A 61,764-nucleotide genomic window follows, 5' to 3' on the forward strand; every position below is an offset into this window, starting at 1 on the left:
TGTGTGGGGAGCACTCTCAGTGTTCTGGCCACACTGGGTTTCTCCACTCACGGCGCGTGTGCTTTCCCCGTCTACACTACTCAGGCTCCAGGCTGCTCTATAGGGAGCGGGCCCTGAGTTGCCTGCGGTTCCAGTTTTCAGGTTCTCCACAAAAGCGCAGACTCAGTTGGGTCTGCATTTTGTGCCTTCCCCACCCGAGCAGCTCAAGCAGCCAGGAGCTTGATGAGTGCACTCTCCCTGGGCGCGGTGCGCCTTCTCCCCTCCGAGGTCCCAGCCTAGGTTTCGCGCACACCGCTCCGGTGCGCCTTGTGTCTGTTCTGGGGAGCTGGCCTCTAGCTGAGACCCTCCCACTGGATGTCAACCATCCAGAATCTCAGGAAGTCTTTGGTTAGAAATTGGAAGCCTCTTTGCAGTTTGGTAGGGGATGCCGTCTCTGGGGCCGAGTTTGCCCCTTTCCCCTCCCCTCTGCCTCCTACCTCCGGCGGGGGATGGGCCAGTCCGCCACCGGCTAGCTTTCTCTGAAATTCCTCAGTCTTTCCTTTGTTCTGTGAACAGGCCAGCAGTGTGTTCGGTTAGCGCTTTCCACCGGTTAATTTTCTCTCTCTCTCTTGCTATCCCATAGTTTAAGTTGCTATCTCACGTTAGCTCCCTCCAATTGCCCTCAGGGCACTCAGGCCCGGTCCTTACCCTAAGCAATGCCGCCCGCTCCTCTCTGTTCAGCCCCCACTTGCTGGTGGCAGATGCGAGCATCTGGGGTACTTTTCTCCTAGGAGTTGCTTTTAGGCATGAAATCTGTGGGTTTTATTTATTTTTCTTCCTAGTTAGGTTGTCCTCCAAGATTCAAAAACTTCCCCCAGACCCGCCAGTGAGAGGGTTTCCTGGTGTTTGGAAACTTCCTCTATTACGACTCCCTTCCCGGGACGGGGCTCCATCCCTAGCTCTTTTGTCTCTCTTTTTATGTTTTCTATTTTGTCCTACCTCCTTTCAAAGACAATGGGCTGCTTTTCTGGGCACATGATGTCCTCTGCTAGCGATCAGAAGTTGTTTTGAGGAGTTTGCTCAGCATTCAAATGTTCTTTCGAAGAATTTGTAGGGGAGAAAGTGGTCTCCCCGTCCTATTCCTCCGCCATCTTAGCTCCTCCTTTTTTCTCTTTTTTTAAAAGAAAAAAAATCTTTCATCTGCTGTTTTTATGTAAATGTACATATCTCTGGTATATTTGTATGTCTTTTAAATTTTTAATAATGTAATGTTGGTGTTAAAAATGAAGATATACTGAATGTTCATGATATGCTGCATGTTGTACTCAGTAAAACAGTGTTACTTTACACATATTAAGTAACTTCTTCATTGTAGTCTATTCCTATTGTATTAAAAATATATTTCCAGGATTACTGTAGTCTTCTCAAAAACCCAGTTCTCCTCCTGTGTTTTTGACAGAAAAGGGAGAAAAGTTACTTCCATTGTTATTACTACATTGTCATGTAATAACACTTTGTGATTTAAAGTTCATGAGCTATAGCTCTTTATTCTTCTTTCTTGTCTATTAGTCTGCCAGCATTTCAACAGTAGAAACAAGTGTGTCTGCAATGCCTGAGAGTGAAATGTTGAAGCTTCTCCAGAATTTATAGAACAAAAACCAGAACAACAATACTAGTAAATATTTACTGAGTGTCTACTGCATGCTAGGAATGCCTCTAAGAATCAGTAAAATATTCTCAAAATAATTAGATAAGGTACTATTCCTAGCCATTTTATATAACAATGAAAAACTGAGAAACAGGTTCTATCATGATTGAGCACTCCGAAGCAAAATTAAAAGTTTAAAAAATAAAAAAATTTTAAACCGTTAATAAATTTTTTTTTTTAATCTGAGGAACAGAAAGAATAAAAAAGCAGCCAACAAGGTAAAAGTCAGGAATCAAACTGTCAATCTACTTCCACACTTTCAACCACCACTTCACTAATGTAAGATCAGCCCTGTCTGGACATGTCCCCAAACCTCATCACTGATTTACCTGCTATATCTGGATTATAACATTTTGAAATACATCTACCAGGTCTATTAACAATTCTTTATGAGACAATTCAAATTTTGGACAAACACATTACGAATTTCTTTTCTTTTATTTCCCTTTGGGACGGCTCATTTCATTCTTAAGAATGTACAATCTTGTTCTCTCCCATTTTCTTTCTTTTCTTTGTAGCTTGAAATGCTATGCATTTAAAAAATCCTAGCCCTTAAGATAATATCTCAATAATCACCTAAGAGAAAATTATCTATTTTTCTTCCACTCTGTGTTGCACTCGTTGTAACCATCTGCAAGAAAATTTCACATATTTGCCTATTATAGCTCATTCCATAAATGATCACTCTTTGATTTTCCTTCAGCTACAAAGAGAATGTGATGAGATTATCAGCCATTCAACATGATCAGCCGATGAAGCCCTTGGACAGAGCAGTCTTCTGGATCGAGTTTGTCATGCGCCACAGAGGAGCCAAACACTTGAGGCCAGCTATCCATAACCTCACCTGGTTCCAGTACCACTCTCTGGATGTCATCGGGTTCCTGCTGGCCTGTGTGGCAACTGCCATGTTTGTCATCACAAAATGTTTTCTGTTTTGTTGCTGGAAGTTCACTAAGAGAGGAAAGAAGGGGAAAAGAGACTAACTGTATCTGAGACCTCAGCACAGGTGTCCCCAACCTCTGAGATCTAATACCTGATGATCTGAGGTCGAGCTGATGCAGTAATAGAGATAAAGTGAGCAATAAATGCAATATGCTTGAATCGTCCCAAAACCATTGCTTCCTACCCGAGTCCATGGAAATATTGTCTTCCACGAAACTGGTTCCTGGGGCCTAAAAGTTTGGGTACTGGTGTTCTAGCAGCTCTGCCTCATAAATAGGACTCCTCCATAAAACAATGTGGGTATGTATTGAAATTTATTATTTTAATGCAAAAGTTGTACTAAAAAGATATGATTGAATTTAACAGTTTTTCACATGTTGGGTATAGAAACAAGAACAATAAAAGTCTATTCATAGTATCCATATTACTGTGTAGATATTCAGAATTTTACCTTCATTTTTGTATAGAATTTTATAGCTTTTCCTTGTTATAGAAATTGTTCAATAATGGGAATTCTTTTGAAAAATTCACCCTTTAATTTTATTTGTGAGACCACTAATAGTTCTTCGTTTTTATTATGCATCCAGCGTCAACATCACTTTTTACCTAAAGCCATGGCAAGACACTTGCCTTCATCCAGTTAAACTCATTTGCCTTTGGAGAGTTTGTGGAATTAGAAATATAGCAACTGCTACTTGCCTCCTTTTATAAAATTGAGATATTTGCAAAAATCTTTAATTTCATGACCTAATTCTCTTTTTGTCATCCACCTCTTATTCACCTATTATTTTCACTCCCATCAGCCTTCACTAATGGATACAAGTTCTCAACTGTATGTATGTTTAGAAAATTATAACCTGAACTCTAAAGGGACTTTTGAATTTTCATTCTATCCAAAACTACCTGAATACATCTATGATCTTACCTATATCTATATACATAGATAAATCTGTGTATATTTTTACAATTCAGGACACAGCACCACTTAGCTACTTGCAGATATGATGAAAAATTCAATGGGTTTGTTGAACACAGACTGAATTATTTACTATTATATCATAATATGGGCTTCTCTGGTAGCTCAGCTGGTAAAGAAACCACCTGCAATGCAGGGGATCCTGGGTTGATTCCTGGGTTGAGAAGATTTTCCTGGAAAAGGGATAGGCTAGCTACTCCAGTTTTCTTGGGCTCCCCTGGTGGTTCAGATGGTTAAGAATCTGCCTGCAACAAGGGAGACCTGGGTTCGATACCACATTGGGAAGATCCCCTGGAGAAGGAAACAGCTACCAGCAGGCCAGTACTCTGGCCTGGAGAATTCCATGGACAGAGGAGCCTGGCATGCTACAGTCCATGGGGTCCCAAAGAGTTGGACATGACTGAGCAACTTTCACTTTCATATTATATTATACCATAACCACACTTTAGACCAGCATTCATCATTCTTTTGTCTGTTTCCTCAGGAAGCTATTATGTCGTCCCTCCCATAACACTTACATGTGAACACTCAATCCTTTATCATGACAGAAAATATTATAGATATTATTTTCTTTAAACCTAGGTCCACTATGACTGAAATAATCAGAAATAATGAGCACAGTACAAAAATCACATATTTGTTAAAAAATTGGTGAACGAAATGAAGACAATCTGAAGGTACTGATGAAAACTGTACATCAGGAAAGCAGTTATAATCAAAATGTCCAGGTGAGGGAATGAGGCTTGTCTTGTTGGTCAACGGGATCACCATCCACAACATATAAAAAACATTCATCAGCCTTAGGCATAATTTATTTTAAAAAAGAATCATTGATGTTCAGGGAATTAGAGGAAAATTACCATAGAATTGTCCATAGAACCCACCTAAGTAATTGACATATATTTAAAGAAAAGTAGAACTAACAGAAAAGTAAGAAGGTAGAACCATATGTTTCCATAGGAGAAAATGTTTTTAAATCAAGCATATAGACTTACAAATTTTCCTCAAATGTACATGACGGCACTTTTAATAGACAAAGGGTTGGTAGTCACTGTGCAATAAGAAAGACTACAAATCGCCAATGAAAAGTCTAGCAGTCCAATGTGAAAATAAATGAAAAGTATGAACAGCAAATTCACAGAAGTAAAATGGCCAATGACATATAAAAGGTGACAGGGAAAATCTGGGAAATTGAAATTGTCAACAAGTAATATTCCTACAAATAATCTGTAGAACAAGTAAACTGGTAGGACTAATTTTAAGGGAGTATATTATGGAAATACCATTTAAATAAAATTTATGCACACTGTTTTATATTATCTGTCATGCAGAAAGACTTGCACATGTTCATAATTACATACTGAATATTCCCACTAGCACTTAAATGGCAATCAATTTGTGAACATACTTATCTACAATATAGATGTGAGTTATACAGCCATGAAAGAAAACAGGTAATTATGGTCAATATTGTTATTAAATACACTCCATGTCACATTACTAAACAGATAAAAAGATCCAGAAATTCTAAAAAAAAAAAAATAAGTATTACACTCGTCTTTGGAAATAAAATTAAACATATTTATTGTAAATATATGTAAATTTGTAGACCACAGAGGAAACGATCTTTAGAATGCATTGAATTTCTGACAACTTCCAGATGTTCAAGGTGGCTTTAGAAAAGGCAAAGGAACCAGAGAATAATTGCCAACATCTTCTAGATCATTGAAAAAGCAAGAGAGTTCCAGAAGAACATCTATTTCTGCTTTATTGATTATGCCAAAGCCTTTGACTCTGAGGATCATAATAAACTATGGGAAATTTTTCAAGTGATGGGAATACCAGACCACCAACCTGCCGCTTAAGTAACCTGTATGCAGGTCATGAAGCAACAGTTAGAACTGGACATGGAACAACAGTCTGGTTCCAAATAGGAAAAGGAGTATGTCAAGGCTGTATATTGTCACCCTGCTTATATAACTTATATGTGGAGTACATCATGAGAAACACTGGGCTGGATTAAGCACAAGCTGGAATCAAGATTGCCAGGAGAAATATCAATAATCTCAAATAAGCAGATGACACCACCCTTATTGCAGAAAGTGAAGAGGAACTAAAAAGTCTCTTGAGGAAAGTGAAAGAGGAGAGTGAAAAAGTTGATTAAAGCTCAGCATCCAGAAACTAAGATCATGGCATCCAGTTCCATCACTTTATGGGAAATAGATGGGGATGGGGAAACAGTGGAAATAATGGCTGACTTTATTTTTTTGGGCTCCAAAATCACTGCAGACGGTGGTTGCAGCCATGAAATTAAAAGAAGCTTACTCCTTGAAAGGAAAGTTATGACCAACCTAGATAGCATAATAAAAAGCAGAGACATTACTTTGCCAACAAAGGTTCATCTAGTCAAGGCTATGGTTTTTCCAGTGGTCATGTATGGATGTGAGAGTTGGAATGTGAAGAAAGCTGAGCACTGCTGAATTCATGCTTTTGAACTGTGGTGTTGGAGAAGACTCTTGAGAGTCCCTTGGACTGCAAGGAGATCCAACCAGTCCATCCTGAAGGAGATCAGTCCTGGGTGTTCATGGGAAGGACTGATGTTGAGGCTGAAACTCCAATACTTGGGCACCTCATGCAAAGAGTTGACTCATTGGGAAACGACCCTGATACTGGGTGGAATTGGGTGCAGGAGGAAAAGGGGACGACAGAGGATGAGACGGCGGGATGGCATCACTGACTCAAAGGATACGAGTATGTGTAAACTCTGGGAGTTGGTGATGGACAGGGAGGCCTGGCGTGCTGCAATTCATGGGGTCACAAAGAGTCGGGCATGACTGAGTGACTGAACTGAACTGGACCGTGACACTGACTGACTGACAGTAGTTTAGAGTATCTTTTACTAATAATACTTTGGATTAACATTATCAAAATGGAAAATATTTAAGATATCCAGCATGTATTTTCATATTATAATGGGATTGTGGGCAGGAAGATAAACCAACAAATTCTGCTTTGTCATTTGTTCCTTCTCATTTAGGACTCTTGAGGATACAGTAAATATACAAATATTCTCAGGAGTTAAATTTTAACAGTAAGTGCATTAGCACAAAGACATTATGCAATACTGACAAAAGTCTGGAATGCATCATGCAGGTTTTACTTGCCCGATATTCCTGGCCCCTTTCACTTCCCCTAAATTTTAAAGCACCCTGTCAGTGTGCTTTGCAGGGTGCTATTCAGAGAAAGGATGGTCAGGGCTCCCCAAGAGACCTCCAGATCCTATCCAGACATAGTGACTTAGAGAAAGAGAAACATCAGACTCCCTGGTGACTTGGTCCTGCCAAAGTCTGAATCAGGAAGATCAAAGAGAAGAATGGGTCCTGCCCTTAAGTAAACCCTGTGCATTGTAAGGTCTGGTCCTTAATGTACTCTGCTTCTAATCTGTCACATTGCTCCTCCTGATTGAGGAGGGAGAGGGACTATAAGAAGGAATCAAATATATGGAAGCTGGCATGGAAAAGATTCAGCAGCCTCCTTCTCCGTCAAATAGAATGGTACCTTATTTGCTAATACATAAAATTCTCCTGCGGTCTTTGGATATTTTGAACTACTTTTATAATGTGCTATCTGATATTGTAATCTTCTCCTAATGACCTATGCTGTTTCTTTGCTCATAGAGTTACTTTACATTCCCAGAGCAAATAGAGGTTAAACACTATATATTACAATCCTGTGTATTAGAATTGATTGGAAATTCCAAAATCCATAATCTACTTTGGTACTGGGCATAGGAACTACAAGATTGCCACTTTCACTCCTATGTGATTCAGTGTTAATGTGTTCATGGTCAGCTCAATAAATTTTATCATCTCTTAAAGTAATGAAAGAGAATAACCTACAACCCAGATTACTGTACCCAGAAAGGATCTCATTCAGATATGAAGGAAAATTCAAAAGCTTTACAGACAAGCAAAAGTTGAGAGAATTCAACACCACCAAACCAGCTCTTCACCAAATGCTAAAGGATCTTCTCTAGACTGGAAACACAGAAAGGTTGTATGAACGTGAACCCAAAACAACAAACCAAATGGCAACGGAATCATACCTATCAATAATTACCTTAAATGTAAATGGGTTGAATGCCCCAGCCAAAAGACAAAGAGTGGCTGAATGGATACAAAAGCAAGACCCCTATATATGTTGTCTACAAAAGACCCACCTCAAAGCAAGGGGCACATACAGACTGAAAGTGAAGGGCTGGAAAAAAATATTTCACACAAATGGAGACCAAAGGAAAGCAGGAGTCACAATACTCATATCAGATAAAAGAGACTTCAAAATAAAAGCTGTGAAAAAAGACAAAGAAGGATAGTACATAATGATCAAAGGATCAATCCAAGAAGAAGATATAATAATTTTAAATATATATGCACCTAACTTAAGACCACCACAATATGTAAGGCAAACGCTAACGACTATGAAAGAGAAAATTAATAGTAACACAATAATAGTGGGAGACTTTAATACCCCACTCACACCTGTGGACAGATCAACTGAACCGAAAATTAAGAAGGAAACACAAACATTAAATGACACAGTGGATCAGCTAGACCTAATTGATATCTACAGGACATTTCACCACAAAACAATCAACTTCACCTTTTTCTCAAGTGCACACGGAATCTTCTCCAGAATAGATCACATCCAGGGCCATATATCTAGCCTTGGTAAATTAAAAAAAAATTGAAATCATTCCAGTCATCTTTTCTGACCACAATGCAGTAAGATTAGATCTCAATTACAGGAAAAAAAAAAAAAAAAAAAAAAAACTATTAAAAATTCAAACATATGGAGGCTAAATAACACGCTTCTGAACAACCAACAAATCATAGAAGAAATAAAAAAAGAAATAAAAATATGCATAGAAACGAATGAAAATGAAAACAAAACAACCCCAAACCTATGGGACACTGTAAAAACAGTGCTAAGGGGAAGGTTCATAGCAATACAGGCTTACCTCAAGAAACAAGAAAAAAGTCAAATAAATAACCTACCTCTACACCTAAAGCAACTAGAGAAGGAAGAAATGAAGAACCCCAGGGTTAGTAGAAGGAAAGAAATCTTAAAAATTAGGGCAGAAATAAATGCAAAAGAAACTAAAGAGACCATAGCAAAAATCAACAAAGCTACAAGCTGGTTTTTTGAAAAAAAAATAAACAAAATTGACAAACCGTTAGCCAGACTCATCAAGAAACAGAGGGAGAAGAACCAAATTAACAAAGTTAGAAATGAAAATGGAGAGATCACAACAGACAACACTGAAATACAAAGGATCATAAGAGAGTACTACCAGCAGCTCTATGCCAATAAAATGGACAACTTGGAAGAAATGGACAAATTCTTAGAAAAGTATAACTTTCCAAAACTGAACCAGAAATAAATAGAGGATCTTAACAGACCCATCACAAGCAAGGAAATCGAAACTGCAATTAGAAATCTTCCAGGAAACAAAAGCCCAGGACCAGATGCTTCACAGCTGAATTCTACCAAAAATTTAGAGAAGAGATAACACCTATCTTACTCAAACTCTTCCAGAAAATTGCAGAAGAAGGTAAACTTCCAAACTCATTCTATGAAGCCACCATCACCCTAATTCCAAAACCAGACAAAGATGTCACAAAAAAAGAAAACTACAGGCCAATATCACTGATGAACATAGATGCAAAGATCCTTAACAAAATTCTAGCAAACAAAATCCAAAAACATATTAAAAAAATATCATACATCATGACCAAGTGGGCTCTATCCCAGGAATGCAAGGAATCTTTAATATCTGCAAATCAATCAATGTAATACACCACATTAACAAATTGAAAGATAAAAACCATATGATTATCTCAATAGATGCAAAAAAAGACTTTGACAATATTCAACATCCATTTATGATGAAAACGCTCCAGAAAGCAGGAATATAAGGAACATACCACAACATAATAAAAGCTATATATGACAAACCCACAGCAAACATTAGCCTCAATGGTGAAAATTTGAAAATATTTCTTCTGAAATCAGGAACAAGACAAGGGTGCCCACTCTCACCACTATTATTCAATATAGTTTTGGAAGTTTTGGCCATAGCAATCAGGGCAGAAAAAGAAATAAAAGGAATCCAGATAGGAAAAGAAGAGTGAAACTCTCGCTGTTTGCAGATGACATGATCCTCTACATACAAAACTCTAAAGACTCTTCCAGAAAATTACTAGACCTAATCAATGAGTACAGTAAAGTTGCAGGATATAAATTAACACACAGAAATCCCTTGCATTCCTATACACTAACAATGAAAAACCTTAAAGAGAAATTAAGGAAACAATACCATTCACCATTGCAACAAAAAGAATAAAATACTTAGGAGTATATCTACCTAAAGAAACAAAAGACCTTTATAGAAAACTATAAAACACTGATCAAAGAGGACACAAACAGATGGAGAAATATACCGTGTTCATGGGTTGGAAGAATCAATATTGTCAAAATGGCTATACTACCCAAAGCAATCTATAGGTTCAATGCAATCCCTATCAAGCTACCAACGGTATTTTTCACAGAACTAGACAAAAGAATTTCACAATTTGTATGGAAATACAAAAAACCTCGAATAGCCCAAGCAATCTTGAGAAAGAAGAATGGAACTGGAGGAATCAACCTGCCTGACTTCAGGCTCTACTACAAAGCCACAGTCATCAAGACAGTATGGCACTGGCACAAAGACAGAAATATAGATCAATGTAACAGAATAGAAAGCCCAGAGATAAATCCACGAACCTATGGACACCTTATCTTCTACAAAGGAGGCAAGGATATACAATGGATAAAAGACAACCTCTTTATCAAGTGGTGCTGGGAAAACTGGTCAACCACTTGTAAAAGAATGAAACTAGAACACTTTCTAACACCATACACAAAAATAAACTCAAAATGGATTAAAGATCTAAATGTAAGACCAGAAACTATCAAACTCCTAGAGGAGAACATAGGCAAAACACTCTCCGACATAAATCACAGCAGGATCCTCTATGACCCACCTCCCAGAATATTGGGAATAAAAGCAAAAATAAATAAATGGGACCTAGTTAAACTTCAAAGCTTTTGCACAACAAAGGAAACTATAAGTAAGGTGAAAAGACAGCCCTCAGATTGGGAGAAAATAATAACAAATGAAGCAACAGACAAAGGATTAATCTCAAAAATATGCAAGCAACTCCTGCAGCTCAATTCCAGAAAAATAAATGACCCAATCAAAAAATGGGCCAAAGAACTAAACAGACATTTCTCCGAAGAAGACATACAGATGGCTAACAAACACATGAAAAGATGCTCAACATCACTCATTATCAGAGAAATGCAAATCAAAACCACAATGAGGTACCATCCCACTCCAGTCAGGATGGCTGCTATCCAAAAGTCTACAAACTGGAGAGGGTGTGGAGAAAAGGGAACCCTCTTACACTGTTGGTGGGAATGCAAACTCTTACAGCCACTATGGAGAAGAGTGTGGAGATTTCTAAAAAACTGGAATTAGAACTGCCATATGACCCAGCAATCCCACTTCTGGGCATACACACTGAAGAAACCAGATCTGAAAGAGACACGTGCACCGCATTGTTCATCGCAGCACTATTTATAATAGCCAGGACATGGAAGCAACCTAGATGCCCATCAGCAGACGATTGGATAAGGAAGCTGTGGTACATACACACCATGGAATATTACTCAGCCATTAAAAAGAATTCATTTGAATCAGTTCTAATGAGATGGATGAAACTGGAGTACATTATACAGAGTGAAGTAAGCCAGAAAGATAAAGACCAATACAGTATACTAATGCACATATATGGAACTTAGAAAGATGGTAACAATAACCCTATATGCAAAACAGAAAAAGAGACACAGATGTGCAGAACAGACTTTGGGACTCTGTGGGCGAAGGTGAGGGTGGGATATTTTGAGAGAACAGCATTGAAACATGTATATTATCAAGTGTGAAACAGATCACCAGCCCAGGTTGGATGGATGAGACAAGTGCTCAGGCCTGGTGCACTGGGAAGACCCAGAGGAATTGGGTGGAGAGGGAGGTGGGAGCAGGGATCGGGATAGGGAATACATGTAAATCCATGGCTGATTCATGTCAGTGTATGACAAAAACCACTACAATATTGTAAAGTAATTAGCCTCCAACTAATAAAAATAAATGAAAAAAGAAAAAAAGAAAATTAACAAGGAAACACAAACTTTAAATGACACAGTGGACCAGCTAGACCTAATTGATATCTACAGGACATTTCACCACAAAACAATCAACTTCACCTTTTTCTCAAGTGCACACGGAATCTTCTCCAGAATAGATCACATCCTGGGCCATAAATCTAGCCTTGGTAAATTAAAAAAAATTGAAATCATTCCAGTCATCTTTTCTGACCACAATGCAGTAAGATTAGATCTCAATTACAGGAAAAAAAAAAAAAAACTATTAAAAATTCAAACATATGGAGGCTAAATAACACGCTTCTGAACAACCAACAAATCATAGAAGAAATAAAAAAAGAAATAAAAATATGCATAGAAACGAATGAAAATGAAAACAAAACAACCCCAAACCTATGGGACACTGTAAAAACAGTGCTAAGGGGAAGGTTCATAGCAATACAGGCTTACCTCAAGAAACAAGAAAAAAGTCAAATAAATAACCTACCTCTACACCTAAAGCAACTAGAGAAGGAAGAAATGAAGAACCCCAGGGTTAGTAGAAGGAAAGAAATCTTAAAAATTAGGGCAGAAATAAATGCAAAAGAAACTAAAGAGACCATAGCAAAAATCAACAAAGCTACAAGCTGGTTTTTTGAAAAAAATAAACAAAATTGACAAACCGTTAGCCAGACTCATCAAGATACAAAGGGAGAAGAACCAAATTAACAAAGTTAGAAATGAAAATGGAGAGATCACAACAGACAACACTGAAATACAAAGGATCATAAGAGAGTACTACCAGCAGCTCTATGCCAATAAAATGGACAAATTGGAAGAAATGGACAAATTCTTAGAAAAGTATAACTTTCCAAAACTGAACCAGAAATAAATAGAGGATCTTAACAGACCCATCACAAGCAAGGAAATCGAAATTGCAATTAGAAATCTTCCAGGAAACAAAAGCCCAGGACCAGATGGCTTCACAGCTGAATTCTACCAAAAATTTAGAGAAGAGATAACACCTATCTTACTCAAACTCCTCCAGAAAATTGCAGAAGAAGGTAAACTTCCAAACTCATTCTATGAGGCCACCATCACCCTAGTACCAAAATAAGACAAGGATGCCACAAAAACAGAAAACTACAGGCCAATATCACTGATGAACATAGATGCAAAGATCCTTAACAAAATTCTAGCAAACAAAATCCAGAAACATATTAAAAAGATCATACATCATGACCAAGTGGACTTTACCCCAGGAATGCAAGGATTCTTTAATATCTGCAAATCAATCAATGTAATACACCACATTAACAAATTGAAAGATAAAAACCATATGATTATCTCAATAGATGCAAAAAAAGACTTTGACAAAATTCAACATCCATTTATGATAAAAAACTCTCCAGAAAGCAAGAATAGAAGGAACATACCTCCACATAATAAAAGCTATGTATGACAAACCCACAACAAACATTATCCTCAATGGTGAAAAATTGAAAGCATTTCCCTTAAAGTCGGGAACAAGGGTGCCCACTCTCACCACTATTACTCAATATAGTTTTGGAAGTTTTGGCCATAGCAATCAGAGCAGAAAAAGAAGTAAAAGGAATCCAGATAGGAAAAGAAGAAGTGAAACTCTCGCTGTTTGCAGATGACATGATCCTCTACGTAGAAAACTCTAAAGAATCTACCAGAAAATTACTAGACCTAATCAATGAATACAGTAATGTTACAGGATATAAAATTAACACACAGAAATCCCTTGCATCCCTATATGCTAACAATGAGAAAAGAGAAAGAGAAATTAAGGAAACAATATCATTCACCATTGCAACAAAAAGAATAAAACACTTAGGAGTATATCTACCTAAAGAAAAGAAAGACCTATACATAGAAAACTATAAAACACTGATGAAAGCAATCAAGAGGACACACATAGATGGAGAAATATACCATGTTCATGGATTGGAAGAATTAATATTGTGAAAATGTTTATACTACCCAAAGCAATCTATAGGTTCAATGCAATCCCTATCAAGCTACCAACAGTATTTTTCATAGAACTAGAACAAATAATTGCAATTTGTATGGAAATACAGAAAACCTTGAATAGCCAAAGCAATCTTGAGAAAGAAGAATGGAACTGGAGGAATCAACATGCCTGACTTCAGACTATACTACAAAGCCACAGTCATCAAGACAGTATGGCACTGGCACAAAGACAGAAATATAGATCAATGGGACAGAATAGAAAGCCCAGAGATAAATCCACGAACCTATGGACACCTTATCTTCTACAAAGGAGGCAAAGATATATAATGGGAAAAGACAACCTCTTTAACAAGTGGTGCTGGGAAAACTGGTAAACCACTTGTAAAAGAATGAATCTAGAACACTTTCTAACACCATACACAAAAATTAACTCAAAATGGATTAAAGATCTAAATGTAAGACCAGAAACTATAAAACCCCTAGAGGAGAACATAGGCAAAACACTCTCCGACATAAATCACAGCAGGATCCTCTATGACCACCTCCCAGAATATTGGGAATAAAGCAAAAATAAACAAATGGGATCTAATTAAACTTAAAACCTTTTGCACAGCAAAGGAAACTATGAGCAAGGTGAAAAGACAGCCCTCAGATTGGGAGAAAATAATAGCAAACAAAGCAACAGACAAAGGATTAATCTCAAAATTATGCAAGTATCTCTTGCAGCTCAATTCTAGAAAAATAAATGACCCAATCAAAAAGTGGGCCACAGAGCTAAACAGACTTTTCTGCAAAGAAGACATACAGATGGCTCACAAACACATGAAAAGATGCTCAACATCACTCATTATCAGAGAAATATAAATCAAAACCACAATGAGGTACCATCCCACTCCAGTCAGGATAGCTGCTATCCAAAAGTCTACAAGCAATAAACGCTGGAGAGGCTGTGGAGAAAAGGGAACCCTCTTACACTGTTGGTGGAAAGGCAAACTAGTACAGCCACTATGGAGAACAGTGTGGAGATTCCTTAAAAAGCTGGAAATAGAACTACCATATGACCCAGCAATCCCACTCCTGGGCATACACACTGAGGAAACTAGATCTGAAAGAGACATGTGCACCCCAATGTTCATCGCAGCTCTGTTTACAATTGCCAGGACATGGAAGCAACCTAGATGCCCATCAGCAGATGAATGGATAAGGAAGCTGTGGTACATACACACCATGGAATATTACTCAGCCATTAAAAATAATTCACTTGAATCAGTTCTAATGAGATGGATGAAACTGGAGCCCATTCATTATACAGAGTGAAGTAAGCCAGAAAGATAAAGACCAATACAGTATACTAATGCATATATATGGAATTTAAAAAGATGGTAACAATAACCCTATATGCAAAACAGAAAAAGAGACACAGATGTACAGAACAGATTTTGGGACTCTGTGGGAGAAGGCAAGGGTGGGACGTTCTGAAAGAATAGCATTGAAACAAGTATACTATGAAGGGTGAAACAGATCACCAGCCCAGGTTGGTTGCATGAGACAAGTGCTCAGGGCTGGTGCACTGGGAAGACCCAGAGGGATGGCATGGGGAGGGAGGCGGGAGGGGGGAATGGGATGGGTAACACATGTAAATCCATGACTGATTCATGTTAATGTATAGCAAAAACCACTATAATATTATAAAGTAGTTAGCCCCCAACTAATAAAAATAAATGAAAAAAAAATAAAAATAAATAAATTTTATTATCACAAAGCTGGAACTTTTTCAACAGCCTTATTGATACTTATAAATTAAAAAAAAAAAAAAAAAAAAAAAAAGTCTTCCTTTATAAATGTAAACTATCTCCAAACCAGGAGAGTTGGAAACACTTTTGATTCACGTCAAAAATTACTAATTGTTTTTTTCTTGTAAGTAATGCTTTACATTTTGTAATCTAAGAAGCTATACTTTTCATGTTGCCTTAATTAATTTATTACTAATAAGTTATAAATAAGATTTATTTCTCTTAAGTGTCTGATTCAGTTCAGTTCAGTTCAATCATTCAGTCATGTCTGACTCTTTGCGGCCCCATGGACTGCAGCATGGCTGGCTTCCATCTCCATCACCAACTCCCGGAGCTTGCTCAAACTCATGTCCATCAAGTTGGTGATGCCATCTAACCATCTCATCCTCGGCCGTCACCTTCTCCTCCTGCCTTGAATCATTTCTAGCATCAGGGTTTTTCCAATGAATCAGTTCTTCACATCAGGTGGCCAAAGTATTGGAGTTTCAGCTTCAACATCAGTCCTTCCAATGAATAGTCAGGACTGATTTCCTTTAGGAATGACTGGTTTGATCTCCTTGCAGTCCAAGGGACTCTCAAGATTCTTCAACAGCACGGTTCAAAAGTATCAATTCTTTGGTGTTCAGCTTTCTTATTGTCCAACTCTCACTTCCATACATGACTAAAAACAATAGCTTTGACTAAATAGACCTTTGTCTGCAAAGTAATGTCTCTTCTTTTTAATATGCTGTCTGGGTAGGTCATAGCTTTCCTTCCAAGGAGCAAGTGTCTTTTAATTTCATGGCTGCAGTCACCATCTGCAGTGATTTTGGAGACCAAAAAAGTGAAGTTTCTCCCTGTTTCCATTGTTTCCCCATCTATTTGCCATGAAGTGATTGAACCGGATGACATGATCTTAGTTGTCTGAAAGCTGAGTTTTATGTTTTCACTCACCTCTTTCACTCATCAAGGGGCTCTTTAGTTCTTCTTCACTTTCTGTCATAAGGGAGGTGTCATCTGCATATATGAGGTTGTTGATATTTCTCGTGGCAATCTTGATTCCAGCTTGTGCTTCATCCAGCCTGGCATTTTGCATGATGTACTCTGCATATAAGTTAAATAAGCAGGGTGACAATATACAGCCTTGACCTACTCCTTTCCCGATTTGGAAACAGTGGCTGATTACACATGTAGTTTCCTTATATATCAAAAGATGTAAAAGATATATATATATATATATATATATATATATATATATATATATATATATATATATATATATATATATATATTAATAACTGGATATATAGCTCTCTTCTATAACATAAGCCAGTAAATATCAATTTGAAAATGAGGACTAGTATAAAATATAAAATTGTAAAACATATGATAAACTTATGATTTGTAAAACTTGTGAATTCTGAATTTTTGTCAATGACGTGTACAAAACTCTGAGGGTTGAAGATTGAAGGGGCATAAAAGTTAAGAAAATTAGGGAAAAAAAATAAAGTATGTCAGTTATTAGAAATTTCCCACTGTCTTTTTGCTTTAGAATAAAGACAATCTAGCAACTTTTTTAAAATATCTGAATTTGGCAATGAAAACATCATTTGTCTATGCCATCATGTGTGAATCTTCATGTTTATACTCCATAGCTGATTGAATATAGTAATAAGTATGTAAAATGTAGGTATTCCTACAATTGTCTGTGCATTAGTAGTTATGTTCCTTAAGATCATTAATCCTTTCTTCCTTACATGCCATATGGAAGACATTTAACTAGTTATTTTTTAATCTCTTTTGAATTCTAATGCTATAACTTTAAACTCATTGAATAAGGTATTTGTGTTACACTATGGACGTGAGAGTTGGACTGTGAAGAAAGTTGAGTGCCAAAAAATTGATTCTTTTGAACTGTGGTGTTGCAGAAGACTCTTGAAACTCCCTTGGACTGCAAGGAGATCCAACCAGTCCATCCTGAAGGAGATCAGTCCTGGGAGGCCTGGCGTGCTCCAATTCATGGGGTCGCAAAGAGTCGGACACTACTGAGCGACTGAACTGAACTGAGCTGAACTGAACAGGTTCTAAGGAGATACGATGGCAAAAAACTAGACACCTTAGGACCCAATACTTGTCTGTATAACTGAATCCCCCAGAATGACCTTCTTGGTAAATATTGGCAAAACAAATGCTAAAAACATGATTAACAGCTAAGCAGAGTGATAGTACTTCAACAGGAAGCAAATTTGCCCAGATTTCACAAAAGGTAGGTAAATTAATGTAATAGTGGAAAAATATTTAATGAGTCACTTAAATAATATAAAATGTGTGGTTATAATTTCTGCAAGAAAGGTAAACTTCTATGATAGCTCCAACTTAGTTCAGTTCAGGTCAGTTTAGTTGCTCAGTCGTGTCCGACTCTTTACGACCCCATGAACCACAGCACGCCAGACCTCCCTGTCCATCACCAACTCCCAAAGTTTACTCAAAATCATGCCCATCGAGTCGGTGATGCTATCCAGCCATCTCATCCTCTGTCGTTCCCTTCTCCTCCTGCCCCCAATCCCTCCCAGCATTGGGGTCTTTTCCAATGAGTCAGCTCTTCGCATCAGATTGCCAAAGTATTGGAGTTTCAGCCTCAGCATCAGTCCTTCCAATGAACACCCAGGACTGATCTCCTTTACAATGGACTAGTTGGATCTCCTTGCAGTCCAAGGGAGTTTCAAGAGTCTTCTGCAACACCACAGTTCAAAAGAATCAATTCTTCAGTGCTCAGCTTTCTTCACATTCCAACTCTCACATCCATACATGACCACTGGAAAAACAATAGCCTTGACTAGATGGACCTTTGTTGGCAAAGTAAGGTCTCTGCTTTCTAATATGCTGTCTAGGCTGGTCATAACTTTCCTTATAAGGAGTAAGCACCTTTTAATTTCATGGCTGCAATCACCATTTGCAGTGATTTTGGAGCACCAAAAAATAAAGTCTGACACTGTTTCCACTGTTTCCCATCTATTTCCCATGAAGTGATGGGACCAGATGCCATGATCTTACTCATCTGAGTGTTGAGCTTTAAGCCAAGTTTTTCACTCTCCTCGTTCACTTTCATCAAGAAGTTGTTTAGTTCCTCTTCACTTTCTGCCATAAGGGTGGTGTCAGCTGCATATCTGAGGTTACTGATATTTCCCCCGGCAATCTTGATTCCAACTTGTGCTTCTTCCAGTCCAGCGTTTCTCATGATGTACTCTGCATATAAGTTAAATAAGCAGGGTGACAATATACAGCTTACATCAGATATTTATAAAAACCAAAATATATATGGCAAGTGCTACAGTAGTTTAGAGTATCTTTTATTAACAATACTTTGGATTAACATTGTCAAAATGAAAAATATTTAAGAGATCCATCAAGAATTTTGATATTATAATGGGATTATGGGCAGGAAGATAAACCAACAAATTCTGCTTTGTCATTTGTTTCTTCTCATTTAGGACTCTTGAGGATACAGTAAACATACAAACATTCTCAGGAGTTAAATTTTAACAGTAAGTGCATTAGTACAAAGACATTATGCAATACTGACAAAAGTCTGGAATGCATCATGCAGGTTTTACCTGCCAAATATTCCTGGTCCCTTTCATTTCCCCTAAATTTTAAAGTAGCCCTATCAGTGTGCTTTGCAGGGTGCTATTCAGAGAAAGGATGGTCAGGGCTCCCCAAGAGACCTCCAGATCCCATCCAGACACAGTGACTTAGAGAAAGAGAAACATCAGACTCCCTGGTGACTTGGTCCTGCCAAAGTCTGAATCAGGAAGATCGAAGAGAAGAATGGGTCCTGCCCTTAAGTAAACCCTGTGCATTGTAAGTTCTGGCCCTTAATGTACTCTGCTTCTAATCTGTCACATTGCTCCTCCTGATTGAGGAGGGAGAGGGACTGTAAGAAGGAATCAAGCATATGGGAACTGGCATGGAAAAGATTCAGCAGCCTCTTTCTCCATCAAATAGATTGGTACCTTATTTTCTAATACATAAAATTCTCCTGCGGTCTTTGGATATTTTGAACTACTTTTATAATTTGCTATCTGATATGGTAATCTTCTCCTAATGACCTATGCTGTTTCTTTGCTCATAGAGTTACTTTACATTCCCAGAGCAAATAGAGGTTAAACACTATAAATTATAATCCAGTTTATGAAAACTGATTAGGAATTCCAAAATCAGTACCTTACTTTTGTACTGGGCATAGGAACTACATGATTGCCACTTTCATTCCTTTGTGGTTCATTGTTAATGTGTTCATGGTCAGCTCAATCAATTTTATTATCACAAAGGTGGAACTTTTTCAGCAGCCTTATTGATACTTATAAATTACAAAAATAAAAATAAAAAAAAGCCTTCCTTTATAAATGTAAACTATTTCCAAACCAGGAAAGTTGAAACACTTTTGATTCACGTCAAAAATTACTAATTGTTTTTTTTTTTTTTTTTTTCCTTGTAAGTAATGCTTTACAATTTGTAATCTAAGAAGCTATGCTTTTCAGGTAGCCTTAATTAACTTATTACTAATAAATTATAAATAAGATTGATTTCTCTTAAGTGGCTGATTGAGTTCAGTCACTCAGTCATGTCCAACTCTGTGACCCCATGGACTGCAGCATGACAGGCTTCCCTCTCCATCACCAGCTCCCGGAGCTTGTTCAAACTCATGCCCAAGTCAGTGACACCATCTAATCATCTCATCCCCTTCTCCTTCTGCCTTCAATCGTTTCTGGCATCAGGTTCTTTTCCATTGAGTCGGTTCTTCACATCAGGTGGCCAAAGTATTGGAGTTTCAGCTTCAACATCAGTCCTTCCAATGAATATTCAGGACTGATTTCCTTTAGGATTGACTGGTTTGATCTCCTTGAAGTCCAGGGGACTCTCAAGAGTCTTCTCCAACACCACAGTTCAAAAGCATCAATTCTTTGGTGTTCAGCTTTCTTTATAGTTCAACTCTCACATCTACACATGACCACTGGAAAAACCATAGCCTTGACTAGATGGACCTTTGTCAGCAAATTAATGTCTATGCTTTTTTTTTTTTTTTAATTTATATTAGTTGGAAGCTAATTACTTTACAATATTCTAGAGGTTTTTGCTATATATTGATATGAATCAGCCATGGGTTGACATGTGTTCCCCATGCTGAGCCCCCCTCCCACCTCCTTCCCCATCCCATCCCTCTGAGTCATCCTAGTGCACCAGCCCTGAGCAATTGTCTCATGCATCAAACCTGGACTGGTGATCTGTTTCACAGTTGCTATTAACATGTTTCAGTGCTATTCTCTCAGATCATCCCACCCTTTCCTTCTCCCACAGAGTCCAAAAGTCTGTTCTATACATCTGTGTCTCTTTTTCTGTTTTGCATATAGGGTTATTGTTACCATCTTTCTAAATTCCATATATAAACGTTAGTATACTGTATTGGTGTTTATCTTTCTGACTTACTTCACTCTGTAGAATGGGTTCCAGTTTCATCCACCTCATTAGAACTGATTCAAATGTATCCTTTTTATTGACTGAGCAATATTCCATTTTGTATATGTACCACAGCTTTCTTATCCAGTCATCCACTGATGGGCATCTAGGTTGCTTCCATGTCCTGGCTATTATAAACAGTGCTGCAATGAACATTGGGGTACACGTGTCTCTTTCACTTTTGGTTTCTTCAGTGTGTATGCCCAGGAGTGGGATTGCTGGGTCATATGGCAGTTCTATTTCCAGTTTTTTTAAGGAATCTCCACACTGTTCTCCATAGTGGCTGTACTAGTTTGCATTCATACCAACAGTGTAAGAGGGTTCCCTTTTCTCCACACCCTCTCCAGCATTTATTGCTTGTAGACTTTTGGATAGCAGCCATTCTGACTGGAGTGGGATGGTACCTCATTGTGGTTTTGATTTGCATTTCTCTAATAATGAGTGACTTGAGTATCTTTACATGTGTTTGTTAGCCATCTGTATGTCTTCTTTGGAGAAACATCTGTTTAGTTCTTTGGCCCATTTTTTGATTGGGTCATTTATTTTTCTGGAATTGAGCTGCAGGGGTTGCTTGTATATTTTTGAGATTAATTCTTTGTCAGTTTCTTCATTTGCTATTATTTTCTCCCAATCTGAAGGCTGTCTTTTCACCTTGTTTATAGTTTCCTTTGTTGTGCAAAAGCCTTGAAGTTTAACTAGGTCCCATTTGTTTATTTTTGCTTTTATTCCCAATATTCTGCGAGGTGGGTCATAGAGGATCCTGCTGTGATTTATGTCGGAGAGTGTTTTGCCCATGTTCTCCTCTAGGAGTTTTATAGTTTCTGGTCTTACATTTAGATCTTTAATCCATTTTGAGTTAATTTTTGTGTATGGTGTTGGAAAGTGTTCTAGTTTCATTCTTTTACAAGTGGTTGACCAGTTTTCCCAGCACCACTTGTTAAAGAGGATATGTTTTCTTCTTTGTATATTCTTGCCTCCTTTGTAGAAGATAAGGTGTCCATTGGTATGTGGATTTATCTCTGGGCTTTCTATTTTGTTCCATTGACCTATATTTCTGTCTTTGTGCCAGTACCATACTGTCTTGAATACTGTGGCTTTGTAGTAGGGCCTGAAGAAAGGCAGGTTAATTCCTCCAGTTCCATTCTTCTTTCTTAAGATTGCTTTGGCTATTTGAAGCTTTTTGTATTTCCATACAAATTGTGAAATTATTTGTTCTAGTTCTGTGAAAAATACCATTGGTAGCTTGATTGGGATTGCATTGAATCTATAGATTGCTTTGGTAGTATACTCATTTTCACAATATTGATTCTTCCAATCCATTAACATGGTATATACAGTGTCTCTGCTTTTTGATATGCTGTCTAGGTTGGTCATAGTTTTTCTTTCAAGGAGCAAATGTCTTTTTTTTTTTTTTTTTTTTTTTTTATCTTTTTTTTTTTTATTAGTTGGAGGCCAATCACTTCACAACATTTCAGTGGGTTTTGTCATACATTGATATGAATCAGCCATGGATTTACACGTATTCCCCATCCCGATCCCCGCTCCCACCTCCCTCTCCACCTGATTCCCCTGAGTCCTCCCAGTGCACCAGGCTGGAGCACTTGTCTCATGCATCCCACCTGGGCTGGTGATCTGTTTCACCATAGATAGTATACATGCTGTTCTTTTGAAATATCCCACCCTCACATTCTCCCACAGAGTTCAAAAGTCTGTTCTGTATTTCTGTGTCTCTTTTTCTGTTTTGCATATAGGGTTATCGTTACCATCTTTCTAAATTCCATGTATATGTGATAGTATGCTGCAATGTTCTTTATCTTTCTGGCTTACTTCACTCTGTATAAGGGGCTCCAGCTTCATCCATCTCATTAGGACTGGTTCAAATGAATTCTTTTTAACTGCTGAGTAATATTCCATGGTGTATATGTACCACAGCTTCCTTATCCATTCATCTGCTGATGGGCATCTAGGTTGCTTCCATGTCCTGGCTATTATAAACAGTGCTGCGATGAACATTGGGGTGCACGTACTCTTTCAGATCTGGTTTCCTCAGTGTGTATGCCCAGAAGTGGGATTGCTGGGTCATATGGCAGTTCTATTTCCAGTTTTTTAAGAAATCTCCACACTGTTTTCCATAGCGGCTGTACTAGTTTGCATTCCCACCAACAGTGTAAGAGGGTTCCCTTTTCTCCACACCCTCTCCAGCATTTATTGCTTGTAGACTTTTGGATAGCAGCCATCCTGACTGGCGTGTAATGGTGTCTCATTGTGGTTTTGATTGAGCAAATGTCTTTTAATTTCATGGCTGTGAAATTAAATCCAAAATCATCTGCATTGATTTTGGAGCCCAAAAAAGTAACGTCTCTCCCTGTTTCCACTGTTTCCCTATCTATTTGTCATGACGTGATGGGACTGGATGCCATGATCTTAGTTTTCTGAATGTTGAGTTTTAAGCCATGTTTTTCACTCGGCTCTTTCACTTTCATCAGGAGGCTCTTTAATTCTTCTTCACTCTCGGTCATAAAGTAGGTGTCATCTGCATATCTGAGGTAATTGATATTTCTCCCGGCAATCACTCTGCATATATGTCAAATAAGCAGGGTGACAATATACTGCCTTGATGTACTCCTTTCCCAATTTGGAAACAATGGCTGATTACACATGTATTTATCTTGTATATCAAAAGATGTAAAAGATTTATATCAAAATATATATTAATGAGTGGATATATAACAGTCTTCTATAACATAAGCCAGTAAATATCAATTTTGAAAATTAGGACTAGCATATAAAATGAAATTGTAAAATATAAAATAAACTAAAGCTTTGTAAAACTTGTAAATTATGAATTTTTGTCAGTGGTATGTTTAAACCTCTGAGGGATGAGGATTGAAGGGGTATAAAAGTTAAGAAAATTAGAAAAAATAAAATAGAGAGATAAAGTATGTCAGTTATTAGAATTTTCCCACTCTCTTTTTTATTTAGAATAAAGACCATCTAGCAACTTTTTAAAATATCTGAATTTGGCAAGTAAAACATCATTTGTCTATGCCGTTATGTGTGAATGGTCTTGATTATATTCCATAGCTGATTGAATACAGTAATAAGTATGTAAAATGTAAGTATTCCTACTGATGTCAGTGTGTTAGTAGTTATCCTTGCTTAAGATCACACATACTTTCTTCGTTACATGCCATATACAAGATATTTAACTAGTTATCTATTAATCTCTTGAATTCTAATGCTATAACTTTAAACTCAAGAATAAGTTATTTTTCTTACCCTAACAGGTTCTATGGAGATATGATGGCAAAAAACCAGATACCTTAGGACCCAACACTCGTCTGTATAACCCAGAGTGACCTTCTTGGTAAATATTGGCAGAACAAATGCTAAAAACATGATTAACAGCTGAGCAGAGTGATAGTACTTCAATAGGAAACAAACTTATCAAGTGTTTATTATTAAAACATTCAGAAAGAAAACTTTACTTCTGTGTTTTGACTCCCAGCACTGGAGGGGAGAAGGAAAACGTATCATAGTTGGCACTGTATTCTACCTGGTCATGCCCTTATGCCCAGAATTAAAATATCTTCATTTTGCCTGTAATTGCTTCCAACAGTGAATAGCTTAATGGGTTATTGTTCTACCTCTGAATTCTTTCCTTACTCCTATTGCTTCTCCTGTGTAGGAGTATTTTAAATACTACTGATAAATAACAGCTCCTTCTTTATTACCAGTGACTCTCCATTTTCTACAGAAAAAATCCACAATCATTTTCATGAAGTGATAGCATATTTCTTAATAAAATGAAGATTCTCCTTTCTTTGCTTCCACTGCCACTACCATTACCCTTTCTGTGACCTTGACACCATTCTCATCAGATTAAATGACTTCCTTAATCTTTATAGAGTATATTTCTGAATGCCCCCTTTTTATGCATATGTGGCTTCTTTTACCCAGAGTGTTCTTTAAGTTGTTCATCTGCCAATCTTGAATTCACTTGTGAAGTTCAAGTGACAAAGCACTTCTTTCATGAAGTCTTCACTTAACACTCCTCAGACAGGAATTTCTGGCTGTGAGTTCCGAAAGCAATTTAATTGCAGTTTCCTGTGTGTAACCATCTGTTATTTAAAAGCACACTGCTTTTTACAGTGCCTTATAATGCCATTTCACATTTTATTCTGAATTATAATGAACAATTTTACCGAGAGTCACTTAATACTAGGTCATCCAAAAACCAAAGGCTTTATAACTCATAGTGGAACCATCAGCACTTACAAAGACATCTACCATGAGATCCCTATGGTGGATATCCCTGTGTTTGCTGATCAATCTGATAACATCGCCTAATGGACCACAGCACACCAGGCTTCCCTGTCCTTCACCATCTCCCAGAGTTTGCTCAAGCTCATGTCCATTGAGTCAGTGATCCTACCAAACCATCTCATCCTCTGTCTTTGCCTTCTGCTTTAACTCCTCACTGTCATCAGTAGGCAGATCGTTCACACAAAAAAATTAATATGGCAATAGTGATCATAAATTATACAATTAACCAGTCAAATTTCATTGGTATCTTTAGTATTAATGCATTACACTCAAAAATCAGAACACACATCCTCAGTCTTTGCAGACTGCAGGATTTCTGTTGCTTTTTCATTTTAGTCCACAACTTTCCCAAAATAATTTACATTGGTTTGCAGTTGGTCATTTACTGTTTTTGCTGTTTCTCTGAGGGACACAATTGTTGTGACCTAATAACCCTTATATCTAATTCTGTGTCACAGCGACGGCAGATGCAAGAGTCTCTCACTTGCTATTGTTTTACACTAGTCGTCTTTCTCACAAAATATAATTGATGTGTGTGTAGAAGATGGGTGAAAGCACTGAAAAATCAATTCTAAACACATTGTATCATCTCGAAGTGTTCTGCACTTTGTCTTTTCGTTGGATTTCCACATCTGCTGACTATTCATGTAATCTATTTTTTTAAGGAATAGGAGTTATAATTTAACTTCTGGTTGATTTCTTCTGGATATAAGCCTGAGCAATAGCAAAAGTTTACAGTAATATTTAAAAGTACTACATATGAGCAAGATGTCTATGAAAAGGCTCTCGCTTCTGCTGCTGCTACAGCTGACTTGCTACTTTAGCGCTGGGAGTTGTGGAAAGGTGCTGGTGTGGCCAGTGGAATTTAGTCACTGGCTGAATATAAGGACAATTCTGGATGAACTTGTCACAAGGGGTCATGAAGTGACTGTTCTGATATCTTCAGCTTCCACTATTACTAATTCCAGCAAACCATCGACCATGAAATTTGAGACTTTCCCTGTATCTTTAACAAAAAATGATTATGAGAATTTGATGGAGTTTCTTCTTGAGAAATTGATGTATGCGGTGAAAGGTTCCTTTTGGACCTATCTTTCAGCAGTGAAAACGTCATTTTCGGAATTTTTTGATACTGCTATAACTATGTGTAAAGACGCTGTTTCCAACAAGAAATTAATGACAAAACTAGAGGAATCAAGGTTTGATATCCTTATTGCAGATGCCGTTGGACCCTGTGGTGAACTGCTGGCTGAATTACTTAAAATACCATTCGTGTACAGTCATTACACCTCACCTGGCCATATAATTGAGAAGAATAGCGCAAGACTTCCATTCCCACCATCTTATGTACCTGTTATGTTTTCAGAATTAAGTGATCGCATGACATTCATGGAGAGGATCAAAAATATGTTATATATACTTTATTTTGACTTTTTCTTCCAGACACACAATGAGAAGAAGTGGAATCAGTTTTACAGTGAAGCACTAGGTAAGTTGGGCTTCCTGATAGCTCAGTGGTAAAGAATCCACTGCCAATGCAGGAGACACAAGTTTGATCCTTTAGTCAGAAAGATCCCTTGGAAAAGGAAATGGCGTACACTTCCAGTGTTTTCGCCTGGGAAATCCCATGGACAGAGAAGCCTTTTGGGCTATAGTCCATGGAGTTGGAAAGAGTCAGTTACCACTTAGCAACAAACAACTAGGTAAGTCATGTTTTTAGTTGGTTTCATTAAGTCCTATTTTTCCTAGTGCCTTGGAAGTTGAGTTTGTATAAATATAAATTCACAAAACTTTATCTCAAATAAGTGAAACAGTGAAATAAAAATATTAAATGACCCTCAATCTAACAAATATTATGAAAACACTTAAATTATAGGGTAGGGTAAAGCCCATTACTAGTATCAGATACCAGGAAGTCATTTACCACAAATTGAAGTACCTAGGGTTTCTGCAAGTGACTATCCAACTTACAAAATTCTTCTTTTTTTGACTTAAAATCATTAGGAATCTCATAAACTGTCTTGATAAATGAAGACATGTACATTGAGAGTTATACACATATTTGTGGTTCAAATATCCTGTTAGCTTTTAGAAATTGTTTCTACTTGTGTAGAAACAGATGTTTTCCAGATATATTTTATTATCCTATACTATGTTATGTTATATATTTATCAAACAACAGATACATTCAAACATCTTTGGCCACAACATCTCAAGTTGCTTTACAAAAATTATCTGATATACACACATGACAATAGTCTCATTTGATCAAACATTTGTTGGTTTTCTTTTTACTTTCAGGAAGACCTACTACCTTATCAGAGACAATGGGGAAAGCTGAAATGTGGCTCATTCGAACCTACTGGGACTTTTCATTTCCTCGTCCACTACTCCCAAATGTTGAATTTGTTGGAGGCCTCCACTGCAAGCCTGCCAAGCCCCTGCCTAAGGTCACCTACTCCTCCTTGTTGTTCTTTGTGAATGTTGTGTTTTCAATAGGAATCATTCCGTATTCTGTCTTTGGAATGTTTGATTACAGGTAGTCAGATGTGGGAACCTGGATAAAGTGACCTTCCACCTAGAAAGTGATGTATTTCTATATCAACACAGCTATCTGGATTTCATTATCATTACAGAATAAACTCCCTAGAGTACATTGGACACTTTAATAATACATCAGTTAAATACAACTTCATTATTCAACACATAGAGAAGCATCATTCGTTAAAGAACATTTATATTATAATTTTACATAAAATATATATATTTTATATAAATGAAATAATAGTTTTATTATCATCTGGTGATGCCATCCAACCATCTCATCTCACTATAATATGTTACATTGCTATTGTATTATAATTATTATAGGATAATTTTGTATATAGCATATTCCAGAAGTGAATATGAACATAGACAAATGTTGTAGGCACAGTTTCTATCACCTGACAGTCCACCTGTACTGACAGAACACAATCAAATTGTAAAAAATGTTATAATATGGAAAGACCAGAGTGTTAAAGAAATATTCAGCATGAATCATAGAAATTATCTCTGATTCATAGAAAATTATGAGATCTGAAGGATGCTCAGGAATAAACAGAAGGACTAGGGCAGGGGAGGGGTGGAAGAAGATAATGGGCTTCCCTTATAGCTCAGTTTAAAGAAGATATAAAAGAAATTAGGTGGAGTAGTAATGACAGTTGCCAAGAAGCCCAAGTTTAGTCTAGATAGGAAAAGGCTGAATAAAGAAGAAGATGATGCTGATGAGGTAAGTTGGAAACGGATAATTATAAAGATTTGAAACATCTAGTAGGGACATTGGGAAGAATATTGAAAGGATTAAGAAAGAAAGAGACGGTGGTGGTGGTTTAGTCTCTAAATCGTGTCAGACTCTTGCAATCCCATGGACTATCGACTGCCAGGCTCCTCTCTCCATGGGATTCTCCAAGTGTGAATACTGGAGCAGGTTGCCATTTCCTTCTCCAGAGGATCTTCCCAACCCAAGAATCAAGCCCGGGTCTCCTGCATTGCAGGCAGATTCTTTACTGACTGAGCTATGACAAAAGTCCTGAGAAAGAGATAGTCATATATAATGTAAAAATAAAAAGCAAGATGTAGTCACTGGGTTGGATTGTAAATGGTTAACAGTAGGAAGAGACCATCTAGCAGATTATTCCTAGATACATACAATAAGTGAAAACTAGAGTATGGTGTTCACAGAGATATCACATTAACTCATTTTTTTCTTTATTTTAAATTAATTAATTTATATTAATTGGAGGATAATTGCTTTACATTACTGTAGTGGGTTTTGCCATATATTGACATGAATCAGGATGATTTACTTTAAATAAATTTAAATAAATCTCTGGGTTGGGAATAAAAACATATATTTATATATGTACTCATTTATATTGTTGGAAAAAGGCATTTATTTTAACTAGTGCACTGGTGAAAAGCCTTAAAACTTACAAAAATACTTTAGTATTTCATCTTCTTCATCTGATCACCAAAACCTTAAAACTTCCTAACATTAAAAAGCTTACATTAAATGCTGCTGCTGCTAAGTCACTTCAGTCATCTCTGACTTTTTGTGACACTATAGACTGTAGTCCTCCAGGCTCCTCTGTCCACAGGATTCTCCAGGCAAGAATACTGGAGTGGGTAGCTATTCCCTTTTCCAGGAGATCTTCCTGACCCAGGGATCAAATCCTGGTTTCCTGCACTCCAGGCAGATTCTTTACCATCTGAGCTACTAGGAAAGCCCAAGCAATGCTAAATTATACTAAATCAGATATAATAAAATATTTACTTGGAAAATACCAAACATAATAAGATCACAGTTTTCTTGAAGGTTAAAAAAGCATAAGCTAGAATTACAATTTTCAGGATGTATATCATAGTGTATATTTGATTATAGGAATAGAGTAAAGTTTAAAATGAAAGCACAAATTTTAGCATAATATCTTCAAGGTCCACCCATGTTGTCAAAAATGGCAGGATTTCCTTCTTTCTCGTGGGTGAATAACATTCCATTCTGAGCATGTGTGTCTGTCTGTGTGTGTGTATGTCTGTGTGTATCTATGAAACATCATTAAATAATTCATCCATTGGTGGGCACTTAAGTTTTTTCCCTTAGCTAATTGTGAATAATGCTGCAGTCATTATAGGAGCACATATACCTCTTCACTATCCTGTTCTTATTTCCTTTGACTATATACCTGGAAGTAGAATTGCCAGATCATACAATAGATGTATCTTTAATTGTTTTAAGATCCTTCAATTTATGTTCCATAAGGGCTAAACCAATTTACATTCCCACTGAGAGTGTACAAGCTTTCACTTTTCTCCACATTCTCACAACACTTTTTTCTTCTTGGTTATAGACTTTCTAACAGGGGTGAGGTAATATCTGATAATATCTGATTGTGATTTTGAAATACATTTCCCTGATGATTACTGATGTGGAGTATCTTCTCCTATACCTGGTGATCATTTGGAAATCTTCTTTCTAAAATGTCTATTTTGTTCATCTGCCCATTCTTTCATTGAATTTTGTTGTATGAGTTGTGTGTTTATTCTGGATCTTAACCCCTCATTCAATATGTGGTTACAAAACTTTTCTTCCATTCTGTAGATTGCATTTTCATCTTGTAGATTATTTCTTTGGCTGTGCAGAAGCTTTTAAGCTTGATGTAGTCCTACTTGTGACTTTTTTTCTTTTGTTCTGGTCTTGATGTCATATAGATAACATCATTTCAAGATCAGTGCCATGGAGTTTCATGCTTATATTTTCTTTTAGGGATGTTATGGTATCTGGTCTTATGTTCAAGTCATTGATTCATTTTGAGTTGTTTTGGTGATGGTATAAGGTAGAGGTCCCATTTTGTTTTTGTTTTTTTTTTCATATGTTTATCCAGTTTTCTCAGAAAAGAAAGAAGTGACTGATATTTCCTCAATGGTTATTCTTGTCTCCCTTGCTCCCTTGTTGAATTTAGTTGAATCCTGTATGCTGTTCCATGGTCTATGTGTCTATTTTGGGGCAAGTACACTGTTATTTGAAATATTGCAACTTTGTGGTAAATATGAAATTTCAAGGTGTTGCTAATGTCAACATTTTAACAGTATTAGTCTTCTGGTCCATGTCACAAGATGACTTTCCATTTATTTGTGTTTTCTTCTATTTCTTACAATTTCTTATAGTTATCACTGTACTGATTTTCACTTCACTGATTAAATTTATTTCTAGTTATTTTCTTGCTTTTGATGCTATTGTAAATTGGATTTTTTTTTCAGATATTTCATTAATAGTACACAGTAATGAAGTTGAATTCTATATAGTGATTTTATATCTTACAAATTTAATGAATTTGTTAATTAGTTCAGGTTTTTTTTGTTGTTGTTGAATCTGTGAGATTTTCTGTACAAAAAAAAATCATGTCCTCTGTAAAAAATAAAAATCTTACTTCTTCCTTTCCATTTAGGATGTCTTTTATTTCTTTGTCTCACCTAGTTGTTCTAGCAAGAACTTCTACTACTATATTGAATCAGTGTGGGGGTAGGCATCCTTATTTTGTTTCTGATTAGAGCAAAAGCTTTCAAGTGTTCACTGTTGAGTATAACATTAGCTTTGGGTTTGTCATATATGTTCTTTATTACACTGAGGTATTTTCCTTCTATACCCTATATGTTGAGGGTTTCATCATGAAAGAATGTCATATGCTGTCAAATGTTTTATGGACATCTATTGAGATAATCAAGCTATTTTATAGTTCATTCTATTTATCCTTGCAACCCAGAGATAAATCTCACTTGGTCTTAGTATATAACTCTTTTAATGTGTTCTTGAATTTGGCTTGTTGATATTTTGTTGAGAATTTTTGCATCACTACTCAATCTGGATATTGACTTTAGTTTTATCTTCTTGTAATGTCCTTATCTATTTGGTATCATGATCATGATGATGACCTTGTAGGATGAGTTTGGAAATGTTCCTACCTTCCTCTTTAATTTTTAAAGATTTTTTTTGAAGAACTGGTTTTAATTTTTCTATAATATTTCATAGAATATATCAGTGAAGCCATCAGGTCCTGGGCTTTTATGTGGTGAAAGGTTATTGATTACCAATTCAATTTCTTTACTTATTAGGAGTGTTCAGATTTTCTACTTCTTCCTGATTCAATCTTGGAAGCTTTTGTTTCTAAGAAGTTCTCCACTCTTCTCATATATGTATTAATAATTTCTTAGCTTATAATTATTCATGATAGTCTCAGAATCCTATGTATTTTTTCAGTATCAGTTGTAATGTCCCAATTTCATTTCTAATCTTATTTATTTGAGTCACTTTTTTTCTTGATTAGTCCAACTAAAGGTTTTCAATTTTATCTTTTTGACAAGACACAGAAGAACAAATACTGTAAGATGTCACTTGTATATGAAATCTAAAAATGCCGAACTTGTAATAACAGAGAGTAATATGGTGGTTGCCAGGACTGAGAGGTGGGAGAACAGGAGAAATGTTGTTTAAGGATACAAATTTGCATTTCTTAGTAAATAAGTACTAGAGATCTAAGGTACAGAGTAGTGAATATTCATACATGCCCAGTCATGTCTGACTCTTTGCGACCCTGTGAACTATAGCCAGCCAGTCTCCTCTGTCGATGGGATTTTCCAGGCAGGAATATGGGAGTGGGATGCCATTTGAAATGTGAAATTATTCTAGTATAAAAAGTAACTTCTTTTTAATCAGAAAGGATCAAGAACAACAAAGCAAAATAATTCAGAAACAATTCCAGGCAAATACGGATTCACCAGGAGCTTTATTTAGGTAGAAGTGAATTACTCAAAAGCTGACCAGACCTGTGCTGCAGAAAGCCCTGGACACCTCTTCCTCTTTGGAGCAGGTGCCCCCAAGGGGACTCATTGAAGTCATGCTGAAGGTCCTTCACTGCAGTTAGACATAACACATTCATGTGTGACATTCATTATACACGTTCAGGACAAAGGTATCATATGTAAAGAAACACAGAAGTATGGTCGCTCAAATAAGCAACTATAGAAGAGTAACTTCGAATTATAAACAGAACTCACAGAACTATTTCATAGAACATCCAAGCTATAATAATTGACTCCTCAAGTCAGTAGTTAGTAATTTAGACAGAGAGTTTGGAAATCATGACAAAGTTTAAGGTGAAGGATAGGATTACAGAGCTGAATGAATGACATAAAATGATTAGGATCATATATTTTTTCATAGTGCTCATAGTCAGGAAATGAAATATTAAGAAATAACCTAAAATAATTCTCAAAAAGTCTGTCGGTAATAAATAAATGATTTAGTAGAATTATAATAACAAAGAACCAAAGGGAGTTGAATCCTGCAAGTAACTTCCTTCCAAGAATCTATGTTAGTAATTAACATCATGATTAATGAAGAGTCTGAGGATCATATAGCTTAATAGTATCTTCTTGTCACTACTGAGTACTGGCTCTACTTTATTTCCTGCTTATACAGAAACACATTTGAACAAATACATATAATGGAAGAATTTGACCTCATATTACCCATTCCTTTCCCAGGATCTCAAGGACGAAAAATGCTTTTTTTAAAAAAAGGGACATTATAAAAAATAATATGGAGTTCCTCAAAAAAAGTTTTAATGATTTCTTAGTGCTTAATATTTATTAGCACAACTGACCAAAGTCCAAGAGGTGAAGTTAACATGTTCAAGAGAATTGGGGGAGTGGGGTGGGTGAGGGAGGGAAATCACTCTATTAGCTAACTGTATAATATGTCATAAGAATAATGTGCACTTTCTAATATAAAACCTGTCTATGCATAGAGCTTAGCAATTCCTTTTCTGTGTTTATATCCAAAATAACTGAAATTAGAATCCCAATGAGATATCTGTACAACATATGCATAAAAGCTGTATTCAAAGGAGCCAAGAGGTTGAAGCAACCCAAATGTCCATCAACAGAGGAAGCAATAAACAAAATGTCATATATACAAACAATGGAATATTACTCACCTTTAAAAGGAAATTCTGACACATGTCACAACATCAATGAACCTTAAATTAAGGGAAAATAATTAGTCAGAAAAAAGACAAATACTGTACAATTCAACTTATAAGAAGTATCCAGACTAATCTCACTTGTAGAAACAGGGTAGAATGAAACTTGCCAAAGGCTGGAGAAAGAGGAAAGTAGAGTTTCTTAATGATCATAGACTTCCAGTCTTGTCCGATGAAACAGTTCTGGAGATTGGTTGCACAATGTGAGTATAATTAACACTAATATACTATATACTTAGGAACAATAAAGAAAGCAAATTTTATGCCATGTGTATCTTACCACAATATATTTGTAAGAAATCACTACTCTAATATCTCAAGGCAATTTCTGATTTTCTCTCTTTAGTTGCTTGTAGCAATTCCTCCAATAATGTATGCTATGCTGCTCTTTTGTGATGGAGCAAATTCTTTTTTCACAGGAAATGGAAGAGTTTGTGCAGAGCTCTGGAGAAAACGGTATTGTGGTGTTTTCTTTGGGGTCAATGGTCAGTAACATGTCAGAAGACAGAGCCAAGGTGATTGCATCAGCCCTCGCTCAAATTCCACAAAAGGTAGATACAATAACTTAATCACGGACAACTATTTCATGAGTCTGTTAAACTCTGTAAAGATCTGATTTTAGACATTTACTATCAGAAAGGTAAATAATATGATACCAGCAATTTATCTCATACCTATAATATGTATAGATATGTATATATAAACCAAAACATACAGGGCAGGTGCTACTGCAGTACAGGGAGTGCCTTTGATCCATGATAATTTTAATTATTCAACATAGTAATCAAAAAGAATGATATTTAAGAGACAGTGTGAATTTTGGTGTTATTAATACAATGGTAGCATGGGCAGGAAGATTAACCAGTAAATTCTGCTTTGTCACTTGTTCCTTTTCCTTGAAGGACTCCTGAGGACAAAACACACATACAGATGCTCTCGGGAGTTAAATTTTAACAATAAATGTAGTCATGTGATATTTATTCAAGTCAAACAATTCCACTGTGCATTGTTTTTGGAAGTAGTGTTTAATAATTTGTAATTTAAAAGAACATACTTCTTTGACAGCACTAATTAACTTATTATTAAAACATTATGCTGTTGTTGTTCAGTCATTAAGTTATCTGAATCATTGTAATCCCATGGACTAGCCCATGCTAGGCTCCCCTGTCCTTCATTATTGCCCAGGGTTTGCTCAGACTCATGTCCATTGATTCAGTGATGCTATCTAACCATGTCATCCTCTGCCAGCCCTTTTCCTTTTGCCTTCAACCTTTCCCAGATCAGGGTCTTTTCCAATGAGTTATCAGATGGCCAGGGTATTGGAGCTTCAGCATCAGTACTTCCAATGAATATTCAAGATTGGTTTCTTAAAGATTGACTGGTTTGATGTCCTTGTAGTCCAAGGGATTCTCAAGCATCTTCTCCAACACCATAATTCAAAGGCATCAATTCTTCAGCGCTTAAAGCTGTAAAGGGTATGCCTACAATGTGGGAGACCTGGGTTCTATCCCTGGATCAGCAAGATCCCCTGGAGAAGGAAATGGCAATCCACTCCAATACTCTTGTCTGGAAACTCCCATGGATACAGGAGCCTAGTAAGGTACAGTCCCTGGAGTCCCAAAGAGTTGGACACGACTGAGTGACCTCACCTTATCTTACCTTACCTACCCTTCTTTACTGTCCAATTCTCATATCCATACATGATTACTGGAAAAAAAAATGGCTTTGATTATATGGACCTTTTTTGGCAGATTGATGTCTCTGCTTTTAATACTCTGTCGAGATTTGTCTTAGCTTTTCTTCCAAAAAGCAAGTGTCTTTTCATTTCATGGCTGCAGTCACTATCCACAATGATTTTCGAGCCCAAAAGATAAAATATGTCACAGCTTCCACATTTACCCCATATATTTGCCATGAAGTGATGGGACCAGATGCCATGAACTTATTGTTTTGAATGTTGAGTTTTAAGACAGCTTTTTCACATTCCTCTTTCACCCACATTAGGAGTCTCTTAGTTCCTCTTCACTTTCCCTTATTGGAGTGGTATCGTCTGCATATCTGAGGTAGTTAATATTTCTTCCAGCAATCTTGATTCCAGCTTGTGAGTCACCTAGCCCAGTATTTTACATGATTTACTGTGCCTATATAAGTTAAATAAGCAGAGTGACAATATACAGCTTTTTTGTACTCCTTTCCCTATTTTGAACTGCCGGGCCTGCCGGCAAAAGGAACAGGTCAAGGACGCAATCACCAGAGCACCTGAGAAATAAAAGACTAGGAAAGATGGGGTTGAGAGGGACGGAGTCATCTTGTGACTGATTCCGACGACTTTATTGAGGGGTAACATACATATATATACTAACAGGATTCACCAAATTTTAGATCAAAGACTTGCATACGTGCAGAACTGCAGACACTAGTTTTAGCTCAGGAGTTTTATCTTAACTCCAGCAGAGCATGGCACCAGCGTCTTACAATCAGGTAAAGACTACCTAGACATAAATCATTCACAGGAGCCCGATAATCTTATCAGAGTCAGGAAAATGGGCAAACGGTGGCTGCAGCGATTTCCTTGAGGGAGGTGAGAAAGGCCAATTTGCACTTTAACAAATCAGGGGTGGCGGGACAGAGAGGGACCTCTTGATCTCTCTCAGGGCCGAGAAGGGGCCTTCACTTCCCTTCTTTTCTCTACTATTTATAAACCCTCCTCAGATAACCACTTTGCCTTCTGGCATTTCATTTTCTTTGGGATTGTTTTGATCACTGCCTCCTGTACAATGTTACACGCCTTTATCCACAGTTATCAGATATAATCCCTTGAATCTATTCATCACCTCCACTGTGTAATTTTATGGGATTTGATTTCTGTCATACCTCAATGGCCTAGCGGTTTTCCCCACTTTCAATTTAAGTCTTTCTTCAATTCAAATCTGAATTATGCACTAAGGTGCTTATGATCTGAACCACACTCAACTCCAGGTTTTCTTTTACTGACTGCATAGAGTGTCTCCATTTCCAGCTGTAAAGAAAATAATCAATCTGATTTTGGTATTGACCATCTGGTGATGTCCATGTATAGAGTCATCAGTTCTTGGAAAAGGATGTTTACTATGACCAGTGTGTTCTCTTGACTGAAGTCTGTTAGCCTTTGCCTGCTCCTTTTAGTACTACAAGGCCAAACTTGCCTGTTATCCTAGATATCTCTTGACTTCTTACTTTTACATTCCAATCCATATAATGAAGACTTTTTCTTCTTCTTCTTCTTCTTTTTTTTTTTTTTTTTTTTTAGTGTTAATTCTAGAAGGTCTTGTAGGTCTTGCTGAATCAATCAACCTCAGCTTCTTCAGCCTTACTGGCTGTGGCATAGACCTGGATTGCTGTGATGTTGAATGGTTTGCCTTGGAAATGAAACAAGATCATTCTCTTGTTTTTGAGATTCCACCCAAGCACTCCATTTCTGATCTTTTTGTTGACTGTGAGGGATACTCCATTTCTTCTACGGGATTATTAACCACAGTGGCAGATATAATGGTCATCTGAATTAAATTCACTGAACTTGTCCATTTTAGTTCCTGGATTCCTGAGATGTTGATGTTAATTCTTGCCATCTCCTGCTTGACCATGTCCAATTACCGTGATTTCATTGGTCTAATATTCCAGGATCCTATGTTCTTAACAGCATCAGACTTTCACCACCAGACACATCCACAACTGAGCAATATTTCTTCATTGGCCCAATCACTTCATTCTTTCTGGAACTCTTAGTAATTGCCCTCCACTCTTCCTCAGCAGCATATTGGACACCTTCTGACCTGGAGAACTCATCTTCCAGTGTCATATATTTTTGCCTTTTCATATTGTTCATGCAGTTCTCATGGCAAAAATACTGGAGTGGTTGGCCATTCTCTCCTCCAGTGGACCACACTTGTCACCACACTCCACTATGACCCGTCTGCCCTTGGGTAGCCCTACATAGCATAGCTCATAGCTTCATTGAGTTACACAAACCCTTATACCTTGACAAGGATGTGATCTATGAAGGGGATTAATAAATTATAAATAAGCCAAAACATTTATCTTAAGAGATTGATTGCATACATTTTCCTGTTTGTAATCAAAACATGTAAAATTCTAATAAAATAACTTCGCATTTAACAACTTGATATAATTAAACTCTTTTATAACACTCAAAAATAAATAAATCAGTGACTGTTGAATCTGAAAATGAGCACTCCATATAAAGAAAGCAAATAAATGTGTAGGTTATGTGTAATCTGCCACTGACTTATTGTGTTAGAAACAAAACCAGCTATCCATGGAAGAAAAGTTATGACAAATCTAGACAGCATGTTAAAAAGAAAAGATATCACTTTGACGAGAAAAGTTCATATAGTCAAAGCTATGGTTTTTCAGTAGTCATGTATGGATGTAAGAGTTGGACCATAAAGAAGGCTCAGTGCCAAAGAATTGATGCTTTTGAATTGTGGTGCTAGAGAAGACTCTTGAGAGTCCCATGGAGTGCAGGATCAAACCAGTCAAACCAATGGAAATTAACCTTGAATATTCATTGGAAGGACTAATGCTGAACCTGAAGCTCCAATACCTTGGCCACCTGATGTAAAGAGATGACTCATTGAAAAAGATCCTGATGCTGAGAAAGATTAAGGGCAGGAGGAGAAGGGAGTGACAGAGGATGAGTTGGTTAGATAGCAACACCGAATCAATGGATATGAATATGAGAAAATTCTGGGAGATAGTGAAAGACAGGGAAGCCTAGCATGCTGCATCCATGCAGTGCAAGGAGTTGGATACAACTTAGTGACTGAAAAGCAACAACAAAACAGTTTTTTAAATATTTGAGTTGTTCATTGAAAATCTCACTTGTCTGTGCCATCATGTGTACATAATTAACACATCAAACATAGGTATTCCTATTTATGTCTTTGTATTAATAGTTGCCATTACTTAATATGCCTTCATATCCTTACATGTCATGTGGAGGACGTGTAATTCTATGTATTTGAGTCAATTTAGAAATTATTAGTACAACTTTGAAGTTCAACTCATAGAATAAGTTATTTCCTTTACTTTTAACAGGTTCTATGGAGATATGATGGCAAAAAACCAGATACCTTAGGACCCAACACCCAGTTGTATAAATGGCTTCCCCAGAATGACCTTCTTGGTGAGACTTGTTAGAACAAATAATGAAAACATGAGTAACAGCAGAGCAGAGTGAGAATACTTCAACAGGAAACACACTTACAAAGCAATTATTCAAACACTGAAAAAGAAAACTTTACTACTTTATTATAATTTTCTTTGCTATGGTAAAAAAGGAGAATATATAAAAGTTGTCATTTTATTCTATGTAGTCACATCCCTTACAGTCAGAATCTTTACTTGGCTGTAATTGCTTCTCACAGTGAACTTTTCAGTAACTTCCTGGATTGTTGTTCTGTCTCTGAATTCTTTCCTTATACTTATCTTTTCCATCTGTAGAGGTATGTTAAAAGCTACTAAAAATAAGAACTCTTCTGCCATTACCAGTGACTCTCAATTTTCTGTAAGAAATAATTCACAATCATTTTTGTGAAGCAATAACACTTCAAGATAAAATTTAGCTTTTCCTTCCTCTGGTTCCAGTGCCACTAACATTATCCTTCTTTTCCCCTGACACCACTCCTATCAAACTAAATGACTTCACTATATCTTTAGGAGAATAAATTCCCGCATGCCCTCCTCTTTTTTTGGACATGGGTTTCTTTTACCCAGAATGATCTTTCAAGTTTTCACCTGCCAATCTTGGATTCATTTGTGACGTTCAAGTGACTCAGTGCCTCTTTCACAAAGTCTTCGTTTACCCCTTCAGCAGACATAGCCATTTCTTCTCTGAGTTCTGAAAGCAAGTTAAAAGCACTTTCATATGCATAATAATCTGTTATCTAAAAGATATTCCTTCTTCCAGTGCCTTACAATACCCATTTCTCATTTTATTCTGAGTTATAATTAATATTTTTACTGAAATTCACTCAATCCTAGGCCATCCAAAAACCAAAGCCTTTATAACTCATGGTGGAAGCAATGGCATTTATGAGGCCATCTATCACGGGATCCCTATGGTGGGCACTCCTTTGTTTGCTGATCAAGCTGATAACATCGCTCGAATGAAAGTCAAGGGAACAGCTGTCAGGTTGGACTTGGAAACAATGTCAGCAAGTGATTTGCTCAATGCATTGAAGGAAGTCATTAATAATCCTTCGTGAGTACATATATATGTGTGTGTGTGTGTGTGTGTGTGTGTGTGTGTATTTTTTTTACTAGCTAATCCTAAAGAAGTTCTCATCTGAAGACCAGGGACTCAGCCACGTGTCTTCACATAAGCACAATGAGGTGTAAGATTTGCTCAATGCTTTGAAAACAGACAATAATAACGAGTTGTGAGTGTCACATGCAGATTTTTTCATGGTTTTATGGAAAAGGTTTGTCAGTGGTTTAAAGATAGTGGAGAAATTTTGAAAAACTTAATCATTAGAATGCGAAGAACCACTGAAATGGTAATAGAAGGATTAAGAAGCACTGAGAACAGTTACTGTAGGGAACCATGAATGCTGTGGATCCTCATCTGCCCACTTTACTCTCTTTCAGCATGTGAACTTCTCAAAGGTTTTAAACTCTTAAAAGATGGTTTATTTTCAGTAAACCACCATGACATAATCCATTTCAAATTCCAATTGCATTTAATATTTTCCAAGTTTTCTATGCTAATATTTTGACTCCATCTCTGATAAATGATAAACAGCTATAACTTTCTAATTACCCAGTTTCAACTTTGTATATACTATTTATAAAGGTGGATATATTCTTGGGGCTTTTTTTTTTTTACTGTGGTCATTTTGTCTTGTTTGGAAGAATTATAAAATCTAAACATAATTGACTTGGGAGGAGTATGCTGATGTGAAAAAGTGAAAGTGTTGATTTCTCAGCTGTGTTGGACTCCTTAGGACCCCATGGACTGTATCCCACCAGACTCCTCAGTCCATGGAATTTTCCAGGCAAGAACATGGGAGTAGGTAGCCATTCCCTTCTCCAGAGGATCTTGTTGACCTGGGTATCAAACCAGGTCTCTGCATTGCAGGCAGATTCTTTACATCTGAGCCACCAGGGAAGCCCATATGTTAGGATATTACTTTTTTAAAAAATGCTACACAATTTTCAAAGATTATTTTCCATTTAAAGTAATTACCAAATAGCAGTTAAATTTCCAGTGTTTTACAACACCTCCTTGAGTTTATATTATTCCCAATAATTTTGCCTCCAACTCCCCCACCCGTGGGTTTCTACTCCCCCAAATCTGATAACCAATAGATTGTTCTCTATATCTGCTAGTCTGTAATAATATTTTGATTCCATTATTGATAAATGGTAAACAACTAGAATTTTCTAATTCACTCAATCACAACTATGTAGATACAGCTTATAAATGTAAGTATATTCAGAGTTATTTTACTTGTGCTCATTTTTGTCTTATTTGGAATAGATAGTTATGTTGGGTTATCCCTATTTAAAAGCCACATTTTCTGAAAACAGAAATATTTGATTTCCAAATCACTTCAGGATATACATGAATTTCAATGACACAATTATATTAATATCACAAATATGAAGTATATATTTCCCCTTTTTTATCATAATGACTTTGTAAATAAAACATTTTGAGAATGTGTCAGTAATGGCAGCAAAATGCATTTTGTGTTTTATAAGCAGTGTTATTTAAATTTAATTTTAGCACAGCTATTTTCCTAAGTGAGCAGCATAAAAAGCACTTTTTTCTTTTTTTAAAAGAAACAAATCTATCATTTGCTGTTTTTATGTAAATATACATATCTCTGGTATATTTGTATGTCTTTTTAATTTTTAATAATGTAGTGTTGGTGTCAAAAATGAAGATATACTGAATGTTCATGATATGCTACATGTTATATTCAGTAAAACAGTGTTACTTTACACATATTAAGTAACTTCTTTATTGTAGTCTATCCCTATTATATTAAAAATATATTTCCAGGATTACTGCAGTTTCCTCAAAAACCCAGTTCTCCTCCTGTGTTTTTGACAGAAAAGGGAGAAAAGTTACTTCCATTGTTATTGCTACATTGTCATGTAATAACACTTTGTGATTTAAAGTTCATGAGCTATATCTCTTTATTCTTCTTTCTTGTCTATTAGTCTGCCAGCATTTCAACAGTAGAAACAAGTGTGTCTGCAATGCCTGAGAGTGAAATGTTGAGCCTTCTCCAGACTTTCTAGAACAAGAACCAGAACAACAATACTAGTAAACATGTACTGTCTACTGCATGCTAGGAATGCCTCTAAGAATCAATAAAATATTCTCAAAATAATTAGATAAGGTACTATCCCTAGCCATTTTATATAACAATGAAAAACTGAGAAACAGATTCTATCATGATTGAACCCTCCAAAGTAAAATTAAAAGCATAAAAAATTAAAAGGTTTTAAATTGTTAATAAAATTATTTTTTTTTTTTTAAATCTGAGGAACAGAAAGAATAAAAAAGCAGCCAACAAAGAGTCAGGAATCAAACTGTCAATCTACTTCCACACTTTCAACCACCACTTCACTAATGTAAGATCAGCCCTGTCTGGACATGTCTCCAAACCTCATCACTGATTTACCTGCTATATCTGGATTATAACATTTTGAAATACACCTACCTGGTCTATTAACAATTCTTTATTAGATAATTCAAACTTTGGACAAACATATTACGAATTTCTTTTATTTCCCTTTGGGACAGCTCATTCCATTCTTCAGAATGTACAATCTTGTTCTCTCCCATTTTTTTTCTTTTCTTTGTAGCTTGAAATGCTACGCATTTAAGAAATCCTAGCCCTTAAGCTAATATCTCAACAATCACCTTGGAAAAAATTATCTATTTTTCTTCCACTCTGTGTTGCACTCTGTGTTACCATCTGCAAGAAAATTTCACATATTTACCTATTATAGCTCATTCCATAAATGATCACTCTTTGATTTTCCTTCAGCTACAAAGAGAATGTGATGAGATTATCAGCCATTCAACATGATCAGCCGATGAAGCCCTTGGACAGAGCAGTCTTCTGGATCGAGTTTGTCATGCGCCACAAAGGAGCCAAGCACTTGAGGCCAGCTATCCATGACCTCACCTGGTTCCAGTACCACTCTTTGGATGTCATCGGGTTCCTGCTGGCCTGTGTGGCAACTGCCATGTTTGTCATCACAAAATGTTTTCTGTTTTGTTGCTGGAAGTTCACTAAGAGAGGAAAGAAGGGGAAAAGAGACTAACTGTATCTGAGACCTCAGCACAGGGGTCCCCAACCTCTGAGATCTAATGCCTGATGATCTAAGGTCGAGCTGATGCAATAATAGAAATAAAGTGAGCAATAAATGTAATGTGCTTGAATCATCCCAAAACCATTGCTTCCTATCCCAGTCCATGGAAAAATTGTCTTCCATGAAACTGGTTCCTGGGGCCTAAAAGTTTGGGTACTGCTACTCTAGCAGCTCTGCCTCATAAGTAGAATTCCTCCATAAAACTATGTGGGTATGTATTGAAATTTATTATTTTAATGCAAAAGTTATACTAAAAAGATATGATTGAATTTAACTGTTTTTCACATGTTGGATGTAGAAACAAGAACAAAAATAGTCTATTCATAGTATCCATATTACTTTGTAGATATTCAGAATTTTGCCTTCATATTTGTATAGAATTTTATAGCTTTTCCTTGCTATAGATATTGTTCAATAATTGGAATTCTTTTGAAAGATTCACCCTTTAATTTTAGTTGTGAGACCACTAATAGTTCTTCATTTATACTATGCATCCAACCTCAGCATCACTTCTTACCTAAAGCCATGGCAAGACACTTGCCCTCATGCAATTAAACTCATTTCCGTTTGGAGTGTTTGTGGAATTAGCAAACTGCTACATGCTTCCTTTTATAAAATTGAGATATTTACAAAAAAACTTTAATTTTATGACCTAATTCTCTTTTTGTCATCCACCATTTATTCACCTATCATTTTCACCCCCATAATCAGCCTTTGCTAATAGATATAAGTTCTCAACTGTATGTTAAGAAAATTATAACCTGAATTCTAAAGGGACTTTTGAATTTTCATTTTCTCCTGAATACATCTATGATCTTATCTATGTCTATATACATAGCTAAATCTATGTATATTTTTAAAATTCAGGACACAGCACCACTTAGCTCCTTGCAGATATGATGAAAAATTCAATGGGTTTGTTGAACATAGACTGAATTATTTACTATTATATTATAATATGGGCTTCCCTGGTAGTTCAGCTGGTAAAGAAACCACCTGCAATGCAAGAGGTCCCAGTTTGATTCCGGGATTGAGAAGATTCCCCTGGAGAAGGGATAGGCTACCCACTCCAGTATTCTTGGGCTCCCCTGGTGGCTCAGATGGTAAAGAATCTGCCTGCAATGAGGGAGACCTGGGTTCGATACCACGTTGGGAAGGTCCCCTGGAGAAGGGAACAGCTACCAGCAGGCCAGTACTCTGGCCTGGAGAATTCCATGGACAGAGGAGCCTGGTAAGCTACAGTCCATGGGGTCCCAAAGAGTTGGACATGACTGAGCAACTTTCATTTTCATATTGTTATACCATAACCAAACTTTAGATCAGCATTTATCATTCTTTTGTCTCTTTCCTCAGGAAGCTATTGTGTCATCCCTCCCATAACACTTACATGTGAACATTCAATCCTTTATCATGACAGAATATATTATAGATATTATTTTCTTTAAACCTAGGTCCACTATGACTGAAATAATCAGAAACAATGAGCACAGAACAAAAATCATGTAAATTTTGTAAAAAAAAATTGGTGAACGAAATGAAGACAATCTGAAGGTACTGATGAAAACTGTACAACAGAAAAGCAGTTTATAATCAAAATATCCAGGTGAAGAAATGAGTCTTTTCTTATTGATCAAGGGGACCACCATCCACAACATATAAAAAACATTCTTCAGCCTTAGCCATAGTTTATTTTAAAAAGGAAACATTGATGTTCAAGGAATTATAGGAAAATTTACCATAGAATTTTCCATAGACCCCACCTAGGTAATTGAAATATATTTAAAGAAAAGTAGAACTAACAGAAAAGTAAGAAGGTTTCCATAGTAGAAAATGTTTTTAAATCAAGCATATAGGCTTACATAATTTTCCTCAAATCTACATGGTGGCACTTTTAATAGACAAAGGGTTGGTAGTCACTGTGCAATAAGAAAGACTACAAATCGCCAATGAAAAGTCTAGCAGTCCAATGTGAAAATAAATGAAAAGTATGAACAGCAAATTCACAGAAGTGAAATGGCCAATGACATATAAAAGGTGACAGGGAAAATCTGGGAAATTGAAATTGTCAACAAGTAATATTCCTACAAATAATTTGTAGAACAAATAATCTGGTAGGACTAATTTAAGGGAGTATAATATGGAAATACCATTTAAATAAAATTTATGCACACTGTTTTATATTGCAACTCATAATCTAGTTATCTGTCATGCAGAAGGGCTTGCACATGTTCATAATTACATACTGAATATTCCCACTAGCTCTTAAATGGCTATCAGTTTGTGAAGACACTTATCTACAACATAGGTATGAGTTATACAGCCATGAAAGACAACAGTTAAATTATGGGCAATATTGTTAAATACTCTACATGTCACATTACAAAAAATAAAGTGTTCCAGAAATTCTAAAAAAAAATAAGCGTGACACTCGTCTTTGGAAATAAAATTAAACATATTTTATGTAAATATATGTAAATTTGTAGACCACAGAGGAAACGATCTTTAGAATGCATTGAATTTCCAATAACTTCCAGATGTTCAAGGTGGTTTTAGAAAAGGCAAAGAAACTAGAAATTAAACTGCCAACATCTGCTGGATCATTGAAAAAGCAAGAGAGTTCCACAAAAACATCTACTTCTGCTGTATTTACTATGCCAAAGCCTTTGACTGTGTAGATCACAATAAACTATGGGGAATTCTTCAAGAGATGGGAATACCAGACCACCTGACCTGCCTCTTAAGAAACCTGTATGCAGGTCATGAAGCAACAGTTAGAATTGGACATGGAACAAAAGACTGGTTCCAAATAGGAAAAGCAGTACTTCAAGGCTGTTTATTGTCACCCTACCTATTTAAATTATATGCAGAGTACATCATAAGAAATGCTGGGCTGGAAGAAGCACAAGCTGGAATCAAGATTGCTGGGAGAAATATCGATAAACTCAGATATGCAGAGGACACCACCCTTATGGCAGAAAGTGAAGAATTAAAGAGCCTCTTGATGAAAGTGAAAGAGGAGAGTGAAAAAGTTGGCTTAAAACTCAACATTCAGAAAACTAAGATCATGGCATCTGGTCCCATCACCTCATGGCAATAGATAGGGGAACAGTGGCAGACTTCACTTTTGGGGGCTCCAAAATCACTGGAGATGGTGACTGCAGCCATGAAATTAAAAGACCCTTACTCCTTGGAAGGAAAGTTATGACCAACCTGGACAGCATATTAAAAAGCAGAGACATTACTTTGCCAACAAAGGTCCGTCTAGTCAAGGCTATGGTTTTTCCAGTGGTCATGTATGGATGTGAAGTTGACTACAAAGCAAGCTGAGTGCCAAAGAATTAATGCTTTTGAACTGTGGTGTTGGAGAAGACTCTTGAGAGTCCCTTGGACTGCAAGGAGATTCAACCAGCCCATCCTAGAGGAGATCAGTCCTGAGTGTTCATTGGAAGGACCAATGCTGAAGCTGAAAATCCAGTACTTTGGCCACTTGATGTGAAGAGCTGACTCATTTGAAAAGACCCTGATGCTGGGAAAAATTGAGGGCAGGCGGAGAAGTGAATGACAGAGGATGAGCTGGGTGGATGACATCACGGACTCAATGGTCATCTGTTTGGGTAAACTCCAGAAGTTGGTGATGGACAGGGAGGCCTGGTGTACTGCAGTCCATGGGGTCCCAAAGAGTAGGACATGACTGAGTGACTGAACTGACCTGAACTGAAGGTAAAGTACAGAGATGAGAAAATGATAGAGTCATAAAATTATAATTTTTCTTAGTGTTAATAGGGAAATGAAATACTAATATCTTATTTAAAAAAAAAAAACTATTCAGAACACCTCCCTGGAATAAACAAAAAAAAATGATTTAGCAGGACTATAATAATAAACAATTAAATATGAGTTACTATGTTGCTATGTGGTCTTCTTGCAATAATCTATGTTAGTAACCAATGACATTATTGATGAAGAGTCTAAGTGTAACATTGTTTTATATATCTCCTCTTCTCCACTCTGTGTTGCCTCTGTCTCCTTTCTTTTTTGACTCATACACACAAGTGCACAAATACACATAACATTAGAAAAAATTTACCTTATGCCAAGGACCTCAAGAATCTCAGGGATGAGGTCTGTTAAAAAAACAGTCATTACTGAAAACACTATGGAGTTCCCTAAAAAACTTAAAAATAGAATTGCCATATAGTCCAGCAATTACCCTTCTGGGAATGTATTCACAAGAATTCAAATTAGGATACCAACGAGATATTTGCACATCATGTTCATGAAAGCACACTTCACAAGAGCCAAGAGGCTGAAACAACCCAAGTGTCCATCAACCGATAAAGCAATGCATGATTACTCAACCTTTAAAAGGAAACTCTGAAACACCACACAACCTGGATGCACCTCCCTCTAAGTGCCATAAGCCAGTCCAGAAAGACTAGTATAAAATTCAAAAGTATATAGCTGAGTCAAATTTATAGAAACACAAAGCAGAGTCATGGTTGCCAGAGGCTGAGGAAAGAAGAAAATGTAGTTCCTGAATGACATAGATTTTCAGTTTTGCCAGATGATAAAGTTCTGGTGGTTGGTTGCACAATATGAATACACTTAACATTATTGAACCACACATTTAGGAATGACAAAGATGGTAATATCTTTTAAAAATCTTCTACTCTAATAATTCCAGACCATATCTGATTTTTCTCTTTAGTTGTTTGCAGCAAACGTTTCAATATTGGTCACTATGTTGTTGCTCCTTTGTGATGAAGCAGATTCTTTTCTCACAGAATATGGAAGCGTTTGCCCAGAGCTCTGGAGAAAAAGACATTATGGTATTTTCTTTGGGGTCAGTGGTCACTAACATAAAAGAAGAAAGAGCCAATATGATTACATCAGCTCCTGCCCAGATTCCACATAAGGTAGGCAAAGTAGCTTAATAGTGAAAAACTATTTAATGACTTGCTTAAATAATGTAAAAAGCCAGATTACAGACAATTTCTGCAAGAAAGGTAAACTGCTATGATAGCTCCAACTTATCTCAGCTATTTATAAAAGCCAAAATATACATGGCAAGTGCTACAGTAGTACAGTGTCTTTTATTGACAATGCTGTGGATTAACATTATTATAAAGAAAAATATTTAAGAGATACAGTGTGAACTTTGGTATTATAATGGGATTGTGGACTGAAAAGTAAATCACCAAATTCTGCTTTGTCATTTGTTCCTCTTGAATGAAGGACTCCTGAGGACAGTACACATACAGATGTTCTCAAGAGTTAAATTTTAACAGTTCATGTGGTAACACAATGATATTATGCAGTAGTGATAAAAGTCTGGAATGCATCATGCAGACTGTATTTGCCAGATAATCCTGGCCCCTTTCATTTCCCCTAAATTTTAGAATAGCCCTATCAGTGTGCTTCTCAGGGTGCTGTTCAGAGAAAGGATGGCCAGGGCTCTCCAAGTTGCCTCCAGATACCCAACCAGTGACAAAGACTTAGAAAAAGAGGAATATCGACCTCCCTGGTTGACTGAGCCCTGCCAAAGTTTGAAGCAGGAAGATCAAAGAGAAAGTGGGAAGGTGGGGGGGCCTTGCCCTTTATTAAATCCTGTGCATTATAAAGCCTGGCCCTAAATGAACTTTGTTTCTAACCTGTCACATTGCCCCTCCTGATTGAGGAGGAAGAAGGGATTAGAAGAAAGAGTGAGGCACAAGGAAGACTGTCATGGAAAAGAGTTAGCAGCCTCTTTCTCCATAAAATAGAGTGGTACCTTATTTTCTAATATATAAAATACCCCTGGGGTCTTTGGATATTTGTGAACTACTCTTTTCGTTTGACATCTGATATTGTAGTCTTCTCCTAATGACCTATGCTATTTTTATTTTGCTAAGAAACTAAACTTACTTTATATTCACATAGCAAATAGAGGTTAAAGGCTATAAATTATAATCCAGTGTATGAGAATTGATTGGGAATTCCAAAATTGGTACCCTATTTTGGTCCTGGGCATAGAAACTACATGATTGTTACTGTCAATGCTTTGTGCCTTGTTGTTAAAGTATTCAAGGTCAGCTGAATAAGTTTTATTATCACAAGGTTGGATATTTTCAATAACCTTATTGATATGTATAAATTACCAACAAGCACTTCATTTCTAAATTTAAACTATTTCCAAACATAGTGAGTGTGGAAATAGTCTAGGTTCATGACAAAACTTACTAATTTACTTTTCTTGGAAGTAATGCTTACAATTTGTAATCTAAGAAGGTATGCTTTCTAAGTAGCATTAAGTTATTATTGATAAATTATAACTGAACATAAAGATTTATTTCTCTTAAATGGCTATTTATTTCTCTTAAATGGCTAACTACACATGCATTTTCCTTGTATATCAAAAAAGTAAAAGATATCTATGAAAAGATATATTAACAAGTGAATATAAGTTAACTCTTTTCTATAGTATGTCAGGGAATATCATATTTGAAAATGACAGCTAGTATATGAAAGTGAAGACGCTCAGTCATGTCCAACTCTTTGAGACCCCACAGACTGTAGCCTATCAGATTCCTCCATCCATGGGATTTTCCAGGAAAGAGTACTGGAGTGGGTTGCAATTTCCTTCTCCAGAGGATCTTCCCAACCCAGGGATGGAACCCAGGTCTCCCGCATTATAAGCAGATGCTTTACTGTCTGAGCCACCAGGGAAATAAAAAATATATATATTTAACGAACGTCTAAGCTTTATACAACATATGAATTCTGAAACTTTGTCAATAATATGTGTAAAACTATGAGGGTTAAGGGTAGAAGATATAAAATTTAAGAAATTAAGAAAACTAAGAAAATTAGATATAAAAATTAAGAAATTTAGAAGAAAATAAAATAAAGCAATAAAGTATGTAGATTATTAGAAATTTCCCAGTCTTTTTACATTAGAATAAAGACCATCTAGCAATTTTTTAAAATATCTAAATTTGGCATTGAAAATTTCATTTCTCTATGCCATCATGTGTAGAAGTTCATGATTATATTCCATACCTGACCTAACATAGTAATAAGTATGTAAAATATGAGTATTCCTACTGTCAGTGCATTAGTAGTTGTCTTGACTTAAGATCTCTTGTCCTTGTTTCCTGACACATCATATGGAAGACAATTTAACTATTTGTCTTTTAATCTCTTCAGAATTCTAATGCTATAACTTTAAACTCACTGAACAAGGCATTTCCTTCACCCTAACAGGTTCTATGGAGATACAATGGCAAGAAACCAGACACCTTAGGACCCAATACTTGGCTGTATAGCTGAATCCCCCAGAACGACCGGCTTGGTAAAAATTGGCAGAACAAATGCTAAAAATATGAATAACAGCTGAGCAGAGTGATAGTAATGCAATAGGAAACAAACTTATCAAGTGTTTTTTATTGAAACACTCAAAAAGAAAACTTTAGTTCTGTATTTTTACTCCCAACCCTAGAAGGGGAAAGAAGAAAATGTAATTGTTGGCACTATATTATACCTGCTCATGTCTCTTATGTTCAGAATAAAAAATATCTTTACTCTGCCTGTAATTACTTCTCACAGTGAAATATTCAGTAGCTTCATGAGTTATTGTTCTATATCTGAATTCTTTCCTTACATCTCTCTTTTCTCCTGTGTTCAGTTCAGTAGCTCAGTCATGTCCTACTCTTTGGGACCCCATGGACTGCAGTACACCAGGCCTCCCTGTCCATCACCAACTTCTGGAGTTTACCCAAACAGATGACCATTGAGTCCGTGATGTCATCCACCCAGCTCATCCTCTGTCATTCACTTCTCCGCCTGCCCTCAATTTTTCCCAGCATCAGGGTCTTTTCAAATGAGTCAGCTCTTCACATCAAGTGGCCAAAGTACTGGATTTTCAGCTTCAGCATTGGTCCTTCCAATGAACACTCAGGACTGATCTCCTCTAGGATGGGCTGGTTGAATCTCCTTGCAGTCCAAGGGACTCTCAAGAGTCTTCTCCAACACCACAGTTCAAAAGCATTAATTCTTTGGCACTCAGCTTGCTTTGTAGTCAACTTCACATCCATACATGACCACTGGAAAAACCATAGCCTTGACTAGACGGACCTTTGTTGGCAAAGTAATGTCTCTGCTTTTTAATATGCTGTCCAGGTTGGTCATAACTTTCCTTCCAAGGAGTAAGGGTCTTTTAATTTCATGGCTGCAGTCACCATCTCCAGTGATTTTGGAGCCCCCAAAAGTGAAGTCTGCCACTGTTCCCCTATCTATTGCCATGAGGTGATGGGACCAGATGCCATGATCTTAGTTTTCTGAATGTTGAGTTTTAAGCCAACTTTTTCACTCTCCTCTTTCACTTTCATCAAGAGGCTCTTTAATTCTTCACTTTCTGCCATAAGGGTGGTGTCCTCTGCATATCTGAGTTTATCGATATTTCTCCCAGCAATCTTGATTCCAGCTTGTGCTTCTTCCAGCCCAGCATTTCTTATGATGTACTCTGCATATAATTTAAATAGGTAGGGTGACAATAAACAGCCTTGAAGTACTGCTTTTCCTATTTGGAACCAGTCTTTTGTTCCATGTCCAGTTCTAACTGTTGCTTCCTGATCTGCATCAGATTTCTTAAGAGGCAGGTCAGGTGGTCTGGTATTCCCATCTGTTTCCGAATTTTCCACAGTTTGTTTTGATCCACACAGTCAAAGGATTTGGCGTAGTGAATAAAGCAGAAATAGATGTATTTCTGGAACTCTCTTGCTTTTTTGATGATCCAGTGGATGTTGGCAATTTGATCTCTGGTTCCTCTGTCTTTTCTAAAACCAGCTTGAACATCTGGAAGTTCACGGTTCACATATTGTTGAAGTCTGGCTTGGAGAATTTTGTGCATTACTGTGTAGGGGTATTTTAAAAGCTACTGAAAAATAACAGCTCCTTTTTTATTACTAGTGACTCTCATTTTTTGCAGGAAAAAGAAATCCACAATCATTTTTTCAAGGCAATTACACATTTCATGGGGAAATATTTTTCCTTCCTCATGTTCTACTGCCACTACCATTACCTTTCCCGTGGCCTTGACACCATTCCTATCAGATTAAATGACTTTACTATTTCTTTAAGAGAATATATTTCTGAATATCCCCTTTTTATCCATATGTGGTTTCTTTTACCCAGAATTTTACACAGGTTCTTTCAAGGTGTTTACCTGCCAATCATGAATTCATCTGTGAAGTTCAAGTGACAAAGCACTTCTTCCATGAAGTCTTCACTTACCTCTTCAGCAGACTTAGGGGTTTCTTGCTTTGTGTTCTGAAGCAATTTAAATGGACTTTCGTATGTATAATCATCTGTTATCTAAAAGACACTCCTTATTTCAGTTACTTTATAATGCTCTTATCTCATTTTATTTCTCAATATTATAATTAATAATTTTACTGAAATTCATTCAATCCTAGGACATTGAAAAACCAAAGCCTTTATATGGTAGAACAAATTGCAATATTTGCCAGTGTACCACGGGATCCCTAAGGTGAGACTGCTTATGTTTGTTGATCAACCTGATAACATCCCTCAAATGAAGGTCAAAGGAGCAGCTGTTAGATTAGACTTGGAAACAATGTCAAGATCAGATTTGTTTAATGAATTGAAGCAAGCCATTAATAATCATTTATGAGTATAACTTTTTCTTACTAGATACTATTTCTAGAGAAGTTTTCATAGGAAGACCAGGAAGGCAGCAGTGAGTCTTCACATAAACACAATGAGGAGTAAGATTTGCTCAACACTTTGAAAGCAGTAATCAGTAACTTATTGTTAGGGTCACAAAAGTTTTTCTGGTGCTTTTAGGGGAAAGGTTTGTCAGAGTTTTAAGGATAGTGGAAAAATTTTTGAAAGAGCTAATCACTAGAATGAGAAGAATCACTGCAATGGTAACAGGAGGATTAACAAAGGTAACAGTAAATATTGAGAACAAGATTAGAGCAGGAACAATTAATATTAAAAGAGTACTCAGCTGCACAGTCATAGATTTATTTTAGCAAGTAAGCTCCTCAAATGTTTTCAACTCTTCTAAGATTGTTTATTCTCAGTAAGCCACCATGATTTGGTCAATCTCAAGTTGCCTTTACATCTAACACATCCCAAGTATTATGTACTATGGTTTTGACCCCATCACTAATAAGTGGCAAAAGCTAGAACTTTTTGATTTACCTTAAAAAGACAGAAAAGAAGAAAAAGAAGTAGATTTTGAGACCTCAGGCTAGTAGACATGATAGGGAAGATTATTCCATTTAATTCAACTACTATGGATCAAGTTGTGCCAAGATTTTTCTCCGCATTTAACAAGAAGTGTGTTTTTCAGATTTACCCCAAGACTTTATCCTTGCTTAAACATATTGTGTTTGCTAATCCATTCAACTCCAAGGATGGAAATAATTCTGTGCAATTTTTGATAAATACTTAAATATTACTCTTGAAATGGTCAGTTCTGTTCATGAAAACAAAGAAAATTGGTAATGGAAGATATGAGTGGATTATATTCAATTTACAATTCTAACTTTATAAACCTTTCAGTGGTCAATTCTGCTTTTCATACTAATTTACATATAATTTCATAACTATGAAAAAATGAGACTGGCTAGGATCTCAGTCTGCTGATTTAAAAAGATTGAGCCAACTGTTTTCACTATGTATTTTCAGAAACATCTTCTTCATAATAAATTCAAAAATATAACATAGATGTCATTGTCAAAGAAAAACAGAGCTAGACACATTAAAGAACAAGACAAATTTTATTCAAACTGCTGAAGTAGGGGGGAGAGAGAGATTCCAGTATAAACTGAGGTTCTGCTTCAAATTAGATACAAGTGACTGAGGTCTTTAAAGGGTGAACAGATATGGAACAAAGAGACTATGGGGAAGTGAAAGAAGTGAGAAAAAAAGAAGAATGAGGTGCTATGTAGAAATGGAAAATTACAAAAAGGGCAAATGGTGCCTTATATGCTAAATCGCTTTAGTTATTTCCAACTTTTTGCGACCCCATGGGCTATAGCCTTCCAGGCCTCTCTGTCTGTGGGATTTTCTCAGCAAGAATACTGGAGGGGTTGCATTTCCTTCTCCAGGGGATCTTCTTGACCCAGAGATGGAACCTGCATCTCTTTATGTCTCCTGAATTGGCAGATGGGTTCTTTACTACTAGCACTACAAGGGTAAGTGGAAAAAATACTAAAAATTGTTTGCCAAGGTGCATTAGATAGTGTACATTTTGTGGTTTGCAGGATCACATTTTCTTGAACAAAACTCATCATAATGGTTGGGGTTATCTTTACAGACACCAGCTACAATCCAGTACAGGCTGAAGTGAGGCTGGAATTGGTCAAGTCTCTTAATACAGTGTTTAAGCAGCTTCTTTGTTCTGTATAGGAGTTTAGAGTTCAAAAACCTCAAGAAACACAAAACATTCTTTCATGTAAATTTTGTTTCTTTCAGAAATTATGAATGGTGTTAACTGGCTTGCTAACTAAAAATAATAGTAAACTCTTTGGTTAAAAGGAATAAAGACATTTTCCATACAAAGCCTTGATTATATTGAATTACTGTTCTCCCTTAATAATATCCATGATAATTTGTTGTTATTCAGTCATTAAGTCATGTCCGTCTCTTTACAACCCCATGTGCTGCAGCACGCTAGGCTTCCCTGTCCTTCACTGTCTTCCAGGGTTTGCTCAAACTTAAGTCCGTTGAGTCAGTGATGCTATCTTGTCCTCTGTTGCCCTCTTCTCTGCCTAGCCTCAATCTTTCCCAGCATCAGGGTCTTTTCCAATAAGCTGATTCTTTCAAATCAGGTTGCCAAAGTATTGGAGCTTCAGCTTCATTGCCAATCCTTCCAATGAATATTCAGGACTGATTTCCTTTAGGATTGACTGGTTTGATGTCCTTGGTCTCCAAGGAACTCTCAAGAGTCTTCTCCAACACCACAGTTTGAGAACATCAATTCTTTGTCCCTCAGCTTCTTTATGGTCCAAATCTCATATCTGTACAGAACTACTGGAAAAGCAATAGCTTTGACTAGATGGACCTTTATCAGCAAAGTGATGACTCTGCTTCTTAATACTCTGTCTAGGTTTGTCACAGCTTTCCTTGCAAGGAGCAAGCATCTTTTGATTTCAAGGCTGTAGTCACCATCTGCAGTGATTTTGGAGTCCGAGAAAATAAAAACTGGAAGCAATCCTAAGATGGCAGAGGAACAGGACATGGAGACCACTTTCTCCCCCACAAATTCATTGAAAGATCATTTGAATGCTGAGCAAATTCCACAAAACAACATCTGGAAACTGGCGGAGGACACCAGGCACCCAGAAAGGCAGCCCATTCTCTTCGAAAGGAGGGGTGGAGAAGTCATGAGGCCACTGTAACAGTAACACTGAAAGCTAGAGGCAGGAGGCTTAAATCTAAAATTTGAGAACTCCAGAAAACTAACTCCAGGGCACATTAATCGACAAGAGCTCAGCCAAAACGCCTCTATACCTACACTGAAAACAAGCCCCGCCCAAGAGCCAACAAGTTTCAGAGCAAGACATACCAAGATAATTCTCCAACAATGCAGGAACATGACCTGAGCATTAAAATACAGGCGGTCAAAAGTCACACCAAACCCATAGACACCTCAAAACTCACTACTGGATACTTCATTGCACTCCAGAGAGAGAAGATCCAGCTCCACCCACCAGACCACCGATGTAAGCTTCCCCAACCAGGAAACCTTGACAAGCCACTCGTCCAATCCTACCCACAGGGAGGAACCTCCACAATAAAGAGGAACCACAAACTACCAGAATACAGAAAGGCCACCCCAAACACAACAATCTAAACAAGATGAAAATGCAGAGAAATATTTAGCAAGTAAAGGAACATGATAAATGGCCACCAAATCAAACAAAAGAAGAGGAGATAGGGAGTCTACCTGAAAAAAAATTCAGAATAATGTGAGTAAAAATGATCCAAAATCTTGAAAACAAAATGGAGTTACAGATAAACAGTCTAGAGACAAGGATTGAGAAGATGCAAGAAATGTTTAACAAGACCTAGAAGAAATTTAAAAAAAGTCAATTAAAAATGAATAATGCAATAACTGAAATCAAAAACACTCTAGAGGGAAACAACAGTAGAATAGCTGAGGCAGAAGATAGGATAAGTGAGGTGGAAGATAAAATAGTGGAAATAAATGAAGTAGAAAGTAAAAAAGAAAAAATAATTAAAAGAAATGAGGACAACCTCAGAGACCTCTGGGACAATGTCAAACGCCCCAACATTTGTATCATAGGAGTTCCAGAAGAAGAAGACAAAAAGAAAGGCCATGAGAAAACACTTGAGGAGATAATAGTTGAAAACATCCCTAAAATGGGGAAGGAAATAGCCACCAAAGTCCAAGAAACCCAGAGAGTCCCAAACAGGATAAACCCAGGGCAAAACACCCCAAGACACATATTAATCAAATTAACGAAGATCAAACACAACAAATATTAAAAGCAGCAAGAGAAAAACAACAAATAAGGGGATTCCCATAAGGATAACAGCTGATCTTTCAATACAAATTCTTCAGGCCAGAAGGGAATGGCAGGACATATTTAAAGTGATGAAAGAGGAAAACCTACAACCCAGATTACTGTACCCAGCAAGGATCTCATTCAAATATGAAGGAGAAATAAAAAGCTTTACAGACAAGCAAAATCTGAGACAATTCAGCACCACAAAACCAGCTCTTCAACAAATCTTAAAGGATCTTCTCTAGACAGGAAACACATAAAAGGTTTACAAACTCTACAACAAAACAACAAAGTAAATGGCAACAGGATCATACTTATCAATAATTACCTTAAATGTAAATGGGTTGAATGCCCCAACCAAAAGACAAAGACTAGCTGAATGGATACAAAAAAAAAAAAGATCCCTATAAATGCTGTCTGCTAGAGACCCACCTCAAAACAAGGGACACAAACAAACTGAAAGTGAAGGGCTGGAAAAAGATATTTTATGCAAATGGAGACCAAAAGAAAGCAGGAATAGCAATACTCATATCAGATAAAATAGAATTTAGAATAAAGGCTGTGAAAAGAGACAAAGAAGAACATTACATAATGATCAAAGGAGCAGTCTAAGAAGAAGATATAGCAATTATAAATATATATGCACCCAACGTAGGAGCACCACAATATGTAAGGCAAATGCTAACAAGTATGAAAGGGGAAATTAACAGGAACACAATAATAGTGGGAGACTTTATTACCCCACTAACATCTATGGATAGATCAACTAAACAGAAAATTAGCAAGAAAACACAAACTTTAAATTATATAATGGACCAGTTAGATCTAATTGATATACATAGGACATTTCACCCCCAAACAAAGAACTTCACCTTTTTCTCAAGTGCACACGGAACCTTCTCCAGATAGATCACATCCTGGGTCATAAATCCAGCCTTGGTAAATTCAAAAAAATTGAAACCATTCAATTGAAATCATTCAAGCATTTTTCTGATCACAATGCAGTAAGATAAGATATCAACTACACGGGGGAAAAACTATTAAAAATAAAAATATATGGAGGCTAAACAACACACTTCTGAATAACCAACAAATCACCAGAAGAAATCAAAATATGCATAGAAATGAATGAAAACACATGAAAACACAACAACCCAAAACCTATGGAATTCAGTAAAAGCAGTACTAAGGGGAAGGTTCAGCAATAAAGGCTTTCCTCAAGAAACAAGAAAAAAGTCAAATAAATAACCTAACACTACACCTAAGGCAACTTGAAAAGGAAGAAATTATGAACCCCAGGGTTAGTAGAAGGAAAGAAATCTTAAAAATTAGGTCAGAAATAAATGCAGAAGAAACAAAGGGGACCATAGCAAAAATCAACAAAGCTAAAAGCTGGTTCTTTGAGAAGATAAAAAAAAAGAGACAAACCACTAGCCAGATTCATCAAGAAATAAAGGGAGAAGAATCAAATCAACAAAATTAGAAATGAAAATGGAGAAATCACAACAGACAACATAGAAATACAGAGGATCATAAGAGTTCAATTCAGTCATTCAGCCGTGTCTGACTCTTTGCGACCCCGTGAATCGGAGCACGCCAGGCTTCCCTGTCCATCACCAATTCCTGGAGTTTACCCAAACTCATGTCCAGCGAGTCAGTGATGTCCTCCAGCCATCTCATCCTCTGTCGTCCCCTTCTCCTCCTGCCCCCAATCCCTTCCAGCATCAGGGTCTTTTCAAATGAGTCAATTCTTCGCATGAGGTGGCCAAAGTATTGGAGTTTCAGCTTCAAAATCAGTGCTTTCAATGAATTTTCAGGACTGATTTCCTTTAGGATGGACTAGTTGGATCTCCTTGCAGTCCAAGGGACTATCAAGAGTCTTCTCCAACACCACAGTTCAAAAGCATCAATTCTTCGGTGCTCGACTTTCTTCACAGTTCAACTCTCACATCCATACATGACCACTGGAAAAACCATAGCCTTGACCAGATGGACTTTTATTGTCAATGTCAATATTGACATTGCTATTAATATGCTTATTAATATGCTATCTAGGTTGGTCATAACTTTCCTTCCAAGGAGTAAGCATCTTTTAATTTCATGGCTGCAGTCACCATCTGCAGTGATTTTGGAGCCCAAAAAATTAAAATTAGCCACTGTTTCCACTATTTACCCATCTATGTCCCATGAAGTGATGGGACTAGATGCCATGATCGTAGTCTTCTTAACGTTGGGCTTTAAGCCAAATTTTCACTCTCCTCTTTCACTTTTATGAAGAGGCTTTTTAGTTCCTCTTCACTTTCTGCCATAAGGGTGGTATCATCTGCATATCTGAGGTTATTGATATTTCTCCCAGCAATCTTGATTCCAGCTTATTTTTCTCCCAGCCCAGCATTCCTCATGATGTACTCTACATCTAAGTTATATAAGCAGAGTGACAATATACAGCCTTGATGTACTCCTTTTCCTATATGGAACCAGTCTGTTGTTCCATGTCCAGTTTTAACTGTTGTTTCCTGACCTGCATACAGGTTTCTCAAGAGGCAGGTCAGGTGGTCTGGTATTCCCATATCTTTCAGAATTTTCCACAGTTTATCGTGACCCACACAGTCAAAGGCTTTGGTATAGTCAATAAAGCAAAAGTAGATGTTTTTCTGGAACTCTCATTTTTTTGATGATCCAGTAGATGTTGGCAATTTGATCTCTGGTTCCTCTGCGTTTTCTAAAACCAGCTTGAACATCTGGAAGTTCACGGTTCACGTATTGCTGAAGCCTGGCTTGGAGAATTTTGAGCATTACTTTCCTAGCGTGTGAGATGAGTGCAATTGTGCAGTAGTTTGAGCATTCTTTAGCATTGCCTTTCTTTTGGATTGGAATGAAAACCGACATTTTCCAGTCCTGTGGCCACTGCTGAGTTTTCCAAATTTGCTGGCATATTGAGTGCAGCACTTTCACAGCATCATCTTTTAGGGTTTGAAATAGCTCAACTGGAATTCCATCACCTCCACTAGCTTTGATCATAGTGATGCTTTCTAAGGCCCGCTTGACTTCACATTCCAGGATGTCTGGCTCTCAGTGAGTGATCACACCATCATGATTATCTGGGTCGTGAACATCTTTTTTGCACAGTTCTTCTGTGTACTATTGCCACCTCTTCTTAATATCTTTTGTTTCTGTTAGGTCCATACATTTCTGTCCTTTATCAAGCCCATCTTTGCAAGAAATGTTCCGTTGGTATCTCTAATTTTCTTGAAGAGATCTCGTCTTTCCCATTCTATTGTTTTCATCTATTTATCTGCATTGTTCACATAAGAAGGCTGTCTTATCTCTCATTGGCATTCTTTGGAACTCTTCATTCAGATGGGTACATCTTTTCCTTTCTCCTTTGCCTTTTGTTTTGCTTTTTATTCAGCTATTTTTAAGGCCTACTGAGACAACCATTTTTCCTCCTTACATTCTTTTTTCTTTGGGATGCTTTTGATCACCACCTTCTGTACAATGTATGAAACTCCATCCATAGTTCTTCTGGCACTCTATCAGATCTAATCCCTTGAGTCGATTTATCACTTCCATTGTATAATCATAAACAATTTGACTTAGGTTATACTTGACGGCCTAGTGGTTTTCCCTGTTTCTTCCATTTAAGTCTGAATTTTGTGATAAGGAGCTCATGATATGAGCCACAGTCAGCTCCCAATCTTGTTTTTGCTGACTGTATAGAGCTTCTCCATCACTGGCTGCAAAGAATATAATCAATCTGATTTCAGTGTTGACCATCAGGTGATGTTCATGTGTAGAGTCATCTCTTTTGTTGTTGGAAGAGAGTGTTTGCTATGACCAGTGCATTCTCTAGACAAAACTCTACTAGCCTTTGCCCCACTCCATACCTGCTTCATGGTAGATACAAGCTAAACCATTGGAAAGCAAGTTTATTAGAGAAAAACACAGCTAAGCAGAGCACTCCTGAGTTCAGAACATACCTCAGATACTGACTTCCAAAAGTTTCCCTGAAAAATACCCTGAACCCTTGGGGTCAGATGCTATTTATACTACCAAGATATTATTTAAAAAAAAAAAAAAAAAAAAAACTATAGCATAATCCCTCAACAAATGGTGAAGGCTCGGTCAGTTCAGTCACTCGAACGTGCCCAACTCTGCAACCCCATGAACCGCAGCATGCCAGGCTTCCCTATCCATCACCAACTCCCAGATCTTGCTCAAACTCATGTCCATCAAGTCAGTGATGCCAACCACCCATCTCATCCTCTGTCATCCCCTTCTCCTCCCACCTTCAAACTTTCTCGGCATCAGCGTCTTTTCCAATGAGCCAATTCTTCACATCAGGTGGTGAAAGCTCACAGTAAGAAAAGAGGCAATCAGAAGGAGTGCTCTAGTAAAACCACTATTACCCCCAGGGAATGTGATTATGCCAAAGCTGCACCCTCCATGTAGCCATATCAGAGCCTTTACACTGTTGGGGAAACAAACTTCACTAAAATAGTCTATTTAGTCACTTAAAAAAACAAAAGTAGCAGTATCTGGAACTGGAGAGGACTAGTATTCAGAGTTCTCTATTATCAAAAGTTACAGTTTTTAACAAACACTTCACAAGGCATGTAAAGAAATAGAAAAATATGACCTTAATGTGGAAAAGAACTAGCAATAGTATCTGCCTGTGAGGGAAAATGATAATTGGTTCTAACAGGGAAAATATTCAAAATAACTACTGTCAATGGATTCAGTAACTTAAAGGAAACTACCAAGAAGACAAGACTTTGAACAAATTATA

General features: G+C 36.8%; 2 protein-coding genes across 6 annotated transcripts in view; both read left to right on the forward strand.

Annotated features, from left to right (window-relative positions):
- LOC133058542 (UDP-glucuronosyltransferase 2B4-like) overlaps nt 1–2,670 on the forward strand; it is a 28,289-nt gene extending 25,619 nt beyond the window's left edge. For both annotated transcript variants that reach the window (XM_061145251.1, XM_061145252.1), the window contains exon 6: nt 2,391–2,670. In XM_061145251.1, the coding sequence (XP_061001234.1) occupies nt 2,391–2,670 (280 nt within the window). The remainder of the gene's footprint in view (nt 1–2,390) is intronic.
- Nucleotides 2,671–21,200: 18,530 nt separating this feature from the next.
- On the forward strand, nt 21,201–43,386 carry LOC133058543 (UDP-glucuronosyltransferase 2B4-like). Of its 4 annotated transcripts, none has more exons than XM_061145257.1 (7): nt 21,201–21,246; nt 26,682–26,951; nt 27,764–27,912; nt 34,461–34,592; nt 39,139–39,226; nt 40,084–40,303; nt 43,107–43,386. In XM_061145257.1, exons 1-7 carry the CDS (start codon nt 21,201–21,203, stop codon nt 43,384–43,386), a joined length of 1,185 nt encoding a protein of 394 aa, XP_061001240.1. The 4 variants fall into 4 exon arrangements, with proteins under 4 accessions (XP_061001240.1, XP_061001236.1, XP_061001239.1 ...); XM_061145256.1 differs by lacking the exon at nt 21,201–21,246 and adding an exon at nt 26,231–26,502 and having other exon boundaries at nt 26,836–26,951; XM_061145253.1 differs by lacking the exon at nt 21,201–21,246 and having other exon boundaries at nt 26,222–26,951.
- The last annotated feature ends 18,378 nt before the right edge of the window (nt 43,387–61,764 follow it).

This window comes from Dama dama, chromosome 6 (assembly GCF_033118175.1).
Source record: "Dama dama isolate Ldn47 chromosome 6, ASM3311817v1, whole genome shotgun sequence".
Taxonomy (NCBI): domain Eukaryota; kingdom Metazoa; phylum Chordata; class Mammalia; order Artiodactyla; family Cervidae; genus Dama; species Dama dama.

Bases quoted from the DNA above. Each gene is read 5' to 3' on its own strand.
- LOC133058543 (XM_061145253.1), top strand. From the start codon at position 26,222: ATGAGCAAGATGTCTATGAAAAGGCTCTCGCTTCTGCTGCTGCTACAG. The intron at 27,913-34,460 runs GTCACCTACTCC...CTTTTTTCACAG, and splicing joins CTGCCAAGCCCCTGCCTAAG to GAAATGGAAGAGTTTGTGCA. The intron at 39,227-40,083 runs GTGAGACTTGTT...ACTCAATCCTAG, and splicing joins TCCCCAGAATGACCTTCTTG to GCCATCCAAAAACCAAAGCC.